The sequence below is a fragment of the Lotus japonicus genome, chromosome 6 (genome assembly GCF_012489685.1).
Source record: "Lotus japonicus ecotype B-129 chromosome 6, LjGifu_v1.2".
In the NCBI taxonomy this organism is placed as follows: Eukaryota; Viridiplantae; Streptophyta; class Magnoliopsida; order Fabales; family Fabaceae; genus Lotus; species Lotus japonicus.
In genome coordinates, this window is record NC_080046.1 from 15,569,613 (window position 1) to 15,630,560 (window position 60,948).

The following is a 60,948-nucleotide window of genomic DNA, read 5'->3' on the forward strand; positions in this document are numbered from 1 at the left end:
TTTTTCTTACCATTCTCCACTCTTCTTATTCCCCAGTAACTTTCTCTATAATTCCAAAAAACATTCGCGGCCTTGCCTCAAGTGCTTGAAGAATCTCTGGGAATTTCGCCATAAACACTTCCCATCTCCTTCCAGATCTTGTCATCTCTCTTCCTGGTAATCTCTTCTTCCCCTCAACTTTTATTCATCTTTTCTATTTTTCTCTATTTTTCATATCCTGTCCACTCCCGTTTCTTTTAAGCCCTTCCCCTATTTAAACTTAAAATCACTCTATCACTTCTCTAAAGATAAATAATTTTCCCCAAAACTTAGAACTTGTTTACCCAACCTACTTCACTACTTACTCACAGAAAACTCCTACCTGACAAACCCCATTTCCTCTTAATTTTCAGGAAACCTCGCTCTCAAAAATGGTTGCAAAAAATCCTCGTAAATCACCTAAGAAACGTAAAGAACTTCCAGTTGCTGACTCCCTATGGATCTCACGGTCAATTGCTACTAGATACAGCGACTTCCGCACTATTCCCAAAGTGATGGATTTGATAACCCAATATAATTTTAGGGCTGATGGTAATGACGCACATTTAGACATAGTCGCCTGCGCCCCTGATGAACCCTGTTGTTTCGGTAAACCTGACCCTAATGGTAAAAATCACACTTACTTCTTTAAAACCATGTTCCAAGACCTTGAATACAAACTCCCCCTTCCTGACTTTACCTGTTCCAGCTTAACCTTAATGAACATCGCCCCTACCCAACTTTCTGCTAATGGTTGGGCTTACCTTCGAGCCTTTGAATTATTATGCGTCTGCCTAGGCATAATACCAACCTGCAAAAAGTTTTTCTTCTTTTTCGAAACTTCCGGCATGAAGGTGAAGGGCGAATATATTTCCCTATCCTCTGCTAGGGGGCGTGGGGTATTTACTCTCTTTAGGAGTAATTTTAAACATTGGAAATCTAAGTTTTTCAAATTAAAGGAATCCGAACAAAGTAAAGATGTTTTCTACTTTGACGATGGAACCCCACGATTCCCTTTCTATTGGACTGATAAGCCCCAACTTATCCACAACGTTCCCGAATCCTCTCTTAGCCCTGATGAAAAATATGAAGTTGATTTCTTGTCCACAATTCACTTGAACCTTTATGATTTCTATGAAGCATTCAAGAAAAGAAACTTAGCACATTTTGTTGGTAAGAACATTTTTTCTTCTTAATTTGATTCACCCAAAAATTTATGCAAAATCCTAACTGCTATTTTCTTCTTTTGCATTTTTCAGCGAAGATGTCTCGCCTTTCCGAAGATGACATTCTCCGCTTCCGCCGCGAGCAACAGGTGTTGAAGAAGAAGCAATCCCCTGCTAAGTCCCTGACCGAACCTGAAGGGAGTCATTCTGAGACTGAGAAGAATCCAGCCCAGAAAAGAAGAAAAAGAAATCAGAATTCTGAGAAGTCCGCCGAGAAAATCGCCATACAAACTTCACTGGAAAAATTCGCCACCAAAGGGGCGAATCAGTATGGTTCTTCCAGCGCTCCACCGCCCTCGTGGAAGTACGAACTGAAAGAGTTTGAGGATATGACTTCTGAGGAAGTCACTTCCTTATGGGATTCCCAATCAACTTCAACTCCCTTGTGGAAACAAACCTTGTGTTTGAAGCTGATAAGGAAAAGATAAGAAAAATTGGGCTTCAGGAGGCATGTCAAGCTGTCATGACCAAGAGCTTGGAAATTGCTGCAATTTCCAAAATGATAGAAATTGAGTCCAACAGCTTTGATGGGCTTTCTAGAGCTAAGAAGCTTGAAGATAAAGAAAAAGAGAATGAAAAACTGAAGTCCACCATGAAGCTGTTAGAAAAATCTAACAAAGCCAACGAGAAGAAAGCTGCAGATCTGGCTTTAGAACTTGAAAAATTGAAAAAGACTCTGGAAGAAGGTGAAGCCTTACTGAAGGCGAAAGAAGAAGAAACACAAAAAATGAAGAAAGAGGCGAACTCCTTGGCCTCAGAAAAACAAATTTTGAACAAGACTGTTGATGACCTCTCTGCCGAAGCGGCCTCGCTGAAAACCTCAATTCTATCTCAACTTGAAACTGGCTTCAACAAAGCTAAGGAACAAATCTTGTTCCTCAATCCCGACATGCCTATCAAGACCGAAGGCATTGATCCTTATGCTAGGATTGTTGAAGGAAAGTTAGTCACACCCAACTTTGATGAAGAAGAAGAAGAAGAACAGGAAGAAGAAGAAGAAGAAGACAAGGACAACAACAACAACAACAACAACAAAGAGGGCGAAGGGGAAAGCAATTGACCCTTCTTTGAGAAAAGTTGAAATGATATTTTGTTCCCGTTGGTCTTATACCAAACGGTTGACTTAGTTTCCTGCTTTTTACTTCCTGCATCTCCCGCTTTAAATTAAATGTAACGCCCCCCTTTAATATTAATGCAACAAAGTTTAAGTTCAAAATCTAAGTGTCGCCCCTATACTATGCCTTAATATCACCTATTTTCATCTAAAATCTTCCCAATCCTTCTTAAAAAATAATAACTCCATATTCCAATTCGCAGATTATTGTGTTCTCTAAACTTAAAGTACTGCACCAACAGTATGAGAATTATGAAAATAATTTACTGCGAAAATACCTTTCATCTGGTTCGTTCATCCGCAAGGCGTTGATCTTAACAAGTCATCTACTTTATAAAGAAGACTTTAACAAATTCTTCCAAAACCCGAAGCTCTGGGCTTATCAAAATTTTCTATTTCAAGAAAAAATTGATTTTTCTTTAACAACTATTCTTTGAATTCATAAGGCCTTTGCATTTTGAAATAAATCCAAAATAAAAAGATCAGAAGCGCAATTTGTTCTGATATAAAAATTTGCTCGCTTGGAGACTTTATGCTTAAGTTGGACAAGCTTAATCCAAGTTAAGGCTATGCTTATGAATTCGTGGCCAAATGCTCTAGTTTTAAGAGACTTACTCTTTCTCAATTGTCTGGAATCGCCCAATTGATAGACCTAAGTTGAAAAGTAACTTAAATGCTAACAAAGCACCCAAGAAATTTTTAAAGGTTATGCCTCGTTAAAAACCTCTCCCGCCTGGGGTAGAGAAAAGAGTGCATACCTGTTTTTTTTCATTAAAATTTAACATCATGCCTTGTTAAAAACTCCCCCTAATGGGTAGAGAAAAGAGTGCATGCTACTGAGTCTTACTAAACAACCACATAGTCTTGACACTTAAACAAGTACAAGAAACACCAAACAAATAATCACGACGTAGTCTTTGAACAGAATAAAACAGACCGAAACGAAATGAACAGAACACAACTTTAACTGTAGTAGTAGCGCAAGTGTTGGGCGTTCCATGCTCTTGGAACCCTGCGCCCAGACAACTCCTCCAAGTGGTAAGCCCCTTGTCCCAAATCTCGCAAAATTCTATATGGACCTTCCCAGTTAGGTGTCAGCTTCGAATCAGTTGGACTCTTTGCCTTTCTGCGTAATACCAAATCGCCCACTTTCATGCTCCTAGGCACCACTCGAGTATTGTAACGCCTTTCTGATCTTTGTTTGACTGCAGTCTCCCTTAAGCGAACTTCTGCCTTTACCTCATCTGCCAAGTTCAAATCCACTAGAACATTCTCTCGATTCTGGTTTTCTTCATATGTAGCCACTCGAAAAGTCATGTCTTGTATTTCCACTGGAATCATCGCATCAACCCCATAAGCAAGCTTGAAAGGTGTTTCTCCAGTAGTGGATTGGGGTGTTGTGTTGTAAGCCCAAACTACTGTAACCAATTCATCTGCCCATAATCCTTTTGCTTCGCCCAATCTCTTCTTCACCCCGTTTAAAATCACCTTGTTTGCTGCCTCAACCTGCCCATTAGATTGCGGGTGTTCCACTGAGGCGAACCTGTTTTCAATCCCCATCTCTGCACAAAAATCTCTGACCTTCCTGCTTGTAAACTGTGTTCCATTATCAGAAACAATGGTTGCTGGCACTCCAAACCTGCAGATTATCTTCCTCCAATAAAATTTCTTTACCTTCTCAGCTGTAATCTTTGCCATTGACTCTGCTTCAATCCACTTCGTGAAATAATCCACTCCCACCAAAACAAACTTGACTTGCGCCCCTGCTGGAGTGAATGGGCCCAAAATATCTACGCCCCACATTGCAAATGGCCACGAAGAACTCATTGAGCTTAAAACTTCCGGGGGCGCCTTATGAAGATCAGCAAAAACTTGACACTTTTCACATTTTTTAACATACTCCATACAATCGCCCTTTAAAGTTGGCCAATAAAATCCTGCCCTCAACACCTTCGAAGCCAAAGATCTTCCCCCTATATGACTGGCACAGACTCCCTCATGTACCTCAAACATAATTCTTTCTGCATCCTCTTTACTAACACATCTTAACAGTGGAACTCCAACGCCCCTTTTGTAAAGTTGTCCACCCATCATCGTGTAGCGACTCGCTTCTCGAATCTGGTCCTTTGAAAATAAAGCTAAGTCTGATCCATCCGCTTCCAAACACGTCCGAATTCTATCCATCCAATCTAGAGTTGTTCCCCCCGTTACCATCACAACATCATTCTCCTTCACACTTGGACCCCTCAAAGTCTCTTGAATCACAGACTTGTTTTTACCTGGTTTCTTTGTGCTTGCTAGTTTGGATAATATGTCAGCCCATGTATTCTCCTCTCTTGGAACATGATTTACCTGAAATTTGTCCATCTGCTTCAACAATTCCTGAACCTTTACCAAATACTTAGCCAACTGAACATCCTTTGCCTGATAATCCCCCTTTATCTGATTCGCCACAAGCTGAGAATCAGTTTTTATTACAATACAGCGTACATTCATTTCTAAAGCAAGCCTCACCCCTGCTATTATTGCTTCATATTCCGCCTGATTGTTGCTCGCCTTGAAGTCAAACTTGAGAGATTGCTCAATAATTACTCCGCCTGGTCCCTCCAAAACTATACCAGCTCCACTTCCTTTCAAATTTGATGAACCATCAACAGACAAAAACCATTCCTCCTCTTCTGATACTCTTTCTTCTGGAGACATCTCATTCACAAAATCTATCAAGCCCTGCGCCTTTATTTGTCCCTTCTTCTCAAACACTATACCAAATTCTGACAATTCGACTGGCCAAGAAACCATACGCCCTGCTAAATCAGGCTTTTGAAGTACTTGGCGTAGGGGAAAGTCAGTTTTGACTTTGATTTGAAAACCTTGAAAATAAGGCCTCAACTTTCGGGCGGTGATAATCAAAGCTAGTGCAGCTTTTTCTATTTTTTGATATCTCGACTCAGCCCCTTGTGAAGCATGGCTTACAAAATATATAATTCTCAACTCCTCTTTACATTCTTGCAATAAAACAGAACTCACAGCATTATCTGATATGGAAATGAAAATTGACAACGGAATACCTGGAATTGGTTTTGACAATATGGGAGGCTTAGCTAGATGCTCCTTTAAAGTTTGGAAAGCCTGCTCACACTAATCTGTCCATTGAAAAGCTTTGTTCTTCCTCAAACACTGAAAGAATGGAGCCGCTTTACTCCCTGAACATGGTAAAAACCGTGACAAAGCCGCAATTCTTCCTGTTAACTTTTGTACTTCTTTCACTGATGTTGGGCTCTGCATTTCTAAAATTGCTTTGCACTTATCGGGATTAACTTCAATTCCTCTTCGAGTAATCATAAAGCCCAAAAATTTTCCACTCTGAATTCCAAAAGAGCATTTCTCCGGATTCAAACGCATGTTATGCTTTCTGATTTCTCCAAAAGCCTCAGCCAAATCCATACAATGACCGCCCATTTCCTCTGACTTGACCACCATATCGTCCACATAAATTTCCATGTTACGCCCCACTTGATTTTCAAAGACTCTGTCCATCAACCGCTGATAAGTTGCTCCTGCGTTCTTAAGCCCAAACGGCATGGTTTGATAACAATAATTTGCTTGGTTTGTCATAAATGCTGTTTTTTCTTCATCTGGCGCATACATTCGAATTTGATGATAGCCCGAATATGCGTCCATCAAGCTCAACATTCCAAATCCCGAAGCCCGATCTACTAACTTATCTATGTTAGGCAGTGGATATGAATCCTTTGGACAGTGCTTGTTTAAATCCGTATAATCTGTGCACATTCGCCATTTTCCATTACTCTTCTTGACCATGACAACGTTAGCCAACCAAGTAGGATACTTCACCTCCCTTATAAAACCTGCATCAATTAACTTGTTAGTTTCTGTTTTCACCGCCAGTGCTTTCTCTTCGCCCATTTTACGCTTCAACTGGGCGATCGGCTTCACACCAGGATTCAATGCCAATTTGTGGCAAATGAACTCTGGATCAATTCCTGGAAGATCTCATGCACTCCAAGCAAAAAAGTCCATGTTCTCAGCTAACAATTGCACCAGTCTGCTTTCCTGGATTGGAGTTAAGTTTACCCCAACTTTCAAATTCCTTTCGCCCACCTTCACTGTCTTTGTTTCCTCTTCTGGAGTCACCTTGAAATCTGAAAAGCCCTCTCTTGGGTCCAAACTAACCTCATCTTGATCAACATCAACTCCAAAAACTCTATGTCCCTCCTTCACTGCTCTTTTTCCCATGTGACCATACTGCTTGAAACTGTCAGAATAGCATTTCCTAGCAACCACCTGATCAGCCTTCAAAGTTCCAACTCCGCCCTTATCCAATGGATACTTAACTGTTAAATGTCTTGCTGAAATAATCGCCCCAAGCTTGTTGAGCGATGGTCTTCCAATAAGCACATTATACGGCGATGTACACTGTACCACAAGAAACTTAATGGCAAAGGCTTTCTCATTTTTACCTTCACCAAACACGGTATTTAGCTCCACATACCCTCTAACAAATACTTTCTCACCTGAAAAACCAACTAACGCCCCATCATACGGTAACAGATCAGTTTCCGTAAGCCCTAACTTTTCAAATGCATCGCCACATATCAAATCTGCAGAACTCCCTTGATCCAACAGCACCCTCTCAATTTCGTAATCAGCAACTTTTAACATCACCACAATGGGATCATCTTCATGAGGCCGTACTCCCTCAAAATCTCTAACAGTAAATGTGATATCGGGCTGATTGATTCCCCAGCTTCCCCAATCATTTGTATAGACAGCATTAATGGAATGAACATACCTTTTCCTTGAAGAATTAGTCATACCTCCTCCTCGAAATCCTCCAAAGATAGAATGAATGCGCCCTTTAGTTTCACCTCCAGCTTGCTTCTTTGGTTCAGACTCTTCAATCTCCTTCCCTGTGTCATCACGCTTCGTTGAGGTTCAAGCTCCCTCTGACTCCTTTCGCCCATCCAGTTGACGCATGTAACCTGCCTTTATCAAAGCCTCAATTTCTTTCTTTAGGGTGAAACAATCATCTGTATCATGTCCCGCGATTCGGTGATACTCACACCACTTACTTCTGTCCACATTGCCTGGCGGGCGTTTTGGTTGTTTAGGAAAACGAATTGTGTTCGCCTCCAGACACATGTGCAATGCTTCAGTTAAATTAACCGCAAGTGGGGTCGACCTGTCTTGTTGGTTTCTGGTCCACGTCATCGACTGTCCATAGCCACGATTTCCATAAGGCTGAGCACGATTTCGAAAATTAGAGCGGTTATCAAAACGACTTGAATTATTGTAACCTCTCTGTCCTTTTGTAACCGCTCCGCCCGAACGCTGATCGTTAACCACCGCCTTTTTCGAATCTGACTGTTGTTGTTGGCCAGTCACCGCTGCACTCTTACGGTATCTCTTTATGCGATCACTTTGCTCCTCCCGAATGAAACCCTGTACCCTGCTTCGCAACTCCGCCATTGTCTCCACGGGCTTACGACTCAAACTGCTGTTCAAACTTCCTGATTGAAGACCCAATTCAAAAGCTGCAATACAAATTTCAGGCATTTTATCCTCCAAATGCACTGACAATTGATTGAAACGCCCCATAAAGGATTGAAGGCTTTCATTATGCCTCTGTTGCAAATTAAACAAAGCTTCTGGAGTCACTTTCTGGGCGCGACTAGTTGAAAATTGGGACAAAAATTTCGCCGATAAATCCATGAACCCTGCAATTGAACGCGGTGGGAGCGTTGTAAACCAAGTCATTGCTGACTTCTTAAGAGTTGAAGGAAGCATTTTACACTTCAGAGCATCTGAAGCGCCCACAATAACCATTTTGGTGTTGAAATACACCAAATGATCCTTAGGGTCAGAATCTCCGTAATAAGAATCAAGAACCAAAGTCTTCAAGTTATCTGGAACGGTTGTGTTTGCAATGTCTTCTGTAAACGGTTGGAAATCTACCACCATCTCTGCCATTCTACGATCGCCCTCATGCAAGCCCCGATCTTGATTGATCTCAGCAAGTTGAGTTTGCAGTTGTTGATTGTGTTGACGAAGATCAGTTAGATCCGCCATGATCTGTTGCAAAATGTCGGGCGGAACATTTTCATGGTTGACATGATTGTCCCTTCCATTTACTCCAGATCGATTCACCATTTTTAGTGAGTTTGAAGCCTAGGATTGAATTCCTCGGCCCCACGGTGGGCGCCAATGTTCCGGTCTAGAACTCCGGTCAGGGCTAAGCAATTAAGCAACAGAAGTAGAATATGACAAAGTAACAAAATAAGTAAAAAGTGTTGGATCTCCCACCGCTTGGGCGGTGTCCTCTTTATATATTATGAGGTTCTGACCCGTTTGGGTCATGGGTCGCCTGGCCCAATAGTAAAAATTCGGTAAGCCCACAAGATTACAAAAGGTCGTTAGTCCAATAACAGTACAAAAGCCATATAGTGTTTGGTAAATTTTGGTGACATAAGTGATGATTGAAAATGGTCGAAACGTTTTCAATCGAAATAATGATCGCCTTCGACCAATATACTTTTAGAGTTAAGACCAATACATATTCTTTGAGAGTCATTGATTCATATCTTCGACTCAAGTCAGAGAATAAAATTGAAGAATGACGTGTAGCCTTATCATATTGGCTTCAAGCTAAATATATATGGTCGAGAATTCTAGTCATTGGCAAAGCAATAAACCAAGTCAAAGGTGGTGTTGATGATTGGTCGAAAACTTGGTTGTGGATATTAGATTTTAATGCCATGGATATATTCATATATTGAAGTTGTGGCCTTTGAATTATTAACTGACAGTATTGAGATGTTTCGAATGGCTATAAACTTTTGGATTTATCTTGGCAGTCTTACTAACCTAATAATTCGACCAAGATTTATAATGGGGAGTTGCAAATTTAGAAGAAAAAAGGGCTAAGTGATTGTAGAAGGCCATGAAGTGTTTGTTCAATTTTGGTGGCTTGACTCAAAATGTTATTCCTCTCACTTCCTTTGAGAAACAACATTTTGGGGGGCCTCTGTTAACACCAAAATTCTCAGCTGCGGAAATTGATTATTAAAATGTGGTGTACATGAAAACATGATATATTTTAGTGTATTTTTATCTTGTTGACAAATTATTATCGACTACATATGTTGGTCGAAATATTAAAGCCTTTTGTTGGTCGAAATTATGCCAATTAACTTGGCAGGACAACAAACCCAAGGCTAATAGATTGGTATCATTGGTGGTCGAAAAACATATATTGATGATGAAGCATGATATATATTAGTGGTTCAATATATGAGAAGCACCCCACGTAGTCGAAATTCAATATGCAGTATATATGCATAAAGGCACTTCCATGCATCATGGAAGATTTATCTTAATATTAAGAATCAGGTGGATTGTCATGGTGGTGATGTTCCAAGGTTACTGAAGTGTATATTTCGACCAAATGCAAGGATTTCGACAAGGAGAAAATGCAACGGTGAGAAGCCAAGTGGGAACTTAGCAATATAGTCACATGAAAGAGTTCCTCGACCAAACACAAGAAGAAGCAGAAGTTATTGGAAGTTACAGGATCAAAGGCTCTTATTAGGAAGTTATTTTCTATGTTTGAATCTTAACCGTAGGATTATGTTAGCAGTTTTATTTCAAACATTATAAATAGTAGGTTGTAACTAAGAATAATCAGATTTCACACATTTAGGCTCCTAGACTCTGAAAGCCAACAAGTCAATCACAAAGACAAATGGCAATTAGGAGATCATGAGCATGATTGTGGTGTAATCTCATTTACTTTGCATTTCAATTCATACTATTTCATCTTTTCTTCTTTTTTCTCTTTTATTTTTCTTTACTTGTTTCAATTTCTTTACTTTATCCTGTTCTTCATGAAAAAATCTGGAATTGACACTCAAACGTTTTCACCAAAGAACCCAAGAGGACTCGAATCCAGTCACAGATTGATTTTGGATTCTCTATTTGTTTTACCAAAATTTGGTGTAAACAATTACTAATTTGTCATGTTGGTAAACTCACAAAATTAAATTCATCAAAGATTTATATTACTAAAAATATTAAATGAAATTTTTCTAAATAACCCAAAAATTAGCTTCGACAAAATGGCTCTAGTTTAAGTAGTCTAATAATCATATTTTCATATAACTCTAATATAAGTGACCTAATAATATTTTCATGTGCAACCAATATTTACTTTGAGCAATAAGTTAACAAAAGGTTTTTTTAAAAAGTTAACAAAAAGTATTAAAATTCTTTAATAAGTGTTAGTAAAATTTTAATTAAATAAAAATATTTTTAATTTTTTGGTGTATTTAAATTCCTCTCGCAATTCTGACTGGGATGTAGTAAATGTTAAATGTTTTTTTGAAGAGTGCGACTCATGAGACTTGAATTTTTAACTTAGGGGTTCAAACAATGATTAAAAGTAACTTAACTATCCTTGTTAAAAAAAACTTAACTAAACCTTAGGTATGCTCAGAGAAGGATAAGTTCAGAAAATAGATAAAAAGACCAAAAAATTAGCATTAATTACATACAGTAGTGGCCACATATGAAGTAAAGAAAATTTGCATGAAAATTCGGAGATGCACTTTGGAGGTTTTAGCATTTTGAGTGCATCCTCCAAATTTTCATGTGAACTCCCTTTACATCACACGTAGCCACTACTGAATGTAATTAATGCTAACTTTTTGGTCTTTTTATATCTATTTTCTGAACTCATCCTTCTCTCAGCATACCAAAGGTTTAGTTAAGTTTTTTTTTTAAACGTGATAGTTAAGTTACTTTTAATAATTGTTTTTTTCTTTCAAATAGTAACCTTCATTTTTGTTTTGCTCATTCATGACGTACAGACAGAGTTTCCAATAGGTTTGTTCAGGGTGAACTAGCCCGAACCGAACCCGGCTAAACCGAGTCCAATTTTCATGAAAACAGGCCGGTTTTTGGGTCACTCGAATGAAAGAAACCGGTTTATTGTGATTTGGTTCGGTTGGTTTCGGTTTGGGCTCAAAACCGACCGAAGTAGTTTAAAAAAAAATACTGCAGCCTAGCCTAGCTCAGTTTGAGTGAGAAAGAGAAGGTAAGGGGAAAAAAACTGAAGCCCATTTAAACATAAAACCTCACCAGCTTTCATTCATCTTCATACAAACCCTGCCTCCATCACTCTTCCCTTCCCATCTAAAGCAAACCCTAGTCGCCACTCTCCAGAAGTCTCCCCTTCCCACCATGAGCCAACCCTAGCCGCCACCACACCACCCCACCCCACCACCACCACCATCGCTGTAACGCCCCAATTTTTCAACTGAGGAGTCACATTAGTAACCTAACAAAGTCTAAGGACTATTTCGGAATCCTAAGAAAACATAATAATTTTTTTCTTCTTTTCAAAACAACTAAACACAGTTTAATACATAACATAGTCTTGATTAAACAACCCGTTCCCGACATATAATAATAGTGTCTTACAATATCATAAGCAAGTTTCCAAAATAAGTACGCACACTTAAACAGTGGCGAAAACGGGGTTTTAGTAGCAGAGTTTTCAGATAACGAAGAAGACTCAAAGCATAAACTACTAAGAGGAAACTATACAGCTTCTTCCATCCTTGCTCCGCCGGTTACTATCCCTCCTCCATCTCAGCATGGATAAGCATCGCCAGAAGGCTCTTCATCGCCTAATAGCGTTAAGCGCCCAAACAACAAATAACAAACAGAAAGGGTTAACTCCATGCAATTACCATGTATAAAGAGAAAATCATGCTATTCAAATTTAATTACCTAGCATGGTAAATAAACTAGCAACATAACTCAACTCATATATCAACAACTTAAACATAGATTAACTCAGATAATAATAACATCAACAATGTATCATCAAATCAGATATCAATAAACCAATAACTAGAATCCAACAACATAGGGTCAGGTGTTAGTTTCCTATAAGGCAACTATATGCTGCTACCAAAATGGATTGATCAGCAACGTCTCTCAAGACGGGACAGACATGTGGAACGACAACCACTGAATGCCACTTAATATCGCCTCACAAGACGGGACAACCATGTGGAACGACAACCACTGGATGCCACTTAATAACGCCACGAAGGACGGGACAGACATGTGGAACGACAACCAGTGAATGCCACTTAATAACGCCACGAAGGACGGGACAAACATGTGGAACGACAACCACTGAATGCCACTTAATAACGCCTCGAAGGACGGGACAAACATGTGGAACGACAACCACTGAATGCCACTTAGTTCAGCCCTATATGCCAAAATCAATCAACAATAATCACGTCTTATCCACTTGAAAGCAGTAATGACGGAAACCAGTAAACGGCCGAAGCCTCTCAGAAAACGGAGACATACGTCTCAATAAGTTTACTCGGCCGAAGCCTTCAGAAAACATTTAGCACAAGCCTTAGAAACAGTCAACATAAGCAAGCATACAACATTGCAAGCATAATAATAATAATCCAATGCCAATCAATATAAACATCTTCATCTCAAACGCAGGCAGTGCGATAAAAGCAGGCAAGACTCAAAGACACGCTAAAACTGAGTTACCCTTACCTTCGTGAGTAGAAGTTGTGCATGGAAGTTGTGAACCTAGAACAAGGAAACACAATCATCAACACAAGCCTCACTAGAAACAACACTATCTATTAATACTAATCGAAATCGTAAAGAAAGCCTCTAAAGCTTCAGAGTTCCTATTTAGGCACAAATTGACAACGGAGACTTCGTTCGCTAAAACGAGCATAACTCGAGCTACAGAACTCGGAATGACACGAAACCGGCGCCAAAATTTCGACAATTGAAAGAGCTACGCAATGGCTCAGGTCATAGAGACCCAAAAATTATTTTTGGACACGGTACCCAAGCAAATAGGTTTCGGACACTATGGAAAATAGGGTTTTCGAACTTTTTCTTCGATCTAAATCAATTCCTAGGTATTCTTAGGCGATATCTAGGCCAGGGAAACTCTCAGAAAAATTATTGGGTCGAAAACTGTCGCATGGGTATTTTGGTTAATATTTTTAGCTCGGAAACTCAAAATCAGAATTTCGAAAAACAAATTAGATGGGGTCGATACCAACGACGATTATGACTACTAATCGTACTAACGCTAAGCTCAGTCGAGAGTTTTTGATTCAAAAAGCGGAACCTTTGTCAGAAATGGGTATTTTGAGCAGAATCGAAACTCGGCGGCCTTTCGGCGACATTCGGCAAAATGTAATCCGCTAAACATGCTCAGGGGCACGCAGGGAATAAGTTTAGACACTAAAATCAAGTTATTTGGACAGTTTTACAAAAAGCTCAAAACTTTGAGCACAGAAAGACATAGAGAAAAGCGACAGAATTTACGATCAGAGGTAAGGAAAAGCATCAGTACCTCGAGGCCTACGCGTAGCAACGAACTGTGGGACGATCAAGCAAGAATCGACAAAAATCACTTTTCTCCTCCTTCCTCCAAGAAACCCACGGCCACAATGTGAAAATGGTGATGTTTTTTTTGTTTTTTTTTTCATTTTTCAAGCTATATATAGAAAATGGAAAACGCGGGAAAATGAATATTTCGCGATTCCGATTTTTCCTGCACATTCCTCTGTGAATTCTAAGATAGGTTCTGGTGACAGAATTTCAGAACTCAAAACAGGTTTCTTGGAATTAAATCAAACGATCCAAAGTCGGTGTAAATCGATTTTACCCGAAAAACTACTTTTTGCAGTTGATGTCGGATGAGAAAACTTCCTTCTGAAGAAATGTTGGAAACATCAAGAGAAATAGGTGTATGCATGTGGAATCTTCATTTGAAGCTCCGAAAAGAAAAAGTCTTCATCGTCGGTTGATTTTAGGTTTCTTGAACTATCAGTGATTTAGTTTCGGCAAACCTCCGAGGATTAGAATCGGACGTTCGTACATTCCAGGGTTTCGTATCGAAACGCCTGTCATGGAAGGATTAAGAGAAGTTCTAACATTTCTCTGAAGATTTTTGGAATTAGTTTTCATCGTGTCTGTAAGTGCAAATTAGTCGTTTACTAACGTTTTCTTCTTCATAATACTAATCCACCCATCAAGTACAAGTCAAGTTCCTCTCACGCTTACACATAATCCTATGCGTGAGTTGGAAATTAACTATTTATTTAATTTTAAAATCTTGGGTCTTACAATACTACCCCCCAAAAAGAAAGTTTCGTCCTCGAAACTTAAGGCTCAGTGAAGAGTTCCGGATACTGTTCCTTCATCCTCTCTTCTAGTTCCCAAGTAGCATCGCCCGTAAGTTCCAAATCACTTTTACCAGAGGAACCTACTTGTTCCTCAACTGCTTGATCCTACGTTCCTCAATCCTCATTGGTGCCACTTCAAAAGACAAGTTGTCTCTAAGTTGGATGTCATCTTCCTTGATGATGTGAGAAGGATCAGGAATATACTTCCTCAATTGTGACACGTGTATCACATCATGAATCTTGGAAAGAAAAGGTGGCAACGCAATCCGATAGGCTACTTTACCGACTCGCTCGATAATCTGATACGGTCCAATGAACTTCGGTGTCAGCTTCCTCGACTTTATCGCCCTTCCCATTCCGGTAGTTGGTGTCACGCGAAGAAACACATGATCTCCCGCTTCGAACTCTAACTCTCTCCGTCGTGTGTCAGCATAACTCTTCTGTCGACTCTGTGACGTCCTCATCTTCTCTTGTATTTGTTTCACCTTCTCAGTAGTTTGTTGCACTAATTCAGGTCCAACGAGAAGATGTTCTCCATCTTGAAACCAACATAAAGGAGTTCTACATCTCCTCCCATACAAAGCCTCATAAGGTGCCATTCCAATACTAGCATGAAAACTGTTGTTATAAGTAAACTCGATCAACGACAACAGTTCATCCCAGCTTTCTTGACTATCCAGAACACAGGCTCGCAGCAAGTCTTCCAATGACTGTATCGTCCTCTCTGTCTGTCCATCCGTCTGAGGGTGATAGGCAGAGCTCAACCTCAACTTCGTGCCAAGCGCCTCGTGCAAGGCCTTCCAGAAATGCGAAGTAAACTTTGGATCTCTATCAGAAACAATACTCGATGGTACTCCATGAAGTTGTACAATCTCAGCGACATACACTTTAGCAAGTGCCTCCACATTGAACGTGGTCTTCACCGGTATGAAATGTGCTGACTTCGTCAGACGGTCCACAATGACCCAAATGGAATCAAATCTCTTCCTCGTAGCTGGCAAAGCTACCACGAAATCCATAGAGATACTGTCCCACTTCCACTCCGGCACATCAAGTGACTGTAACATACCCGCAGGCTTTTGATGTTCTATCTTCGCCTTCTGACATGTCAGACATGCCGCCACAAACTCTGCTACATTCTTCTTCATTCCTGGCCACCAAAAATTCAACTTTAGATCTTGATACATCTTTGTGGATCCCGGATGAATACTCAATCTACTCTTGTGACCTTCGTCAAGAATCATCCTTCTCAACTCCATGTCCAATGGCACGCAGACACGTCCTTTGCAACGCAGAATGTTGTCGGTTCCTACCTCGAAATCCGGCGCTTTTCCCAATATGATCAAGTTTCTTTTCTCGTTCAGTTCCTCATCTAACAGTTGCTTCACCATGATCTCGTTCAGAAAATCACTAGTGATCGTCACCATCCCAAAGCTCAATTTTCCAGGTGTCATTTGCATACCCAAACTGAGGTCGCGAAAAGTCTCGATAAGTTCCAATTCCTTAATCATCAGCGATGAAACATGAATTGTCTGGCGACTCAGTGCGTCTGCTACGACATTTGCTTTTCCTGGGTGGTACAGCAAAGTGAAGTCATAGTCCTTGATGAATTCCATCCAACGCCTTTGTCTCATATTCAGATCCTTCTGATCGAATAGGTACTTCAGACTCTTGTGATCACTAAAAACAGTGAAAGTGCTCCCAGAAAGATAGTGCCTCCAAATCTTGAGCGCAAATACCACAGCTGCTAACTCCAAATCATGCGTAGGATAGTTCCGTTCATGTATCTTCAACTGCCTTGAAGAATAAGCCACAGCCTTTCGGTGTTGCATCAACACACAACCCAAACCTTGGTACTAAGCATCGCAGTAAACCTCGTAGGGTTCCTTCTCTTGTGGTAATGTCAAAACTGGCGCGGTCGTCAAAAGCTCCTTCATATCTTGGAAACTCTGTTCGCAATCCTCTGTCCATGCGAAAGGTTGGTTCTTCCGGGTGAGTTTCGTCAATGGTCCTGCAATCTTAGCAAAACCTTCGATGAATCGTCGGTAATATCCAGCTAAACCGATGAAACTCCTTATATTTGTCACAGTCTTAGGACGCTCCCATGCAAGTACCGCTTCCACTTTACTAGGATCCACAGCAATGCCCTCCTTTGAGATGACATGTCCTAGAAACTTTACTTCTTCGAGCCAAAATTCACTCTTTGCCGCGTTAGCATACAATACCTTCTCCCGAAGAACTTGCAATACTTTACGTAGATGTTCCTCGTGTTCTTCACGATTCCTCGAGTAGATCAAGATGTCGTCGATGAACACCACAACGAAGCGATCCAAGAATGGATGAAAGTGCCTGGGACTATATCAATGGGAAGAGGCGGCTTGCATGGGAGAAACTCTAGGTCGAATAAACCCCTTCTTGGTTAAATCTTCGAGTTGACTCTTCAGCTCAGTCAGTTCTGCCGGTGCCATACGATACGGTGCGATTGATATAGGTCCAGTGCCTGGGACTATATCAATGGTGAACTCCATATCTCTGACTGGAGGTATTCCAGGTACGTCTTCGGGGAATACATCCTCGAAATCTTGCACAACAACAACTCCTTGTACTCCCGTTCTCCTTAGCTTCCATCACCGTTGTTGACAGAAGGGAACTCAAAGCTCCTTTCCTCAAAGAAAGCTTTGAAAAGTACGAGTTCAGAAACTCGGCGAGTCCAGCATCGGGAAAGATAACAACCTTATTGGCGCAATCAAGAAGAACATGATGATGGGACAACCAATTCATGCCTATGATCACATCCAATCCCTTGAGAGGTAAACAGATTAAGTTTGCTACAAACTTCCTATCTAGGTACATCCAAGGACATTCCAGACATGCAGTGTTAGTTACTAAGCTCTTAGATGCAGGGGTAGACACTGTCAAGTCAAACGGTAACTTCGACACTTCTAGCTTTAACCTAGTCGCACAAGCTATATCTATAAATGAATGCGTAGCACCAGAATCAAATAGCCCAATAAGGGAACCCGCAATCTCGCAGGTACTGCGGATTAAACCATCGTCTTCATCAGCTTCAGTTCCAGTAATCGAGTAGACTCTTCCACCAGCAGTAAGCCTCCTCGCCCCAGTAACATTCACAGCAGCCTCAACTTTAGGAGCCCTACACTCTACAGTAGTATGACCAGGCTTCTTGCAGTTCCGACAAATCATCTCAGAGCAGTTGTTAGCATAATGCCCATTCTTGTTGCACTTGAAGCAAGTCACACCCTCTAAACTCACTGCCAGAGGTCTCGGTGCAATAGCTTTCCCACCCGTAGGATAAAAGGACCCAGAAGTTGTCCCCCTACCCTGAGGACGAACGTACGGCTTCTTCTGAAAGTGCTTACCCTTGTCACCTCTTCCTTGGTTAGTCCTAGCCGGACCTCCACTTCCTTGGTAAGGCTTGTTCAGACCTTGGAACTTTCCCCTTGCATTATCAATAGCCTCAATCCCCTTGGTTTTCTCCACCAGCACTTGGTAGCGATTCAGCCCTAGCGGTTGCACCGCCCTCTGTAGCTCATAACTCAGCCCATCAATGAAGCGCTCACACATATAGCCTTCATCTATCTGTCCTCTGAAGTAGCGGAAATGTTTCGCCAACGCTCCAACTTAGAAGCATACTCAGCTACGGTCATGCCTCCTTGACGGAGTCTCAGAAATTGTGCTTCCTTAGCGGCTCTAGCACTCTTAGGAAAGTACTTGTCCAGGAAAGCTCCACGGAAACACTCCCAAGTGATGGCTTGATGGTCAGCTTCCATCATAGCTCTAGCCCCATGCCACCAATACTCAGCTTCACCAGTCAGCAGGTAGGTCGCATAATCCACTTTCATCTCTGCAGTGGTACGCAGAAAGGTGAAGATCTTCTCCAACTCCTGGAGCCATAAGTCAGCCTCTTCCGGATTGAAGCCCCCAGAGAACTTCGGCGGATCCTGACGCTTGAAATCGTTCAGACCCCTGGTCTGAGCAGCAGCTAGTTCACGCTCCTCACGCAGAACACGACGAGCATTTTCTTCAGCATGGTTTTGTGCAGCCACCAAAGCAGCAGTAGCAGCACGTTGAGCTTCAGCTTCCTCTCGTGCAGCAGTGTTAGTAACTTGTTGTGCCATAAGGGCAGTCAGATTAGCAATAGCTTGCTCCATCGGATTCATGCTGTCTGAACCTTGAGTCTCGTTCGGTTGTGGAAACCTCCTGTTCCTGTTTTCATGAACAGTCAAAGACCACAACATATACTCAGGTCAGAACAACACAAAGTTCTATAATAACTAACTATGTATATAGTTATGGCAGAGACTATTCGCGCCCCCTTTTTTGCTAAGTGAGCCATCCCCAAATCTGCAAAAAGACTAAAATACCCTTCAGTAATTTAAATTTAAAAAAAAAACTACCTTATCTCTACAAACCCTCCCCCCTCTTTCAACCATATACCCTCTTTCCTCTCCCACCCAATTTCAAAATTTTCAACCCTCACAAAATCAAGTCTCTCAAACCCACATTAACCCACAACCAAGTCAAGAAGAGGAAGAGAAAGGAGGACAACCAGTAAGAAGAAGAAGTTGAAGTAGAAGAGGAAGAAGGAGACCAAGTCAAGAAGGAGAAACCCACAAAATACAACAACAACCCATAACCCACAAGAAGAACAACAATGTAAGTTATTTCTTACAAGTTTTCGAGGCTTAGGTTGTATTTTGTGTCAAAATTCAGTCCCTCGATTTGATTCTGCCATGGGAGGATGTTTCGTGACTTTCCCGCACTCTAAACCGCGGACAGGTTTTATGCCTACCGCATGTTTAAGTGCGGTTCGCCTGTCAAATTTTTTTATGCCTACCGCATGTTTAAGTGCGGTTAGCCTGTAAATTTTTTTTAATTCTCTCTGAATTTTCTCTGAATGTTCTGAATGTTTATAAATTATTTTTTATGTTAGCAAACTGTTGTTTATGTTAATAAATTTTTGTATTTTTAATTTTCAGGCCTCCTAGGAAAACTGCCCGTGTTGTTGGTCCTTCTACTGAACCTACTGCTCCACGGGATCGTAGCTCCACTCATGCTTCTAACCGCAAACGGTCAGAAGAGGCTAATAGAGGAAGGGGTTGAGGAAGGGGTAGGAATGCTGAATAAGAGCCTGCTGTACAGGATCAGTAGGATGATGAGATTATGGCTGATCAGCAGGATCATGACACTGAGGCGGAGGAGACTAGTGGTGAGGAGGAGACTAGTGGTGAGGAGGAGGCTTAGGAGGATGTCGGTGCTGACCTTGAGGCGGAGTTTGAGGAGGAGTCTGGTGATGAGGACGATGAGAACAGGTTGTGGTATGAGGGAGGTCCGTTTGACCTTTGCTTGTTGACTAAGTATGGCGAACATATAGCTCGTGACATATGGAGGTCATACAAGCGGCCAAATTATGAGACTAGAGGCGTGCTCAAGACCTATAATCATGGGAGGATGTGTCATCCTGTAGTTCATCATGCTCGGTACATAAGGGGTGCGGTGCATGATGCAGGTTTGCGGTGGGTGATGAAATGCACAAGCCCGAGTGTTGACCAGAGCATTATTTCTGCTTTTGTTGAGCGATGGCATCCTGAGACTTCATCTTTCCACTTACCCTGGGGGAAAATGACGATCACACTTGAAGATGTCTCAGCATTACTCCACTTGCCTGTAGAGGGTGAGTTCTTCTCCTTTGGTAACCCGACTAGGGAAGAGGCGGCTCCTGCGGTTGCTCAGTTACTTGATGTGGACATTGAGCTTGTGATGGAGGAGTTTGATGCTTGTAGGGGTCCATCTCTTCGCTTTAGCTTTCTCCAAGCTATTGTGGAGAAACACGTAGCGGCCAACAATGAAGTTCCTGCATGCCGAGCTTACATGCTGCGGTTGATTGGCATGACCCTTTTATGTGACAAGAGCAACACATATATTGGTGTTGTGTATTTGTCTCTGTTTGAAGATGTTGAGAATGCATCAAGGTGGAACTGGGGAGCTGCCACTTTGGCTTACTTGTATGGTCAGCTCGGGGAGGCCAGCAGGAACGGTGCTAAGTCTGTTGCTGGTTATTTATCTCTTCTGCAGGTATTGTTATTTCTTTGTAATTATTGTTAAAACGTTTGTTGTCATTGTTTTTAAATAATTAGCATCATACTTTGGCATTTTCTCTTTTGCAGTCATGGGTGTTTGCCCACTTCCCCGGATCCTTGTTTGAGCGCAGGGACAACCCTGCCTACACGCCAGACAGGCCCGTTACACTAACTTGGGAGGCGCTTCGAGGGACTACTGAGGTTGCGCATAAGAGGATGAACCTGGATACGTATTCTTAATGATCCAACATAATTAATCATCACTAAGGTCAATAATATCACTACATCCTCCATTTTTTTGTTTCAGATAAGCCGCGTATTCTTCAATGCGCTCTTTGTAAGGCTCTTCCCATTTTTTTGCTTCCGGGTGACAGTTGTATGCCCACAAGTGAGCTGTGGTCGGCATTGGATGGCCTTCACGAAGAGTAACCTACAAGCAAAGAAGAGTATAAGCATAAAAGTATAAGGTTTTACATATACGTATTATGAAGGATAAAGGATAAGGATTTACCCCAACGAAATGATCTTTATTGACAAGCATAATCGGCATGAACTTGTGTTCTTCCACTAGGTCCGCCTTTCCTTTTAACGGATAAAAAGTGTTGCATCCGGTATTAGCAATAGTCAACACTATGAACTTATATGTTGTGGAAATAAGGTAGGCCATATTTGGTATCATCATCCACTTGTCTTCACCTACGGGCTTAGTATCCTTAACTGTTAGAGCTAAACGCATTTGGTTAACCTCGCTGGCTCCAAACATGTTGATGTACATATTAGCATCCGAATCAATCTCTGTCAGAAGTTCCCTACGTATAAGTGGCCAATCGTCTTCTGCAAGACCCTTCAACGATGCAACACATCTATATCCACAGTGGTCATCTCCCTTTACATTTATAAAGTCAACAACGAATGGATGAAACTCATCAGGAATTTGTTTAAGGTAGCGCCGACGTAGGTAACTACTCACAGGCTTCTTATTCTTTGTACACACCATCCGGATCAGAGGACTTTGTACCTTAGAAGCCTTATGAGGCTTTGAAGCCTTAGAAGCCTTAGAAGCCTTTTGAGACCTAACCTTTAGAGAAGGTTTCTGTAATGGTGTCGTGTTGCTATCACGCCACGAGCCCGGATACTCCTTGTCAATAGTCTCCCATCTACAAGGAATGCGCTTTGTAGAGGTCTCACCACATCCCTTGGCAAACTTCTTGGGCTTGTTAGTGGATCCCATTGGCCTACCCCTTGTTTTCTTCTTTGTTGGAGCGCACATAGAAGTCGTTTCTGGATAAGTAATCATTCTAAGGCTCTCAATGATCGACATTCTAACTCCGTGTGAAGACTCCTCGAACTTGGTTCGTAATTTGTCAAATTCAGACTCAAAACTCAAACCCAATGTTGGATCCATGTCACGGTCCGAAGAATCCCAAGTCAATTTCCTCCAATGTGGATGAATTGCAAGTAATGGGACAGATTCAAACTTCATGAGCTCACAAGCACATGGTAGTCCATGGGTTCTCCTAAGTACACACTCACAGTATATACCACCAACCCCAATCATGCCAATTTGAGTCTTCTCTTTAACAATAATGTGCAATGCGGCTCTAGATACAAACCCGCGCAAATGCTTATAGAACGGGTCATTCACAGAATGCTCTGTGACAAATATGCTGAGCTGGAAGGACTCCTTTATCTTGTCATGCTGCATGATAATAAGCTTGTTCATCGCAGTCCACGCAATGACCAAGTCACCCTTACTGTCGGACAATAGTTTCTTCAGCTTTGAGTGTGCCCCCTCAACTCTGCGCATGGTATAAACATGAAATCAAAAAAACAGAAAACATTTTGCCAAACATTTTACAGTTGAAGTCAAAAAAGTGAAGGATAGCAACAAATTACCTGTTTGTTGTCGTGCACCCCATGTGCATACAAGTATCAATCTCAAACTTCACAAACTTGCTTCTCAAAGGCAACCAGTTAGTCTCAATGTAAGTCCAGAGCTCACCGGTATTTGACATAGCACCCACAGCTTTATCATACTCAACCTCGTTGGCAGCATACATCAACCGATTCCATCTATCAGTAATGTCTTCACGCGTCTCAATGTCTTTCACAAGTTTCTTCATCTCGCCAGTTACACTCTTAAGTACATGAAACTGACATAGAAGACAGCGAGCTGCGGGAAAAACAGTTTCCAATGCTTCCATCAAAACTTGGTCTTTGTCTGTAACAAAGACCTTCGGCAGATTGTCCTCATTAATGATCAAGTCTTTTAATCTATTCACAGCCCAAACAACCTCATCATTTTGCTCATTCTCCATGTACGCAAAAGCAATTGAGTATGTCAAATTTGTCGACGTAACCCCCACCATCTCAAGTAAAGGGATCCTGTACCTATTGGTCTTGTATGTACTATCCAGAATCACAACATGAGGAAACTCATTGAACAAGTGAATGGAATCAGGGTGTGCCCAAAACAAAGATCTGACCACATCAGTACCATCCTGCACCCTAGACCAATGTGCGTATTTGTGTTCTTCCAACAACTTCATCAAGTGTTGCATCTCGGTCAACGATCCCCTCTTCAACCTGTTGTATGCTTGCTTCTCATTGTAAATCTGTTTAATTCTAGTCAAATTGGTTGGGTTGTGTTTCCTTATAGCAATCAAAATATCACTGGCCTTGACCCTTTCTTCAATCATTTCTCCCACCATCGCCTTTTCCTCTGGATTTAGACGGCCAACATATGAGTGACCTTGCAAAACCTCAGCAGTGTCATGATTATGGATCCCACTATGCACAAGCACCGTCCACATTTTATCTTTATTACTACGCCTTGCCCTTAGCCTGAATGGACAATTACACTTCTTAGTTCCAGTCTGCTTTCGCTTTAACACCGATGTGGATGGTTTATATTTGCCGCCACGCTCACATCCTAGTGTCATCACGGCCCTCCTTTTGTCAGATCCATAGTCCGACTTCTGAATAATAATAACATAGCCATGCTCTTTACCTACAGCTTTGGCCCAATTAACAAGAGCTTTGGAGGATTCAAAAGCCTACAACATTTAAAAACTCAATTAAGTATACATCGCATGACCTACACATAGTGTATAACTTGTTAAATTGAACAAAAGTTACTTGGCTAGTGGTGAAAGCTTTTGTAAGATCCACAGAAGGCACAATCTCCATATTGGGCCTATTTACTTCCTCAGGTATCATTATGCTGCAATCAACAAAATAAGCTCAATCAATCTAAAAATCTTTGCTCTGTCCGCACTTTAATATGCGGCAGCACATATTTGCCTTCCGCAGTTTAACTAGCGGACCTATTATTCCAACATATCACTTTCCGCACGTATGTTAACGGGAAAATCAATTTTATTTAGGTAGTAGCAGTACCAGACCTTAAGACGATTGAAATGATTAAGTGTTTTTCACTTCCGCTAACAAGTTAGCGGAAGGTATAAATTTAACACGTCCGCACGTATGTTAACGGGAGCGTGTAATTTGTTTCATTACCGCAGTTTTAAGGGCGGGACTAACCAGTTACGTCAGAAAGTCGCGAAATCGCGATGGAAGCTAAAAAAAGCTGAAAAAAAGCTCGGAAAAAAGTAAAAACTTACATGAGTAAGCTTCTATTCTTGACTTGAGATCACCCAAAAGAGCTTGGGAGTGGAGGAGTGGAGGATTAAGAGGAGGGTGAGGAGGAGGGTGAGGAGGAAGAAGGAGATGGTGTGTGGGAAGTATAAATTAAATATTACCTTTTTATGTTTTTTTTACTAAGGGCAATGTTGGAATTTTTAAAAAAGGAGATGGCAGACTTAGCAAAACAGAGAGGCGCAAATAGTCTCTGCCTATAGTTATATCAAATGTATAATTAACAATAACTAGCATAAGGTTATTCACTTACGAACAACCTTCAAAAATAATCTATATAAACAGTAATCAAGCACACTCTTCCTCCGATTGACACCCCATCAATCAGTCTCAGAGTTCAAACATCTTAAGCAGACACTCTACCCAAAAGCTCTGGTTTTCTAGACCAAAGCTCTGATACCACAATTGTAACGCCCCAATTTTTCAACTGAGGAGTCACATTAGTAACCTAACAAAGTCTAAGGACTATTTCGGAATCCTAAGAAAACATAATAATTTTTTTCTTCTTTTCAAAACAACTAAACACAGTTTAATACATAACATAGTCTTGATTAAACAACCCGTTCCCGACATATAATAATAGTGTCTTACAATATCATAAGCAAGTTTCCAAAATAAGTACGCACACTTAAACAGTGGCGAAAACGGGGTTTTAGTAGCAGAGTTTTCAGATAACGAAGAAGACTCAAAGCATAAACTACTAAGAGGAAACTATACAGCTTCTTCCATCCTTGCTCCGCCGGTTACTATCCCTCCTCCATCTCAGCATGGATAAGCATTGCCAGAAGGCTCTTCATCGCTTAATAGCGTTAAGCGCCCAAACAACAAATAACAAACAGAAAGGGTTAACTCCATGCAATTACCATGTATAAAGAGAAAATCATGCTATTCAAATTTAATTACCTAGCATGGTAAATAAACTAGCAACATAACTCAACTCATTTATCAACAGCTTAAACATAGATTAACTCAGATAATAATAACCTCAACAATGTATCATCAAATCAGATATCAATAAACCAATAACTAGAATCCAACAACATAGGGTCAGGTGTTAGTTTCCTATAATGCAACTATATGCTGCTACCAAAATGGATCGATCAGCAACGTCTCTCAAGACGGCACAGCCATGTGGAACGACAACCACTGAATGCCACTTAATATCGCCTCACAAGACGGGACAACCATGTGGAACGAAAACCACTGGATGCCACTTAATAACGCCACGAAGGACGGGACAGACATGTGGAACGACAACCACTGAACGCCACTTAATAACGCCACGAAGGACGGGACAAACATGTGGAACGACAACCACTGAATGCCACTTAGTTCAGCCCTATATGCCAAAATCAATCAACAATAATCACGTCTTATCCACTTGAAAGCAGTAATGACGGAAACCAGTAAACGGCCGAAGCCTCTCAGAAAACGGAGACATACGTCTCAATAAGTTTACTCGGCCGAAGCCTTCAGAAAACATTTGGCACAAGCCTTAGAAACAGTCAACATAAGCAAGCATACAACATTGCAAGCATAATAATCATAATCCAATGCCAATCAATATAAACATCTTCATCTCAAACGCAGGCAGTGCGATAAAAGCAGGCAAGACTCAAAGACACGCTAAAGCTGAGTTACCCTTACCTTCGTGAGTAGAAGTTGTGCATGGAAGTTGTGAACCTAGAACAAGGAAACACAATCATCAACACAAGCCTCACTAGAAACAACACTATCTATTAATACTAATCGAAATCGTAAAGAAAGCCTCTAAAGCTTCAGAGTTCCTATTTAGGCACAAATTGACAACGGAGACTTCGTTCGCTAAAACGAGCATAACTCGAGCTACAGAACTCGGAATGACACGAAACCGATGCCAAAGTTTCGACAATTGGAAGAGCTACGCAATGGCTCAGGTCATAGAAACCCAAAAATTATTTTTGGACACGGTACCCAAGCAAATAGGTTTCTGCCACTATGGAAAATAGGGTTTTCGAACTTTTTCTTCGATCTAAATCAATTCCTAGGTATTCTTAGGCGATATCTAGGCCAGGGAAACTCTCAGAAAAATTATTGGGTCGAAAACTGTCGTAGGGGTATTTTGGTTAATATTTTTAGCTCGAAAACTCAAAATCAGAATTTCGAAAAACAAATTAGATGGGGTCGATACTAACGACGATTATGATGACTAATCCTACTAACGCTAAGCTCAGTCGAGAGTTTTTGATTCAAAAAGCGGAACCTTTGTCAGAAATGAGTATTTTGAGCAGAATCGAAACTCGGCGGCCTTTCGGCGACATTCGGCAAAATGTAATCCGCTAAACATGCTCAGGGGCACGCAGGGAATAACTTTAGACACTAAAATCAATTTATTTGGACAGTTTTACAAAAAGCTCAAAACTTTGAGCACAGAAAGACATAGAGAAAAGCGACAGAATTTACGATCAGAGGTAAGGAAAAGCATCAGTACCTCGAGGCCTACGCGTCGCAACGAACTGTGGGACAATCAGGCAAGAATCGGCAAAAATCACTTTTCTCCTCCTTCCTCCCAGAAACCCACGGCCACAATGTGAAAATGGTGATGTTTTTTTTGTTTTTTTTTTCATTTTTCAAGCTATATATAGAAAATGGAAAACGCGGGAAAATGAATATTTCGCGATTCCGATTTTTCCTGCACATTCCTTCGTGAATTCTAAGATAGGTTATGGCGACAGAATTTCAGAACTCAAAACAGGTTTGTTGGAATTAAATCAAACGATCCAAAGTCGGTGTAAATCGATTTTACCCGACAAACTACTTTTTGCAGTTGATGTCGGATGAGAAAACTTCCTTCTGAAGAAAGGTTGGAAACATCAAGAGAAATAGGTGTACGCGTGTGGAATCTTCATTTGAAGCTCCGAAAAGAAAAAAGTCTTCATCGTCGGTTGATTTTAGGTTTCTTGAACTATCAGTGATTTAGTTTCGGCAAACCTCCGAGGATTAGAATCGGACGTTCGTACATTCCAGGGTTTCGTATCGAAACGCCTGTCATGGAAGGATTAAGAGAAGTTCTAACATTTCTCTGAATATTTTTTGAATTTGTTTTCATCGTGTCTTTAAGTGCAAATTAGTCGTTTACTAACGTTTTCTTCTTCATAATACTAGTCCACCCTTCAAGTACAAGTCAAGTTCCTCTCACGCTTACACATAATCCTATGCGTGAGTTTGAAATCAACTATTTATTTAATTTTAAAATCTTGGGTCTTACAATCGCCATGTCTCTTATCTTCCCCTCTCATAGATAACATCTCAACCATTCTCTTCTCTCATCTTCTCTTCATGTAAGACCCAGATAATTAAGCGTTTAATTAACTAGTTATTTATTGGTTTAATAGCGATAAGCGCTGTTAAACTCAAGTTGATTTGGTTATTATGCTTTGTGTGTCTATCTAATTTTTTTTAGAAAGCAAAAGTATATTGAATAAATAAGGTATAATACACAATCCTTCACAAAGGAAAGCGAAAACCTACAAAAAGAAGCACCGCCCAGCAAAAGCAACCCAGCCTAACAAAAAGCAGATGACTCAAAAAACCCAAAAGCTCCAAAGAAAAAACCATATAGACAAAATAGAAGCCTAAGTCTCTTAAAGAGACACCCAAGAGAGCCACAAACTGGCCAACCCACCAACAACCTAACCAAACAGTCCCTATACATCCTCTGCAAACCACGAAACTTTAAGAAGACCTGCGCGCTAAAATCTGGGCCGCTATTTGATATTCAACAACAACATCTGGACAGTCACATTTCAGACCCAAATGTTTGCCCAACAAAAGGGCACTCCTTGCTCTCGTCAAAACGCCATGAGGTTCTGATAACTCCGCCGGTAGCACCATCAATTGATTCTGATCTGTGGCCTTCAATTCTGCTACATCGTCTGCAAGAGCAACGTTGGAAGCCTCACTTTGCCTAACCTTCTTGCTTCCAATCTTCTCACCTTTCCTGGGTCTTCCCCTAGGCCGTGGAGTAGAAACAACACGACTTTGGGGGGAGGAGAAGGCAGAATCAACCTCCTCTCCTCTAAGAGAAAGGGGCTCATACTCCATTACCGCCCGAGCCGGAGAAGGAGAAAGCGCCAAGGCTGAGCAACTAGCAAGGGTTTGCACAGCAGAGTCTGTAGCAGAAAACGGAGAAGGCAGAAGAGACGCCACAACCTCGCCATCAAAACGCCTCTCGGCAGAATCCAGCTCCTTAACACCTTCAAGACTGCCATCAAGGGACACAATTTCAGGGAACAAGATTTCAACTGGAATCCTTGACTCTTGAAAGCAAAAACCAGGAAAGTTTGAAGACATCTCCTCCTCTTCTGCAGTGAAAACCGCACCAGGCCCTAGATGATTCCCCATCAGGGCATCCCGCCAAGGTGAAGCTGATATAATTATGACTATGTTATTATTATCTATTGTCCTAAATAAATAAATAAAAGAAAAATGGAAAGTTAATAGAACAAAAAAAAAAGAGAAGAGTCACGTGAGTGACTTAAAAAGAAGAAGAAGAAAGTAACAAAATTTAAGAAAGGAAAGTTTGTGATTTGGCGAATATATATATATGTATATTTAAGTGTTAACACTTCTACACTCGATCACTTAAACTTAAAGTGATTTTAAAGGGGTTGTCTAAATGACTCATGATAAAGTTTGGGTTAAATAACCCACCATCCAATCACATTGGAGATAAATGAGTTGGAAATAAATTAATAAATAAAATATAGAAAGTCCAACTCATTTATCTCCAATGTGATTGAATGATAAGTTATTTAACTCAAACTTTATCATGGGTCGTTTAGACAACCCCGGTTTTAAATTATATCATAGGGTTCCTCGTAATTTTTAGGATGATGATTCATCTTCCTAATATTTTTCTCTTGACTCTATGAGTTAAATCCTACACTGCTCTTTGTGAATAGTGAACCTACACCTTTAGATTTTGAATTCTATCCTTCATTATATATTCTAGAGCACCAACTTGTTACGTGCTTCAATTCTGTCCAAATTAAGTTTGACAGCACTTGCTTCTTACATTTACACGTCCCACTTGACTTTCCACCTCCATCTCTAGCTTCTTGTTTCATGCATCACCACCATTTAGTGACTAAACAATAAGTGATTGCATCTAAACAATTGTTTGGAGTGAGTTAGTTTTTAGTAAAAATTCTTAAGTCTTTGTCTTGAGTGTGAGGAAAATTCTTGAATTTTGGGAGCGGAAACTAAGATCTTGAAGCATAGCATTTACGAAAGCAATTAATTTTCTGAGATATGAAAGATCACGAGGTTCGTAACTTCTATGCACTACTACTACTTGCGAAGGTAAGGGTAACTCAGTATAGAAGTGTCATTGAGTCTTGCCTCTGTGATTTGAACTTTCTCTGTGATTTGGAGGGTGTCAAACTTAATTTGGAGGGTGTTTCTGCATTTGCATGGGTACTGTTGCGATTTGGAGGGTGTTTCTGCATTTGCATGGGTACTGTTGCGATTTGGAGGGTGTTTATGCATTTGCATGGGTACTGCTGTTGTTGAAGATTTGTGTCAATGGCTGGATAAGAGGAAGCAAACCAATGTGCAGTATGTGAGTTGTTGTCTTGTATTTCTCCAAGTGATGATGGTAGTGTTGTACCATGGTGATGATGGAAGGAGAAAGATAAAAAAAAAATGAGGAAGGGTCATTTTTGTAATTCAATTGCATCATAGTAACCGGACCATGGTGGTCCAGATTTAAAATATCCCACAGTAAGCGCAATGGTTAGCTACGTAGGCGCAATGGTCCATATCTCAACAGCATCGTCGTCCAGGGAGGTGGGCGTGGGGGGAAGAAGAGGTGGGGATGGGTGGGGAGAGGTGGGGTAAGAAAAGGGGTGGGGAGAAGGGTGTTTAAGAATATTTAGTTTATAGATAAATTATTTAAATATTAATTAATCTGAGCCGTTAAATATTAAAAGTGTTAAATCCAACGCACCTAAATCATTTGAACTATTTTGGATCTCGGTGAACCAATTTTAAAACTGACTCACTGTAGGCAAAATCAGTTTATGTCTACGCATTTCATTTCTATCACTATATCATATACGAACGAAGTATGCAATTGAAGGTATATGTAATGTATACCTACAATTTTTTAACATGTTACTAAAATCTATAGTGACAAAGTAAGATTTTTGTTAGTATATAATATATATACCCATTGTTTAAGTTTCACCACTATAAGATATGGCTATAGTAACAATCATCTATTGAGAGTATATCATACCTATAGCCATGCTTAATAATTTGTCTGTTGGTATATAATGTTTATACCCATGGTTTACATTTCGTCACTAGAAGATATAGTTATGTAACAATCATCTGTTAGTATATCATACATATAGTCACGGTTAATAATTTTTTCGTTGGTATATAATGTTTATAACCATGGTTTCAGTTTCGTCACTAGAAGATATAGCTACAGTAGCAATCATCTGTTGGTATATCATACCTATAACAACGGTTAATAATTTGCTCGTTGGTATATAATGTCTATACCCATGGCTTAAGTTTCATCACTAAAAGATATAGCTACAATAGCAATCATCTGTTGGTATATCATGTCTATAGCCACAGTTAATAATTTCCCGTTGGTATATAATGCATATACCCACGCTTTTAATTGCTGTCACTAAAAGTGTCTGTTGGTATATAGCAAATTTCTTGTAGTGCTGCCTTAATTGCTGTAACACCCCGATTTCCGGGTGCCACTTTAGTAACCAAAAATAAACTCTACGCGAAAAACAGGTAATTTTTTTCGTTTGATTCCTTTTAAATCAAGCATTAGAAAATAAAGACATAGCCCAACCACTAAACTAACCAATATACATCAAATATAAACATGTACAGCCCCAGCTGCACTTCCACGTCACGCGCACTCGCAGTGACTCCAAAATAGTGTGTCCGTAGGCAAATATATACAGTCCCAGAAGTGTGAGTAAGAAAGTTTATAATTACAACCCACTATGAGAAAGTCGGCCTCAAAATGGCCTAAGCAAAGACCCCTATGGTCCAACTGACTCACTGTGATCCCTCAGTAAGAGAACCACACAAAAGTCATGCGTCGGAAACCTACCCGGTCCCAAAAGCAAAACGAATCAGAGCTCTACACAGAATATGACGCCTGCCTAACCCTAACCTCCCAGTGCCAAGCCCACAGCGATCTGAAGTCGGCAAGTTGAAGCTCAGCTCCATACGTCGTAGAACTCCTTTCGTCAGACGTCCACGCTCGTCAGTCCGGTCCTCCATGACCCTTCCCCGGTACATCGCTCGATGACCCACAAGATCGATCACCCAAGCGGTGGGGGCATCACGATCCACAAGCTCATACCTGACCCCCCCCCCCGAGGGAGAGACCATCGAACACCGGTCAGCCGTCGACATCTGGCAGTAGGCCGACCGCCCAAACACAAACATACAAACAAAGCCAAGGCGCTAGGGTCAACTCACAGAAATAAGTAGATATACACTCAACATACTCAACATGTGATATGGGGTATAGATATATGTTGATATATACATATATATAAACAATCCTAGCATGTTATGGCTCTAACAATGCTTCAATAAACAACCGGCACACAATTCAAGTCAGAATGAATGTATGCGTGAAATGCACAATATGATCCGGATTTGTGACGTGTTCCCGTTCGCCACAAGTGAAGCATTCCTGTTCTTCACTATGGATGAACCATTCCCGTTATTCATCCTGGATGAACCATTCTCGTTATTCATCCTGGATGAACCATTCCCGTTATTCATCCTTAACACATTGGTGAACCATTCCCGTTATTCACCGCATGATGAACCATTCCCGTTATTCATCATTAACACATTGGTGAACCATTCCCGTTATTCACCAAAAGATGCACAGGTGAACCATTCCCGTTATTCACCCGATTGATGCAATAGGGTTAACCAAACATCGAATCGTCCTCACCACACAAACATTTAGCTCAAACCCAATCTCAAAACAACCCAAGAGTTAGTGTCGGTCAATACAACACAACTCGGAGTTAGTGTCGGTCAATACAACACAACTCCACCCACAAAAGTACACAAGGGTCTAGTGTCGGTCAATACAACACAGCCCAATCAACAAGAGCACTAAGTGTCGGTCAATACAACACCACTCCACCCACAAAGGTACACAAAGGTCTAGTGTCGGTCAATACAACACAGCCCAATCAACAAGAGCACTAGGTGTCGGTCAATACTACACCAGTCCACCCACAAAGGTACACAAGGGTCTAGTGTCGGTCAATACAACACAGCCCAATCAACAAGAGCACTAGGTGTCGGTCAATACAACACGGCTCCAACAACAAGATCACCCCAAGATCAAAGCCAGAGTCAGTGTCGGTCAATACAACACGACTCGGAGTTAGTGTCGGTCAATACAACACAACTCCCACCACAAAACCCACAAACAAAGCCCAGAGTCTGTGCCGGTCAATACAACACGACTCAGACAACACTCCCAAGAGTACTAGAGTACTCGGTGACTTTCAATCATCACCATAGCTCACCGTAGTGGCTTTCCCCAATTCCAAAACTCTCCAAACCCACAGCAAAGTCGACTTTTCCCCGTCTTTCGCAATCATTTTCTCCTTCAATTCTCCTATGATTATTCATTTAGTAAAAACATTTCGAATTGAATTAGTCAGGTTATGAGTTTATTTTCTCAAAGTCTAAGTCTCCCAAAATCTCAAGTTTTCGAAATTCTAATCATTCTAGGTTTACAAAGATCAACTACCCAAAATACATTTCCCGGGGAAAGTCTAAGAATTCCAACGAATCTCAACAAATGGCTAAGTCTCAAACCCCTCGTTTGAACTTGCCTAGGGTTGTTCATCCAACCCGAAACACCAAATTTAACCAGTTCAGGGGTTCCCCACTCCGAAATCGCGTCAAAACGCACAATCCATCAATATCACAACATCACAAGTTATGGAAAAGCATCATAACATCAACTCATCATCATAATCAACATCAGATAAAACATAAGTCGAATTTATCGACGCCTATCATGCAATCATAGCTAAATATAGTAAGTTGCCCTAACCTCGAGCTGATCCAGCCTCGCAATCAAAATCTCCTTCACAGGAATGCCTTGAAACTCCCAAAGTTCCTTCAACTGAACCTCGGAGAAAAACAAAGCAGAATCCAAACAAAATCGATTAGTTCGATCGCAATACAACACATAAACGATAGACAAAGCATTAAAGCTTCAGAATACGACATCCGGGTACGAAAAGACAAGTTTTCGAAAACGAAAAACTTCCCCCCTAAAGGAATAACCCACGGCCTCAAGGGAAAAAGGGCTCCGGCTCTTTTTCTTCGATCAAATCAATTCACAAGGTAGTTTTAGGGTAAAACTAAGGCAAAGAAACTGTCAGAACGATTTTCGGACAATCGGGTCGAAATACGACTATCCAGGGGCATTTTGGTCCAAAATAAAGGCTCAAAACTTCAAAGTTATCAGCTCTGAAAACAAATTTGACAGCATTGATCCTAACGACATCCGTGACAACAAATCCTAAAGGCACGAAGTCAGATTACGACTTTTCGACAATAAAGTTTCGAAATGTGCGACAAAAGGGTTTTGAAACAGTTTTTCAGATCCTTGACAACTGGATCACAATCAGCGATTACTGACGGAGGTTCTAGGCTCTTGGGAACGTAAGGAACATAACCCAAGCGAGAAATCAGAGAAATCGGACTGTTTTACAAAAAGCTCAAAACTGTGAGCACAGAAACGACTTCAGAAACGCAACAGAAACAGTAATCAGAGGTAAGAATCATGCTAGTTACCTCAATACCTAGAAGTAGGGACGAACTGCACGAAGATTGGTCAAGTTTTCGCGAAAAATCTTCTCCCCCAAGCTCTCCACAATTCTCGGCCACAATAGGAAGAAAATGAGAGATTTTTGCTTTTTCGAGCTATTTATAGGCAGGCGAAATCGCGGGAAAATGAAAATTTCGCGATTCCGATTTTTGCAGCACATTCACCGATGAATTCTAAGAGAGATTCTGGCGTCAGGATTCCAGAACTCAAAACAAATCTCTGACATTTGGGAAAAACGATATCTAAAATCCCAAAAGCGGTGTAAGTTAATCTGTCCCGAAAAACTACTTTTTGCTGTGATGCTCAAACGACAAAACTTTGTACTGGAAAAAGATTGGAAATGTCGAAAAAAATCTGGCAACGCGAACGGAAACTTCGTTAGAAGTCCCGAATAGAAAAAGTCTTCATCCATCGCTCGAATCTAGGGTTTCGAAGCAAAGAAATTAGCGTCGACGGACTTCCGAAAAGTGAATACTATCGTGCGTACAGTCCAGAGTTCCGAAATGAAACGCTGGTCGAAGGAAAAATAAAGAGAATCTTTAAATTTTCCAAGGATTCAAAATCTCACTTAAATCGTTGCTCTAAAAGCGAAATAGCCTATTCTGGACACGCTCGCCATAAGGCAGGTGTGCAGACGACGCGTACTAACTCCTACAGCGACTACACAACATTCCTCAAGCAATTCCTGAACTTTCTTCTTCATTGATCTTTCTCAACCAACAAACTCCTGTCACGTTTACACTGGTTCTACGCGTGAGTCGGAACTTAACTTGTTCTGAAAATCCAGGTCTTACAATTGCACTGCTTGTTTTTTAGATGAAGGTGTTTAGTTTGATTGCGAAGTTGACATATTTTACTGTGATATATACTTGCTATTGTTGACTACTCTGAGGCTTTTGCCAAATGTTTTCTGAGGCTTCGGAAAATTATACATCATTTTAATGTATAAGGATGATTTGATGGATAAAGTTATACAATACAATCAGTGTCGAATCCAAAAACTTTTGATTGTGGGGGCAATATACACTTATGACTTTGTAACATTAAAAACATAACATATCATTATTAATTTTTTTTTAAAATACATCATAATTGTTTCTACGAGCTTTTATATTTTAGAGAATATGCGTTTTTTTTTCATTCTCAGCGTTATTAAATACTTCTCTTTCTATATAAGTAACAAAATAATTATCTAATCATTTATTTCTCATATGATGTTGCATTAATTCTTAGTAATATTCTTAGAAGACCTGTTGCAATTGCTACTCCTTGTTGTATCAAAACTAACTTTATTTTGGATGGAGAAGAAATGAAGAGTCTCGACTTTGGGTTGTAAGAGAAAAAGAAAGAAAATGAAGAACTAGGCTATGATCACACACACCCATAAATTAAACAAAAAAATGGATTACACTATTGAGAATAGAAGTTAAACGTTTAATTTACACTACACTAGATATTATACCCGTGCGTTGCACGGGTTTACTTACAATATTTTTTAACATGATATAAAAATTATTATAGTTTAACTAAATTAAAATTAAAATATTTTATTATAAATATAAAAAATTGTGTTAAGACATTTCAATAAATATTATTACAATTATTTTTTATAAATAATTAATACTATTCAAATTTATTTATTAGCATAGAAATAATTTTAACAAATAGAATTTTCATTTATTTCATAATATGAAAAATTATTAATTTTATTTAAAATATTTAAATTACGTAAACAATGTTAAGTAATAAGTGTTTAATGTTATGAAATAAGTTTTGATATCATTTTTTATACTTTTTATCTCGAAAGTCATTCACTATGACATGTCAAGACTAAGAAGAATAAATTAATTTTAACTTTTTGAATTATAATAAGTGATAACTTAAATAGCCTTTGAAAAAAAAATTCCTAAAATATTATCTTATGAATTTAGTTTTTTCAACTTATTTGGTTTGCGAATGTTTTCTCACATTCGATAGTCATGAGACTAATCCTTGAGGTTCTACGACCACGTTAAGTGGATAGGCCAGACCTCTCACAACAACATTTATTCAGCTTTGCCTATTATTATTTTTTCTATTATGCTTCCTCGAGTAATTAAATACCTTTTAGCTTGCATTTTTTCAATTTTAAAATATTTGATCCATACTATTTGTTATTAAATATTTTTTATTTTTAATATTTGTCAAATGAAAAACTTAAGATAATTTTAGTGTTTTTTCTTAAAGTAAATTTTAAGTTGATGAATGTTATTAATTAATGTAGGGTTGAATATTTTTTGACAATACAATTTTTTCAGTTTTTAATTATTCTTTAATATATTATTACAAAGGTATGAGAGTTTTATGGTTGAATGTATTTAATGTAAAACTCCAGTCTCATTTACATATAAATAGTTTTTTAATTTTAAAACTATTTTATCTAAATTTTTGTTAATAATTATTATTTTTTATTGAATTTAATTTTTAACATTTGTGAAATACATTACATTAGAGGTTGAGATATGACATGTTTTTTTTGTATTTGGTTTGGTTTTGACTCATATCATGAGATGACTTGTTCTCATGTTTTTTTATCATTAAATAATATATTTTGTTTACGAAAAAAAAATTTGTGAAATACAAAACTCAAGTGAATTTTAATTTTATGAATGTTGTTATTTAAGGTAAATAGTTTAATAGTTTCTTACAATATAATTTTTTTCAATTTTAATTTAATTATTTTTTAATATATTTATTACAATTTTTTGTTTTGATGCTTTTAATATGCAACACTTGAGTTTTGCTTATGTATTTAATGCAAAAAACCCAAGTGTGCTTTACATATATATATATAGATTTGGTAGAGATAATTTTGGAAGAAAGATTAGAGTAGAGAGAGTTAGAGACAAGAGATGAAGTTAACCTTAGCTTGTTTGGTAGGATGAGAGGGAAGAGGGGAAAATGTGTGGATCACAATCTTTATGTGGTCTCCTCAATTTAAAGAAAAAGTTGGTTTTTACTTATTCTCTCATTTTATCCCTCCACCATTAGCACACTTATTTATTAAGTATTTATATATTTGAAGTAAAAATGTCATTTTATACAAAAGTGTTCTTTCTATTCTCCACCCAGCCAAATAAAAGTAGAGAAAAGACATATTATTCTTTCCTTCATCTTTCTTCTACTTTTCTACTATGACAAACAACTTATAAAATTTCTTTACTCATCTTCACTTTTCTCACTTTCTCTTGAAACTAAACAAAATATTAGAGTTTCGTAATGTATGGGGACACTCTTAATTTAGGTGGGGGCAATATATCACTCAATATCCTAATATATGCATAGTATTAGTGTGATATTTAAAATTTTAGGTGGGGGCATTTGACCCATTGGTCTTGGACGTGCATCCGTCCCTGAATATAATAAAAGCACCAAACAACTGATAAGCCCAACATGTATTGTATTAGCTTATACAATCAAAGCCTAATACAGTGCTTTAAACGGGCCCTTGAGAAAACAATAATACAAGAGGAATTTTAGATGATTACTATTCGGTGAGAAATCACACACATAAAAAAACAGCAACAAAACAAGATAGAAAGGAGTATGCTCTTTTTAATTTTAATTCCTTCTAAAATCTCTCCCCTCCCCTCATTTGAACCAAACAATATGTTCGTGTAACCAAAAATAAAGGAGTGTGCTCTTTCTTTTCTTTTCTTGGGCTCTTTGTGAGCTTTTTTGTACTCTTTGGGCCGGCACCCCTTAATGAATTTGTTGCTTATAAAAAAAACTATTAGGTGAGAAATGGAAGTGGGAAATTGAACTCTCAAATGCATAAGTAAAATTTCCTAATTTTCGACACAGTGAGACCAACCAAACCACGTAAGACACTAGTTACAAATTTACAATACAATACAACCCAGCGCACGTTAGCAATTAGAATAGAACGGAGGAAGTGATGAGAGTGGCGGAAATCTCAAGAACACTGCAACCAATTTATCTTATTCCCCTTCTCCTCTTCTTTCTCCCAACCCATTTTCTCTCTTTCTCCCTCTCATTTCATTCACATTCTCACTCATTCATCCTCGTTTTCGCTCCCTCGCCGCCATGGAATCTTCCGCTGCCATTCGATCCTTTCACTGTATATCTCTCTCCCTCTCTCTCTCTCTCTCTTTGTTTTTGTTATCAATGTGTTTCTTCGCTGAATGTGCTTGCCAGTTTGCGATTTCCGATCTTGCTGTTTTGCTTTTGCGTTTGATTTGCTTGTATTTATGTGATTTGCAAGGGAAAATGAAGATGATTGAGACTTTGTATGTATACACGGTTCTGTTTTTCTTTTTGAAATTCTATGGAATCAGAATGTAACTGTTGGATTTAGGTTTTTGAACATGTGTGCTTGTTTAAAATCTCATTTGTTATGATTTATGAAACTTCATAATCATTTTGGATTGAATGTTAAACTTACCTTAAGAAATCAAAAGAGGTGTAATGCCATGGATTGTAGGTGCTATTTTATGATTTGCAGGGACCTTTGGAATGTTTCTTCCTGTTGTAACTAATAGAATAAGCTTAATTTCTCGTAATCTGTTCGAAAAAAGAGTTGAGTTGAAGAACCATTCTGAAGAAGTGAAGAGAGGAGTTATTTTATGCTTATGCTTAATGTGACTTATTTACCAAAATCACAAGCATAATATTTTTTACAAAGGCATTTGAATGTACTCCTTGATGTCTCAATAAATAACCAAAGGATGCTCTCCAATCAGCTTCAAAATCATGTGATTGGCATCCTAGGACAAGAGATCTCTTGGAACTGTGTCTATATTGTTTTGTCTGGCAGTACATATTTTTTGTCTGAAATTATTTTTTTGAGTTTGTGATTTTATTCTTTTCTTAGTTTTGTTAAATATGAAGAAATGAATACTGTTCTTTATCCCTTAGTTATTGAAATAGATTTAATTATTTATTTAAAGATTTTATCTAATATTGTGTTATTTGGTCCATGGATATCTTTGTTTGTGTCTTCCCTTTTAATTGTAGTATTCTTACCTAACCAGCCACCTCAATTGGCTTGGCTATAGAGCTATTCCTTGAGTCTCATGCATGTATGCACTTTAACAAGTTTTGTTGCAATCCCAACATAATGATCATGTTTATCAGACATGGCATCTTTTACAATGATGCCATTTAAGTGTTTTCAAAGGTTATTTATGAATTTATTTTTTAAGTTACACTGACTCTGATTGTTTGTTTCCTGTCTTAGCATTCGCTGGACACACATGTGTTATGTGTATCATGCATGCATTACTGTTGGCCCCATATATCTATATTAAGCTTCTATTACATGGATGGCCAAATTAAAAATGTAAAAATCATTTCAACCTGGTGCCTAATCATTAATCTTGGATTTCGGATGCCATAGGCACTGTGCCCCATGTAAGATCCTCATTTGAGAAGGTAGCTGTAGTTCCCTGCCACAATGCCAGATGGAACTCTAAAAGTGGGCTTTTCATCCAGCGTTTGGCAAACGATCGGATGCTCATTAATTCTCAGGCCAAGGGGAGGAAAACGCTAGTTTCATGCGCAAAAGCAGTTGAAGCTATCAATACAGCTAAATCTGACGGTGGGTTTGTATTGATTAAACAAAAAATTATATACTCCCCTCCCCCCCCCCCCCCCCCCCTCTTTCTGTCTGATGTTTGAAAATCATACTCTCATTCATTATTAGTATAATTTACTTCTGAGTTCTAAATTTTAGCAGTTGTTTTTATTCATAAATTTTTTAGATATATTAGTCTGTCAGTTGCTAAATTCTTCTCAGCAGGTTTATATTTTTATGTTTGTTATTTTGTCATCTTTTGTTTATATTTTAGTCTTATATAATTCATGTGGATATGTAATAGTAGGAAATTATTTTACTTGTTACAAATTGTAATTTTGTTATAGTTGGCTGTTAGAATAGCTGTTTTTTTAAAAAAAAAAATTGCTTAACACTTATATATTCATTGACTTGACAATATTTTATGATGTTGTAGCTTCTTTGGATAGCACATCGCAAGACTCAGTAGAGAAAAAAGCTTTGCAATCTGCTACTTTTCCTAATGGATTAGAGGTATATAACTATCCTTTCTTTTTATTACATGCACTCTTATATATCTTATTATTGAAAAATGATACTCTGGTGGGAATTAGCAATAGGGTCCCATACTTAATGGTAGATACTACAAGAATCAAACATAAAGTAATTTCGACCTATGATTACTGGCTTTTGTCTACAAATGCACAATTGCATTCATCAAAAGCCATGTTTCAATATGAATCTAAACCCTTATTATGTCTTGGTTGCTTGTGATCAGGCTTTGGTATTAGAGGTCTGTGATGAGACTGAAATTGCTGAGCTGAAAGTAAAGGTATTATTTCTCGTTTACTGCTTTTGCAAAATTTGAATTACATTAATTTAGATATAGTAAACAGGGTAAAAGAAACTTCAGTGTATTAAAGCAAGACCATATAGAGATGGTGTGGATTTCCCAATTCACGCACACACCCACAGATTAGTTGGCCGGATATGTCCATGGCCCTGTATTATGTTGTGCATTGAATCATAAGTTGAAGCAATGGACTTGATTTACTCAAGATTTGTCACATGCTTATAGAAAATAAGGTATTGACAATGGAAAATATATAGCACATTGTATTACAAGCTTGTAGTAGGTAATAAGGTACTGGCATTGGATCTTTGTCAAAATTGTAGAACATTGTATTATAAGCTTCAGATTGTAGGGCTTTTGTGCCTAATGTCCTATCTGAATATTCCATTTTTTATGGTAATCCAAATTTGATCATAAACAGTTTCATTGGTTTTTTTTTTGTAATACACTGTAACTATTAACTTTGACCTCACTACAAAAGTCTTTAATCTTTAATGGTTTGTGGAAAGAAGCATGCTTTTAGTGGATGACCTTGTTTGACTTGTTACAGGTTGGAGAGTTTGAGATGCATCTTAAACGTAACATTGGAGCAACAAAAGCTCCTTTGTCTAACATTTCACCAACTACCCCACCACCTATTCCAAGTAAACCTATGGATGAATCAGCACCCAGTACCCCACAATCATTGCCACCAAAATCATCACCTGAGAAGACCAACCCATTTGTAAATGCTTCCGTGCAGAAGTCATCAAAACTGGCACAATTGGAGGCTTCTGGTACCAATAATTATGTTATAATATCATCTCCTACGGTATGTCATCGATCAATATATTTAATGATCTCTGATTTGATGAGCAATGTATAGTTTACAATCACTTGTCTTTCTTTCTCTCTTATCAGGTTGGCTTATTCCGACGTGGTAGAACAGTGAAAGGGAAGAGACAACCTCCTACCTATAAAGAGGTACATATAACATGCTTGTCATTGCCTAACCTCTGTCATGGTGATTTTAAGTCATCATCTTATTATGACTTTGGTCACATTATTCACTTGACACTCCCTCCACCTGGCTTGGTGGCTTGAACTCCACCATTGGATTTAGGTGCATATGTGCTTGTTCTGCACTAAGATTCTGCAGACTGCAGTGCACAAACCAAATGTTTCTGGTTAAAGGTTCAATCAGTAGTATATGCGTATTTCACTTTTGAAATACATTTAACGTACAAAACCAGAATATGGTATGAAAAAGAAAAAGTGATAACAATTAAGAATGAAATGCTCAGTTTTATACAACATAAATAATACTTTTCTATTATTATATAACACTTGAGAAGTCTCACGTTGACTAGAGATATGACCAAGATAGCTCTTATATATGGGAATGCAATCCTCACCTCTTGAGCTAGCTTTAGGGGTAGAATTAGACCTCCCAAATTCTAATATGGTATCAGTGTCTATCCCATATTCGTCTAGTGAAAATCACCCGTATATGGGCCACCTGCACATGTGCATTCCTGCATATTCCACGCTCCATATGTCCTGCCCTGTGCGTGACGGGGTGTTGAGAAGTTTCACATTGACTAGAGATATGGCCAAGATAGCCCTTATATATGGAAGACTATCCTCACCTCTTGAGCTAGCTTTTAGGGTAGAGTTAGGCCTCCCAAAGTCTAATAATAACCTATGTATATATTTTCAAATTAGACTTATAAGCAAAACAACATTGAGCCACTAATACATTTAAAAAATTGTAGATATATGTGATGGCAACAAAAAGGATGTTATATTTTGTTTAGAGTTGAACTTGACATGATATTTCAGTTTTTGCTGTCTTTCCATTTCTATCAGTATCTGGTTCTACTGTAACGTAAGCTTTTCATTTTAATCTTAATTATAAATGATTGCACACAATTGGGACAGACCACTGCATTCTAACAAATAAGAATATTTTGTAAATGTATCTGGACAAATCAGATATTATTTGGCAGTAAAAATATTTGTTGATCTATATTTATTTCTGTAATGGGGTTGTAATCAACAAGATTTCTAACATACCTTTAGGTACGTTAAATTGTTTGCAGACCACAATTTATTAGAACTGGCTATCCATGCTTTTCAATATCTTCATTTCCTAATTCAATTTTAGGATTACTATATATACTCAATTGTCTGTTTTCTATTTAACATCTATAGGGTGATTTAATCAAAGAAGGGCAAGTCATAGGGTATTTGGATCAGTTTGGAACTGGACTTCCTGTTAAGGTAATCTGTCTGTTTCTTTAATGTTTTCTCCTTCCAAAATATCCACTTATCCTGACTGGTTTTATTTTCCAAATCATGCAGTCTGATGTGGCTGGAGAAGTTTTAAAGCTACTTGTCGAGGATGGAGGTATAATGTCTATGACTTTTTGTTAAAAAAAATTCTTGATTTATTGATATGGAACTTTAGTAATACGGATCTTCTGGGGAATAAAGAAGGGTAGAAGTATTGCTCATCTCATTTGAAATTGAAATTGAGAATGCCGTTGCGTGCCTCAGGTTTTAAATATTCTGCTATTTGATCGCAAGGAATAAGCCAAGTAGGAAAATATACAGGCAAACATTAAAATTGGAGAAAAATTACTTCCAAGTCCAGTACATCCAGGACTTCTTTCTTTTTCTTATGAGTTTTACAATCGAAATTGACACTTAGAGCTGATTTGGTTTATTTTCACTTTTTGTTTTCAGTTTTAAATTACACAACTGTCAAATTGTTTAGTTTTCTAAGTTTTATACAAGAAACAGAGGAAACAATTATTTCTCATTCCTGTACAGATCTTTGAAAAAAAATGTTGTCTGTTTTCTGAAAAAAATAAACTGATTGTTAATTCTGATGTTCCAGTCCCTTGTTTTGAATGTATGATGTTCCGGTATCTTGGATGCCAGGTTGTTAATGTCTGGCCTACTATATCATTATTGAAACACTGGTATATTGGTAATTTAAGAACATAGGAAACACACACTTTGCACCAGTTTTTAGTCATGGACTCATACCGAACATTGGGAATCTCAAGTTCTCTTACATCAAAGATACTCTGCTGTCTTCCATACCAGTAAGGAAATGTGCCTTTTAGTTGTATACTTTTGTGTATTTTTTGATTTATGGAAAGTCACAGAATATTCATGATTAATTTAGTTCATTGTAATAGCAGTATATGGCTTGTGTACTGTAAATACTCATGGGTTTTCTAATTCCTGTCACTTCTGACTACATTGAGTGATATGGTCTAGCTGTCGATGATCTTCCTGATTTAATTTCTGATGCTGTCTTGTTATTAATGTAGTGTTTATTTATTTTGACCATTTCTCTAGTTAATATGGACTTCTAAACACTATCAATATCTAAACCTATTTCGGTCCATCAATGATTGGTCGTTTCTTTTTTCTTTTGGAGCTACTCCGACGTAGTTGTGATGAAATTCTTACCATTTCATGTTGTTTATGATTTACAGAGCCCGTTGGTTACGGAGACAATCTTATTGCTGTGTTGCCTTCATTCCATGACATCAAGTGAGCTAGCCTTTTCTTATTGTTGAAGATTAATCATGTGGCATTTATTTATTGGGACTAATAGCATATTGGCAAATGTTTTTAATAGACTGAGAAATAATAATGTGTTTACATACTCGGGACAGACTTGTGTTGTTGAGGATCATACTTTGTATACCAGTTGCTTAAATTGTATTCGATTAGCTATACCAATACCACCTTATTATGTATCTTAGGGAGTGTACGCAAACCTAAGGATTTGCATAAACTATGAACCAACTGATTCTAGTAGCTGGAGTTTGATTGCTTGTTTGCTTTTTTTTTTGTCCCAAAAATATCATCAAGCAGACCATTGGAGCTTAACTAAGCATCCCTATCCATGTTTTATCTTGTGAGAAATGTTAGCAACACTCTTTTTAAATAAGCTCTGGGAATACACTTAATGTTATTGGTATAATTTTTAAGAAGTCAACACAATTTTTAATAAACAAGAATTATATGACCTACTTATCGGGTGTGAGAGTGTGAAGGTTGAATAGGAACAAATGACTAGAAAACCAAGCAAGCAGCTAGTTTTCTACAACTGAATATGTGCCAAGGCGCAATTGAGATAAGGAAGGTGCCTGAAACAACGACTCTTCAAACCGTGCCAACCCACTCCCAACCCGTTTCCCCTGTAAATAAATATACGAGCAGGACTGGGCAAAGAATAAAGTGTTAATGCAATACCTGTGATTTATAAATCTAAAGTCTTTTTATCTTCATTTGGCCAATTTTCTAATCATATTTCATAATATGAGATACTTTTTTGTGTTCTATGATTCTAGGTGCAATTGTTTCAATACCTTATGCCTGGTATTTTTGGTTTTATGTCTTAAAATTTTTAAAAACTAGTTTCCAATTTCATAAATCAAGTTTTAATTTTTTTTAGTTTTAAAAAAGTTGTAGTCAACTTTGTAAAGTTACAATTGTCACCACGTTTGACAATTTTGTAAATTCATGATGAGTGGTCACCTGGACACAATAGTAGAGGGGACAGGTAGTAGTGGTAATAGAGGCCGATGTTACCTAGTGGTGATGGCGTTGGGTGTTGCCTTGTAACAGTGCTAGTCCTGACGGTGGTGGTAGTGGGTGGTTGAGGCAACAACGATGGTGGTAGTGGAGGAGGTGGTTGTGGTGGTGGAAGTGGTGGTGGGGTGAAGGTGGCAGTGTAAGGGCGATGGCGAATGTGGTTGTGGTGGCTATGAAGGTGGAGATGGAGGTGGAGGTGGGTGTTACCTAGTGCCGACGACAGTGGTAGTGGGGTCAGGTAGCAGTGGTAATAGAGGCCGATGTTACCTAGTGGTGATGGCGTTGGGTGTTTCCTTGTAACAGTGCTAGTCCTGACGGTGGTGGTAGTGGGTGGTTGTGGCAACAACGATGGTGGTAGTGGAGGAGGTGGTCGTGGTGGTGGAAGTGGTGGTGGGGCGAAGGTGGCAGTGTAAGGGCGATGGCGAATGTGGTTGTGGTGGCTATGAAGGTGGAGATGGGTGTTACCTAGTGCCGACGGCAGTGGTAGTGGCTACGACAATGGTGGTGGTGGTGGTGAAGGGTGGAAGTGGCAGTGGTAGCGATGGTGCTAATGGTGGCGGCGGCGACGACTGTGGTGGATGGTTGGGTTGGCGGTGGTGCAGACGGTGGTGGTGGAGGTGGAAGTGGGGGTATTAGAGATTGGTGGTGGCGCTGGCAGCGGTGGTAGTGGTGGTGGATGATAATGGTGGTGGCAGTGGAAGTTCTGGAGATGGAGGTGGAAATGATGGTGTTGGAGGGTACTAGTGGCAGTGGAGGGTGGGGTGGTTGAGGAGGTGGCAGTAGTGGTAATGACAGCGAGAGGTGGTGGTGGCAGTGATAGAGGTGGCACTGGTGGTGGCGATGGAGATAATGGTGGAGGATGTCGTGTTGGAGGAGGGTGGTAGTGGAGGTGGAGGTGGCGGCAGTGGAAGGTGGTGGTGAGAGTGGTGATGACGCTACGGTGGAGGGTGGTGGTGGCGACGAAACTAAACCCAAATCATAAAATTATTTCTGATTTAAAAAATTAGGTTAAAGTCATTTGAAAATTAAGTATTTCAGTTCCATTTTTACCGAACACGCTTTATTTGAAAACCATAAAACAAAAACCAAAAATCATCTAAACTAGGTCTTACATATTTTACATAGTGTATGGTTGGAGGGTATGGGAGGAGTGATATTTTCCCATAAAATATACCTTCATACTCAATTTTATCTTCTCTAAAAAATAAGAGAAATTTTAAGGGGAATTTAGTTGTATAATTAAATGTTTTTCCTCAATTTTTGAAATTCAAAATTGTATTTTAAAAAGGGTTAAATATGTTTTTCGTCCCTGGACTTTCAGTGAGTGTTGGTTTTCGTCCCTCGCCGAAGTAAAAGCCGATTTTAGTCCTTGAACATAAGGAAAATAGCTGGTTTTTGTCCCTGCCAGAGTGGTGGCGCTGACCACCGAGCCACTTGTCACGGTTGACCTATGTGGCAATGTCATGTCTATTAGTAAATACATGTGGATTTTTTCTTTTTTTTAATTCAATGTTATAATTATTTTTTCTTTTTAAAACAAAACATCATTAATTAATTAAAATAAAACAAAAATTATCAAACTCATCTTCTCTTCTTCTTTTTCTTCAGAATCCCTTCCTCTTCCTCATCCTCTTTTCTTCTTTATCATTCATCTTCATCTTTATCACTAACAACTCTCAAACTCTCACATAAAATTATTTAAATCCAGAAATCAATAAAAACTCCAAACTCTCTCCTTAAAATCTCCCAAATTTGACCTCCACCACCATAAAATTGAAACCTAGATCTGCCAGATCTACTACCTCCAATATCCCAAAAACGCGTCGTCACCCGACTCACCCCAACCCTAGCAGCCACCACCACCAACAATCTTTGGCACTGCGTTTTGAGTTTGGAAAAATTCTATGTTTTTCAATCTTTGGCACTCCCTCGTCTGGTTTGGGCAGGATTGTTGGTTTGGGAAAATTCATGCTTTTGCTGCGTTCCAAATGGATTTGTGGAACTGTCTTCTAGGTTTGGGAAAATTTTTGTTGGCTTAAATATGTTGGAGGTCCCTCTAAAATAGGGGTCATTTGGTTAAGGCCCCTACAAAAGTTTTTGGGTGGAATAAGCCCCTAATGTGAAAATAATATATAGTGATAAGCCCCTGTCGTGAGGTTCCGTTTAATTTATGATGATCCTGCAAATGGTGCTGACATATATTATACTTTGTGAAAATTATTCAATTAAAGAGGGTGCCATATGTAAGTAAATTATGGTTGAAAAAAATAAAGGCAAATTCCGTGGTACCCTGAATTTTTTTTGGGTACGGTACCCCAACTGGATGAAATTGTGAAATTGAAGGGCAGAGAAAGAGAGAAGATTAGACCTTTCAACTTTTGTTGGAATCTTAGACGTCATGTCGGTTGTTGCAGCTCTTTTTAAGTCAAAATCTAGTGGTGGAAGTGAAAATGTATGCAATGTAAGAACAAGAGAGTTATTGACCACAATAAGGGTGAGATAAGAAATTGGTGTCTAGCGAACGACAAGATAATGAGATAATCTACTAAAATGCTCATGAATGATGGCGCTAGAGGCTTTTATAAGTTAAAATAATTGGAAATAAAGATGTTTTACATCATTTAAGGTACTGTACCCTCATTTAAATTAAGGTACTACAGCAAACAAAAAAAATAAAAGGCTTAATACATCAGAATGCCCCTGAAATTGTAAAGGGAATCAATTCCAGGGCTTAAAAAATTTTCGCATCAAATTGGGTCCCTAAGAATTTTTTTTTTTAATTCAATTAAGGACAAAGTGTGTCTGATGCTGAAGTGGCTTCAATTTTAACCTACTCAGCAATTCCACGTGACATTTTGATTTTTTTTTTTAAATTGAAAAATTCTAATACTTAATTTTTTAAATCCAACTCATTTATTAAAGCATAAATAAAAATAAAAAACTTTTTCAATCATCTTTTTTAATCTCCGTCAAAAAAATCTTCATAAATCAAAACTATTTTTTTATCCAACCAATCTAATCTGGAAACCTAATCTAAGAAGATCCATTTTCCTTTCCACACCCTTCGGCCTTCACCACCAACTCAACAAACTAGATGAAGAATAAGAGAAAGAACAAGAGCACTTTCCCTCTCCGCAGCGCCATCCACACCCACGTCCTCCGCGACCTTGTCTCCCTTCTTCATCCTTCTCGATTTTCCTTTTCCCTCCACCGAACTATTTCTAGGGTTTCAAGGTTTGCTTTAGCAGCGACCTATTTCAGAAATGGGATCTCGTGGACTGGGTTGCTGTGTTTTTCTGGTTTCGTCAAATTGAATTGGGCAAATATGCGACCACCGCCGGCGCTGCCATTGTCGTCTTCTCTGGCGAGTTCCAACCCTGTGATGATGATTTGAGACCAGATTCTTTGAAAATGGGGAAGAATAAGGAGCAGCAATAGTGTATGCGAGAACAAGGGCAGAAAACACTCAGATTCATCACACCCATCTCTCTCTTTTTCTTTCTTTCTTTCTCTAGCTTCTTCTCCTTCTTCATTCCCCACCGACGGCCACCACCCATACCCTCTCCTCCATAACTTCCCCTCCGCCGCCGTTGTCGCCTCTTCTTCTTCACCATGGCTTCCTGGTCAAAACCCCTAAATCCCCCCACCACACCTTCTCCTCCATCACCTCCCACAGTCAAAACCTCTTCATCGCCCCTCCTCTTCTTCACCAAGGCCACCTTGCTTGAAATCCCTAAAACACCATCATCCACCACCATCCACCTTCGCTTCTCTCCTTCACTATCGTTGTGTTCTTTCTAATATTCAGATTTAGGGCTCAATTTGGGGCTGAATAGGTTAATTAGGTTTTTAGATTAAATTAGGGATTATTAGTGATTAGTTTAGGTTTTGCATTAAGATTTTATTAAGTCTTTGTTTTTAATTTATGACTTGGAATTAAAAAAATTAAGTATTAGAATTTTTCAATTTAAAAAAAAAATCAAAATGCCACGTGGAATTGCTGAGTAGGCTAAAATTGAAGCCACTTCAGCATCAGACACATTTTTGCCTTAATTGAATTAAAAAAAAAATTCTAGGGACCCAATTTGATGCAAAAATTTTCTAGGCCCTGGATTTGATTCCCTTTACAATTACAGGGGCCTTCTGATGTATTAAGCCAAAATAAAAACCCAAAGTAAAAATCTCAAGTAAAATCCCCAAACGTACTTGGGTTTTTTACTTTGGTTTTTATTTTTATTTTTTTCAACCCTCATTTACTTACGTGGCACCCTATTTAATTGAATAATTTTCACAAAATATAATCCACGTCAGCGTCGTTTGCAGAATCATCAGAAATTAAACGAAACCACAAGACAGGGGCTTATCACTATATATTATTTTCACATTAGGGGCTTATTCCACCCAAAAAATTTGTAGGGATCTTAACCAAATGACCCCTATTTTAGAGGGACCTCCAATATATTTAAGCTTTTTTTTTTTGATTTATGGGTTTCGGAAAAATCATGCTTTATGTTCTGTAAACATTCCGTTCAATTCTAGTTTCCTGGTTCTAGTTCTTGTGGGTATTGTAACCAGGCCTGGACGTGGCCTATACCCCTTATATTTTAGATGTATTACATTTGGTGTGTTGCCTGGATATGATTTAGAAGATATGATTTTAGTAGTTTTTATTTTTCTAAATTCTTTTAAGAATAAGTGAGCTATGATGATGAATAAGATGTTGAAGATGATGATGAAAATGATGTGAAGATGATTGAATAAGATGTTGAAGATGATTAATTATTAATTATTTTGTTAGATTTAATTTTAATTAATCATTTTTTAATACTTAGTTAGTATAAGGTGGAATTTAAATAAATAAATAAAATTCACATGTATTATTAATTGACGTGGCACTGCCACATAGACCAATCGTGACAAGTGGCCACGATGGTCAACGCCACCCCTCCGGCGGGGATGAAAACCAACTATTTTCCTTATGTTCAAGGATTAAAATCAGCTTTTACTCCGACGAGGGATGAAAACCAACACTCATTGAAAGTCCAGGGACAAAAAACATTTAACCCAAAAGGGTAAGAGTCTTATTTTTGGGGAGAGGAGGGGAGACTCTTACCATGTTTGGTTAAGAAGATTGGAGGCCTGTCAAGAAATTACGATAGCAATTCACAAAACCAGAGAACCAAACTCCACAATTACTAATAATTCGAGCTTCACAAAATATGGCAGTATTTTCCTACCACAATTGATGAGACTACCAGTAAGCAACTATACCACTAATAAGCTTCAACAAAAAGAAATCTAAATAACAAAACACTTCCACAACCACCCCATATGACATGCACCAAATGTACCACATCAAGTATGATCACCACGAATCCTCCTTGCTAACTGGATATCCTTAGGCATGATAGTGACACGCTTAGCATGGATGGCGCACAAGTTGGTGTCCTCAAAGAGTCCAACGAGGTATGCCTCAGCAGCTTCTTGCAATGCAAGGACAGCATGACTCTGGAAACGCATGTCAGTCTGCAAGCACAGGAAAAAATACATAACTTTAGTGACAATGATTAAGAAAAAAAAACATAAGACCTGAATCTCACATCAGTAATTACACATTACCTTGAAGTCCTGAGCAATTTCACGAACCAACCTCTGGAAAGGGAGTTTCTTGATCAACACATCAGTACTCTTCTGGTACTTTCTAATCTCACTGTTCCATCAACAACAATTTAATTATTAGTAAACATAACAAAATCAAGAAAATGGAAACCCCAGTAAAACAATCAAATATAAAGGATTCCAGAAAAAGGGTCACTAACCGAAGAGCAACGGTTCCAGGACGGTAACGATGCAGCTTCTTGATCCCACCTGTGGTTGGTACAGACTTACGAGCAGCCTAAAGTAGAAAAAACAAAATCATGAAACCGTTGGCCAAATTTCAAGCACCCAATACAAATTAAGAGAATAAGGATTGAGGTGATGATTCCATAGCAAACCTTGGTTGCAAGTTGCTTCCTGGGAGCTTTTCCACCGGTTGACATACGAGCAGTTTGCTTGGTACGAGTCATCTGTATATGTCAACGGCCGAAAAAAAATTCAGAAAAACACAAGAAAGTAAAACAACAAACACAACCAAATAACAACATTTAAAGATCATGGACATTCTCGTCCCCTCAATCAAAACAATCATGGCTACCGGTGAAACATAATTGTAACCTAATTCTTATATAATAAAAAATGTGAATAACAACAATGAATTTGGCAAATAAAATTATCGTTGGCTCCAAGATAAAGGCATAGAGAACCCGAGAATTAGTAAAGAAGAATCAAATAATTGAATCGTGACATAATTTGAACAACATCTAATCATTCAAATTCAAATAGATAACAATAATGTAAAGCAAATCATCACAACTGAAGAATCAATAAACCCTAATTCTCTAAATCTAGAAAAGACAGAACCCTAAAAGTGGAACAAATTGAAAAATACCAAATTAGAATGCAGAATCAAACAATTCAATTGTTACGAAATTTGAAACACATCAAATCTTCATATAGAGAACAATTATGTAAAACAAATTACGATGGTTGGTACAGACTTACGAGCAGCCTAAAGTAGAAAAAACAAAATCATGAAACCGCTGGCCAAAATTTCAAGCACCCAATACAAATTAAGAGAATAAGGATTTATGTGATGATTCCATAACAAACCTTGGTTGCAAGCTGCTTCCTGGGTCTTTTTCCACCGGTTGACATACGGGCAGTTTGCTTGGTACGAGCCATCTGTATATGTCAACGGCCAAAAAAATAAATTCAGAAAAACACAAGAAAGTAAAACAACAAACACAACCAGATAACAACATTTAAAGATCATGGACATTCTCGTCCCCTCAATCAAAACAATCATGGCTACCGGTGAAACATAATTGTAACCTAATTCTTATATAAATAAAAAATGTGAATAAAAACGATGAATTTGGCAAATAAAATTATCGTCGACTCCAAGATAAAGGCATAGAGAACCCGAGAATTAGAAAAGAAGAATCAAATAATCGAATCGTGACACAATTTGAACAACATCTAATAATTCAAATTCAAATAGATAACAATAATGAATAGCAAATCATCACAACTGAAGAATCAATAAACCCTAACTCCCTAAATCTAGAAAAGATAGAACCCTAAAAGTGGAACAAATTGAAAAATACCAAATTTGAATACAGAATCAAACAATTCAATTGTTACGAAATTTGAAACACATCAAATCTTCATATAGAGAACAATTGTGTAAAACAAATTACGATAACGAACACTCAGTAAACCCTAATTTCCAAAATCCTGAAAGGAAAGAAAACACTAACCTCGAAAGACGTTGATTCGTTCTTCTTCGAATTGAATTGAAGGGGGAAAAGGATCTAAAGTTTTGCGAGGTTTGGTGATGAGGGCCTATATATAGTGGGGGTGTGGGTCAATGTTTGAATGCGTACAATTCACTCTCCGTATGTTTTCTCTGCTTGGGATCGGACGGTGAGTGAAGTGTTGAGTTGTGCTTTCTCAATTTAATAAACGACTGCGATGTCATTCATGATACAAGAAACAGATCGTGAAGTCTAGTTGGAGCATTCACATTGGTTCCTTTAATTTACAAATTGAAGCCTTTTTTTTTGTTACCTTTGGAAGCTTGGAGTCTTTTTTAAGGAGAAAAAAAAATTAATTTTTTTTCCAATTAAAAAAAAAATAAGAAGTTAGTTGATACAAGTCAGAAAATTCAGGAAAATGAAATCTATTGGTACATTTTTTTTGAAAGTATCTATTGCTACATCCTTGTAACTTTTAATGTTATTCCAATTTTTTTAAATAAAGATTCAACCACACTATTCTTTCTCGTGTATCATTTCTTTTTTTTTTCTTTATCTCTATATGCATTTCCTATCATATCACTTATATATCAATCATTTATCTATCTTCTCTTCACATTTTATTAAAGTGGAGGTAAAATTTATACGTGAACAAACTATAAATTTTTTTCACAAAAAGAAACTATAAATTTGTGTTTCTAAGAAATCTAAAATACCCTGAATATTAATACACCTCACCAGCCCATCATTTCCACAACTTACTATCTCCTTCACACATCCCTCTTCATTTATATCTCTTTCTCTTTAACTTCCAATTCTTTCTCTTCTCAATTATTTCCCAACACAAAATCATTACCTTTAATATTAAGCATTTCTTCAACCTTAACTTCATCTTGAGTAAATATCAATCTTATTCTCTTCTCCATTTAGGTGTTTCATTTTTGTCTTCTCCACCATTACCGTGTACTGATTTCGTGTTTTATTCTCTTCTTCATAAAGTCACTCTTATACATTTAAATGATGAATTATTTAATAGGATTGTGACGTATAAGTCACTTGAAAACATTTTAATTCCCCACTGTCACCATCACCCCCTTCACCACTATCGCCACTGCCATTACCCTTCACCACTGCCACCGCCACTTCTAGAACCCCCTACCACCAGAACCACTGCCACAACACCCTCTACCACCGCCCTACATCACTGTTGCCTCTACTACCACCACCAAAAATAAAAGTAATGCATTTTGAATTTAAGAGAGAAACAAACTTGGGAGCAAAGCTCTCCCAAGTGAGCTACTATTGTTCATAAAAAGGTCTAACAAAGAGCAAAAATGTAGAAACAAAACTACGACAACCAACCAAAAGAACAAAGAAAAAAAATCCCCTTACACCTAAGAGGAATGAACAGAAAGTATAGGTAGACAAGATCTTCCACTTAAAATCCTCCTTAGTACAATAAATACAAAATGCCACTTAAGATCCTCTACTTTAATTGTTAATGTCAACAACAATCACTTGATGTAGATATAACTTGTGATTTTTCTTAAAGGTTTTTTTTACATTACATTACCATGTATTTATAAAAAAAAGGGTTAAATACGTTTTTCGTCCCTGAACTTTTTACGAGATTTGGTTTTCGTCCCTCGCCGGAGTAAAAGCCGAGATAGGCCCTTGAACTTATGGGAAATAGCTGGTTTTCATCCCTGCCAGAGTGGTGGTGCTGATCACCGTAGCCACATGTCATGGCAAGATGACGTGGCACTGCCACGTCAATTAATTAGGTGATTTGAATTTTTTTAATTTTTTTTTTAATTTTTTCTTGTTCAATTCAATATTATGATTACTTTCTTTTTTCTTTCTAAAGTAAAAGAAAAATAAAACCTGCCAACCTTACATTCATCAGAATCACTTCATCTTCTCCATCCTCTCTTGTTCTTAATCACCCATCTTCATCTTCATCACTAACAATTCTTAAGCTCTAACCTAATATGATTTAAACCCAAAAATCGATAAAAACCCCAAACTCTCCATAAAATCTCCTAGTTCTATGACCTCCGCCATCATATCAGATTTCTCTCCCAAATTTATAAGGCAATAGAACAAATGACTCAAACCCAGAGGGAAAATTGTCATAACCCATATCAATGATCATTGAAATCCCAACTCCACAGTGAAAATCAAGCATCCAACACTACCCCAAACCGTACCAAACCCCGAGCCACAATTAGACAAAGGTGAGGAGACGAAGAAGAGAAGCCATAAACCCATATCGAACCAGTCCTCGCCGCAAAACCGCATGGGGCCCTGTCCTACTGCCGCGCCGTCTAGACCGCCAGAGAGACCTCCATCACACCACCAAAGATCCAAGCAAATCCCTAATCGGAGCCAGTAGCGAAGACGCCACCCTTTCCCACCGTTCTGGCTGCCGTGAAACTCCACCGCCTTGGGCACACCTAGATCGAGTAACCCCCAACCCTGCCACACCCAAATCGAGCCACCCCCAACCCCAACCCACCAAGATCGAGCCACCCCCGACACCATCAAACCCACCAACCTAGTGGAAGAAGCAGAGAAAAAAAAACCATGAAAAGTCCAACAACTCTCAACCCGACACTCTCGTTGTTAGTGATGAAGATGAAGATGAAGATGAAGATGGATGACGAAGAAGAAGAAGAGAGGATGGAGAAGATGAAGATGAAGATTGTAGATCTTACCGTTGACTAAGTAAAATCAATTCTAATAATAATTTATAACATTGTAATATTCGAACTTGGGTCCATCTAATATGCACCTGTAAAAAACAGATGTAATTTTACACTAGTAAATTTCGTTAGTCATCCACGCACCCCACAACAGCAACATGTGTACAAACAGAAGCCAAATACACCACTCAATCATCCATTGCAATAATTGGGATCTGCTATAAAATTGCACTAAGGCATAGGTAGACAAAATTTACTAGTGTAAAATTACACCAGTTTTTTCAGGTGTATATTAGAGGCTGCCTTCGAACTTATTGTAATATTATTCATAAATTAAAGATAGATAAACATTCCAAGTCATTTTAGGAGTGTTTGATAATTTTCACTTCTCAGCCATCAATTGTTTGACATAGCGCACTTTAAAGCGTGTTTATATCGCACTTTAAAGTGCGACACTCTCACATTTTAAAGTGCGTTAGAGTTGAAAGTGCGATCCTAACGAACTTTCAAAATACGAGCGAAAATATAAGAGTATTTTTTAGTTTTTACGAATTTATTGTTGGCATGAATAATTCTATGAGTGATGACAATAACAATTCCCTTATATTATATCTTGTAACACCCCGATTTCGGTGGCGTCACTTTAGTAACCAAAAGTAAACTTAATGCGGAAAAACGTAAATATTTTTTTTTTGATAATAACTAAGACAAGACTGAATTAAATAAAACCCAAAAGCGAAAAGCAATAAAACTAATATACAATATATATAAACAGCCCCCGCTGTAAGTAGCAACCTCGTCACGAGTAAACCTCCAGTGGCGGGTAATAGAAGAGTAGCGCCCGTAGGCAAAAGGTACAATCCACGAGAAAGGTCAAGTGTCCGCAACACCATCCCTCAAAACTGAGAATAAGCTGGCCCATCGGCCTGAAGCAAGACCTCCTAAGTCCAACCAACTCTCTGTGATTCTCGTAAAGAACCACACAAAAGCTATAGGTGGGAAACTACCCTGTCCCCAAAGAAAACAAATGATGTTCAGAGCTAAGACTCTACTCCTACACTAATCCCATCTCGAGGAGCTCACACCAGCACTAAAGCCTACATACTAGCATGATCGTCGCCCGAATCTGAATCCGGAACGACCTAGTCTATGTACACCATCCGTCCTCCTCTCGCTACCGCGATACGCTCCAGTTCCCGCATCTCAACCCTAGTTCCTCCCGAAGGATGAACCATCATGAATCAGCCCGCCAAAGACATCTGACAAAGGGCGTTTGTTCGCCAAAGCACACACAGAAGACGCGAGGGTCAACTCCAAAGAATTATGTAAATAATAGCACCAATAGATATAAATAAGATAATAGCCACTTAGGCTTATAACTAGGGATAACATCCTAGGGTTGCATATTTCTCAATGAACATCAACGACAGTAAATCACAGTTAACATGCCTCAAATAGAATTAACAAGTACCAAACACACTCATCAACTATGTCAGTATGCATGTTGCATGAAATGATATGCAGGTTAACCCAGTCAACCAATATGCAATCCGGAACGGATGGACATCAACGGATCAGCCCTTCACCAGCCACGGTGGTGCCATTTCGGCCCGCGTGCCTCTTACACCACACAAAGGTAGTCAGATCAGCCGTAACCCGTAGGTCTGCCATTTCGGTCTGCTACCAGAGACGTTTACAAACGCTCTTTCACGGAAATCCGGGTCTTATGACCATTTTGGAATCCGACGAGGTCCAGAGTACGTCCTGTGTTAATACCCCATTAATGTTGCATGAATGCAGGATGATTAGTCAACCAACGTCTCCGATCTCACTCGACACGTCGCCACGTGTTCTAGGTAAATTAAAGTTTCTAAAAGCTTACCCTAAGGTAAAGTCGATTCTGCGACAAAATACAATAATCATAAAATGAGTGCAACCACTCACGATGACTCTTCGGGTCATCAATGCTCTCACGAAGTCTCACGCTTCAGTGAAGTTTCATGCTCTCACAAGGTCTCACGCCTCAGTGGAGTTCCATGCTTTCCACAAGGTCTCACGCCTCAGTGGAGTATCCCGCATTCACAAGGTCTCACGCCTTAGTGAAGCTTCATGCTGTTCACGAGGTCTCACGCCTCAGTGAAGGTCCATGCTTTCCACAAGGTCTCACGCCTCAGTGGAGTATCACGCATTCACAAGGTCTCACGCCTCAGTGAAGCTTCTCGGCTCATCCCTTGGATGGCTAACAAACTGCTCAACGAGCGAAGGAGTACCAACATACTCAGAACTTACCAAACTCCTCAACACTTGGATCCGACGACACTCCTCGTTTTTCCAAAACTATGACTTGACTTCCAATGCCTTCCTTCGAGGTTGTTATCATTACTTAAAGATTTTGAGGTTATTTAAGGTCTTATGAATTTTCTTTATAAAATAGATTCCATTTCGTCTTATCGCAAGTCTTATACATTTGCAGGATCTCCCAATCCCAAGTCGCTTCCAGAGGATGTCTCGATCCACTAAACAAAATTAAGGCCCGAACCTCGTTCGTCCTATCAAACTTTCTCAAAACTCTCAAAATAAAATCGGCATGACCTGCCCGCTATTCTCACCATTCAGAATCTCAGATTCCAATACAGAGCATATTTAAATCATCACAATCAACAACATGTCATATATCAATAAATCGCATCATAAACACTTAGCACTTAGCATATAAAGCATGCACCACACATCCTAGATTACCCACATAGCACATAGCATGTAAGACAATCTCAAAAACATTCAGTAGATGAATCATCTACATTGTCAGCCGAAGCCTCAGAAAACATTTTCCAATCACACACAATTCCAGTGCATAAACAGTAAACAATGTCGAAACATCGACCCTAAGCATTAACTAGAGATTCAGTGAGAAGCCCTCACCTGTAGATTCTCCAGGACGATCTCCTAACTCTTCCTCACAAGCAAAGCGTTGCTCCTCAGGAAATTCCTCAAAAGTTCCTTTAAAGCAAAGTCACAGAAATACTATCAGAATCTATCGAGAACTAAGCTATCGATACTTACTAAGGTTACACGAAGTAATCTATACTCTAAGGTACGATAATCTAGCGTGAAAGACAAGTTTTCGGAAAAGGAAATTTTCCTCCTCCCCCTTAATAGGGCTCGGCCACTTTGTGCAATTATGGGGCTCGATTTTTCTTCGATCAAACTTGGTTCCTATGCTTTCATTAGCCGTAACTAAGGGTATTCTGAACTCGGAAAAATTATCGGATCAAAAACTGTCGCAGGGGTATTTTGGTCATGATTTTTAACTTAGAAATTTCAAAACTGAAATCCCAAAAACCAAATTTTGCAGGGACGTTACTAACGACGTTTATGACAACTAATCCTACTAACACTAAGCTAAGGCGATAGTTTTTAGCCTAAAGGTTGAAGCTTTACCTCAAAAACTCCAAAAATGGGTATTTAAGGCTAAAATTGATTCCGGCGGAATTCCGGCGACATAACGGAAAATCTAACCCGGCAGAAGTGATCTTGGGCACATATAGAAGAGGTTTAGAATCAGAAATGAAAGATTCAGGATAGTTTTGCAAAAACCCATAAACTATCAGCTCAGAAAACTCTACAGAAAAGCTATGGAAAAAGCGATCAGAGGTAAGGATTAGCGACTATACCTCGAAACCTTGAAGTAGCAACTGATTGATCGACGATCAAGCAAGAAATGAAGAAAATCTCTCCTCCTCCTCTCCTATGCAAACTCGCGGCCTTGAATGGGTTTTTGGGTGAGTTTTGTGATTTTTTTCTCATTTCTTGGCTATATATAGAGGTTGGCAAAACGCGGTAAAATGAAAGTTTCGCGAATCTGATTTTTCCGGCTTCATTCTCCATGAATTCTAAGATAGGTTTTGGCGAAAGAATTCCAAAACTAAAATGAGGTCTCCTTGTATTTTTAGTGACTAATGCATAATCGGTATAAAACTATTTTACCCGATAAGTTGCTTTTTGCATCGAATGTCGGAATGGAAAACTTCCTTCTGAAGAAAGATTGAAATCATCAAGAGAAATGGGTGTACGCGTGTAGAATATTCATTTGAAGCTCTGAATAGATAAAATCTTCATTGCCAAGAATTTCTAGGGTTTTGAAATACCAGGGTTTCGGTTTCGGCAAACTTCCGATGATTGGAATCGGACGTTCGTAGATCCTAGAGTTTCGCCTCGAAACGATTGTGATATATGGAAAAAGAGAAGTTCTAACATTTCTCTGAAGATTTTTGGAATTAACTTCCGTCGTGCCTATAAATGAAAATTAGCTATATATTAGGGTTTCTGACCTAAGTTTAAGCGTATAACGATCGTGCTATAACTTTTATCGACTTCGATACGATCCTTTGACTTTTCCTGAACTTTCTCCTTCATAAATTTATTTCATTTGGTAAACTCTTGTTCAGGTTTCCTTTCACGATACATCAAGCCTAATCGTAAATGGAAATCTCTTCCACTTATTCTAAGCTTAAAATCTTGGGTCTTACATTACTACCCTCCAAAAAGAAAGTTTCGTCCTCGAAACTTAAGGGTCAGTAATAGTTCTGGATATTATTCCTTGATCTTTTCCTCTAACTCTCACATAACACCGTCCGTGTCTCTATTCCAAATAATTTTCACTAAAACACTCTGCTTTCTCTTCGATTGTTTCACTCTTCTAGCCCCAATGCTGGTTCGACGGCGTCTCAACAGACATAACATCTTTCAACTTGCCGAGGTTTAACTACAATCGTCAAAGATGACACCACTAAAACTCTTACTCAAATATGATCTTCAGCTTCCGAAGTCGATCTTTACCCTAAGATTCTCATTCCACTTAGCCAAATTCACTCGCTAATCTCTAGCTTGTATCACCGAAATCCATAACAAGTTTCATTCACTCTTAGACTTTAAGCAACTTGTCCAAATATGACAACCTCAAGTGTTCATCTTAATACTAACACTTCCCTTTTTTTGTAACTTGATCACCATCTCGTCAATCAACTTCTTAATCTCTCTATCAAATTCTAACCAACTTCGAGTCCTAGAAACTTAAGACAACAATTCATAGACTTAAAACCTGAACCTTCACCAAGTTTGGACCTCTAATGTCCGTTAATTCTTCAATGCTTCCTAAATGAATATCCATTTCTTCAAACTATATCTCCTTCGCAAGAGAACTTATACTTAATGCGAACTTTTTCCTCCCAGCTCGACTAATCCTCGATCCAATCAAGTTAATCTTACCAATCCTTCTATCAAAGTCCATAGCTAGCTCTGATTCCGAATATCACCCCCTCAATATTAAGTTGATCAAGCCTAATACATCGAAGGTGAAATTTAGAAAAACCCACTGGAACAGTCAATGAGTTCCTATCATCCAATAGTCACAAATATCCTGACCTCACATCCTCAACGATTCCGCTACGGAACTACACGCCCTCGACATCATACGTATACTATCCATAAAAAATCTCTATGAGATTCATTCTTCAGCTTCTAGCTTCCTTTTAAACGCATCGGTAGAAGACTACTTTCTAAGCTTAGCGTGTCATTCTAAACCTCGTATAAC

The 60,948-nt window shown here is 38.8% G+C and overlaps 6 protein-coding genes across 7 annotated transcripts; 4 read left to right on the forward strand and 2 right to left on the reverse strand.

Moving 5' to 3' along the window:
- The first annotated feature begins 1,707 nt into the window (after positions 1-1,707).
- LOC130724986 (uncharacterized) lies at positions 1,708-2,605 on the forward strand. Its single transcript, XM_057576249.1, has 2 exons — positions 1,708-2,186; positions 2,587-2,605. The coding sequence occupies exons 1-2, from the start codon at positions 1,708-1,710 to the stop codon at positions 2,603-2,605; spliced, it is 498 nt and encodes a 165-aa protein (XP_057432232.1).
- A 17,206-nt stretch (positions 2,606-19,811) lies between these two features.
- Positions 19,812-20,968, forward strand: LOC130724987 (protein MAIN-LIKE 1-like). The gene is made up of 3 exons (XM_057576250.1): positions 19,812-19,875; positions 20,023-20,723; positions 20,816-20,968. Exons 1-3 carry the CDS (start codon positions 19,812-19,814, stop codon positions 20,966-20,968), a joined length of 918 nt encoding a protein of 305 aa, XP_057432233.1.
- Positions 20,969-20,981: 13 nt separating this feature from the next.
- Positions 20,982-22,286, reverse strand: LOC130724988 (uncharacterized). Its single transcript, XM_057576251.1, has 2 exons — positions 21,240-22,286; positions 20,982-21,158 (listed from the first exon to the last, which is right to left on the reverse strand). Exons 1-2 carry the CDS (start codon positions 22,284-22,286, stop codon positions 20,982-20,984), a joined length of 1,224 nt encoding a protein of 407 aa, XP_057432234.1.
- Positions 22,287-38,188: 15,902 nt separating this feature from the next.
- On the forward strand, positions 38,189-44,539 carry LOC130723729 (uncharacterized). The gene is made up of 9 exons (XM_057574852.1): positions 38,189-38,406; positions 39,685-39,885; positions 40,298-40,374; positions 40,619-40,672; positions 41,244-41,504; positions 41,594-41,656; positions 42,887-42,955; positions 43,037-43,082; positions 44,185-44,539. Exons 1-9 carry the CDS (start codon positions 38,373-38,375, stop codon positions 44,244-44,246), a joined length of 867 nt encoding a protein of 288 aa, XP_057430835.1. The 5' UTR covers positions 38,189-38,372; the 3' UTR covers positions 44,247-44,539.
- Positions 44,540-45,640: 1,101 nt separating this feature from the next.
- On the forward strand, positions 45,641-46,176 carry LOC130724990 (uncharacterized). The gene is made up of 2 exons (XM_057576252.1): positions 45,641-45,878; positions 46,043-46,176. Exons 1-2 carry the CDS (start codon positions 45,641-45,643, stop codon positions 46,174-46,176), a joined length of 372 nt encoding a protein of 123 aa, XP_057432235.1.
- A 4,336-nt stretch (positions 46,177-50,512) lies between these two features.
- Positions 50,513-52,075, reverse strand: LOC130723793 (histone H3.3-like). Of its 2 annotated transcripts, none has more exons than XM_057574924.1 (4): positions 52,004-52,075; positions 51,112-51,188; positions 50,912-51,002; positions 50,513-50,818 (listed from the first exon to the last, which is right to left on the reverse strand). In XM_057574924.1, exons 1-4 carry the CDS (start codon positions 52,073-52,075, stop codon positions 50,648-50,650), a joined length of 411 nt encoding a protein of 136 aa, XP_057430907.1. In that variant the 3' UTR covers positions 50,513-50,647. The 2 variants fall into 2 exon arrangements, with proteins under 2 accessions (XP_057430907.1, XP_057430906.1); XM_057574923.1 differs by lacking the exon at positions 52,004-52,075 and adding an exon at positions 51,289-51,360.
- Between the last annotated feature and the right edge of the window lie 8,873 nt (positions 52,076-60,948).

Coding starts and splice junctions, on each gene's coding strand:
- LOC130723729 (XM_057574852.1), top strand. CDS start 38,373: ATGGAATCTTCCGCTGCCATTCGATCCTTTCACT. Junction 41,657..42,886: donor AACCTCCTACCTATAAAGAG/GTACATATAACA, acceptor TAACATCTATAG/GGTGATTTAATCAAAGAAGG. Junction 43,083..44,184: donor GCTACTTGTCGAGGATGGAG/GTATAATGTCTA, acceptor TATGATTTACAG/AGCCCGTTGGTTACGGAGAC.
- LOC130724988 (XM_057576251.1), bottom strand. CDS start 22,286: ATGATTGGGGTTGGTGGTATATACTGTGAGTGTGTACTTAGGAGAACC. Junction 21,159..21,239: donor ATAAAGATCATTTCGTTGGG/GTAAATCCTTAT, acceptor CTTTGCTTGTAG/GTTACTCTTCGTGAAGGCCA.
- LOC130724987 (XM_057576250.1), top strand. CDS start 19,812: ATGGCTGATCAGCAGGATCATGACACTGAGGCGGAGGAGACTAGTGGT. Junction 19,876..20,022: donor TGGTGAGGAGGAGACTAGTG/GTGAGGAGGAGG, acceptor GCGAACATATAG/CTCGTGACATATGGAGGTCA. Junction 20,724..20,815: donor GTTATTTATCTCTTCTGCAG/GTATTGTTATTT, acceptor TCTCTTTTGCAG/TCATGGGTGTTTGCCCACTT.
- LOC130724986 (XM_057576249.1), top strand. CDS start 1,708: ATGACCAAGAGCTTGGAAATTGCTGCAATTTCCAAAATGATAGAAATT.
- LOC130723793 (XM_057574924.1), bottom strand. CDS start 52,075: ATGGCTCGTACCAAGCAAACTGCCCGTATGTCAACCGGTGGAAAAAGA. Junction 51,189..52,003: donor GGAAGCAGCTTGCAACCAAG/GTTTGTTATGGA, acceptor TTTCTACTTTAG/GCTGCTCGTAAGTCTGTACC. Junction 51,003..51,111: donor CCTGGAACCGTTGCTCTTCG/GTTAGTGACCCT, acceptor TTGATGGAACAG/TGAGATTAGAAAGTACCAGA.
- LOC130724990 (XM_057576252.1), top strand. CDS start 45,641: ATGGTGGTAGTGGAGGAGGTGGTCGTGGTGGTGGAAGTGGTGGTGGGG. Junction 45,879..46,042: donor CGACTGTGGTGGATGGTTGG/GTTGGCGGTGGT, acceptor TACTAGTGGCAG/TGGAGGGTGGGGTGGTTGAG.